The sequence below is a fragment of the Alosa pseudoharengus genome, unplaced genomic scaffold, assembly GCF_046254945.1.
Source record: "Alosa pseudoharengus isolate Yale_2024_CS ecotype anadromous, Long Island Sound unplaced genomic scaffold, YU_APseudo_1.1 YU_APseudo_1.1_scf_15, whole genome shotgun sequence".
Classification (NCBI taxonomy): Eukaryota; Metazoa; Chordata; class Actinopteri; order Clupeiformes; family Clupeidae; genus Alosa; species Alosa pseudoharengus.
In genome coordinates, this window is record NW_027468620.1 from 8,853,112 (window position 1) to 8,925,200 (window position 72,089).

The 72,089-nt window shown below is 42.4% G+C and overlaps 2 protein-coding genes across 2 annotated transcripts; both read left to right on the plus strand.

Annotated features, from left to right (window-relative positions):
- The first annotated feature begins 4,106 nt into the window (after positions 1 to 4,106).
- On the plus strand, positions 4,107 to 42,612 carry acoxl (acyl-CoA oxidase-like). The gene is made up of 19 exons (XM_076285446.1): positions 4,107 to 4,273; positions 4,662 to 4,758; positions 4,848 to 4,937; positions 5,161 to 5,247; positions 5,444 to 5,542; positions 5,999 to 6,113; positions 6,368 to 6,454; positions 6,985 to 7,057; positions 8,399 to 8,531; positions 10,611 to 10,645; positions 13,998 to 14,114; positions 14,640 to 14,793; positions 15,832 to 15,921; positions 22,363 to 22,472; positions 25,531 to 25,642; positions 25,885 to 25,972; positions 28,085 to 28,155; positions 34,283 to 34,384; positions 41,397 to 42,612. Exons 1-19 carry the CDS (start codon positions 4,158 to 4,160, stop codon positions 41,571 to 41,573), a joined length of 1,953 nt encoding a protein of 650 aa, XP_076141561.1. The 5' UTR covers positions 4,107 to 4,157; the 3' UTR covers positions 41,574 to 42,612.
- Positions 42,613 to 43,512: 900 nt separating this feature from the next.
- Positions 43,513 to 55,980, plus strand: bcl2l11 (BCL2 like 11). The gene is made up of 4 exons (XM_076285447.1): positions 43,513 to 43,839; positions 45,727 to 46,079; positions 47,824 to 47,957; positions 53,610 to 55,980. The coding sequence occupies exons 1-4, from the start codon at positions 43,823 to 43,825 to the stop codon at positions 53,739 to 53,741; spliced, it is 636 nt and encodes a 211-aa protein (XP_076141562.1). The 5' UTR covers positions 43,513 to 43,822; the 3' UTR covers positions 53,742 to 55,980.
- Positions 55,981 to 72,089: the final 16,109 nt, after the last annotated feature.

Below are 72,089 nucleotides of genomic sequence, written 5' to 3' on the forward strand. Positions count from 1 at the left end.
TTTCTCACAGGTGTATTATGTGGCATGAATGTTTATAAATTAATTTTCAATAGAGCAGGACCTGATGAAAAGTAGAGAGTTTGACTGGTAATGACTACATTCAAAATAACAACATAACAACAAGTCTATTCCACTCATATTTCCAAAATCACATTTGGGAAAATAAGCCAGAAATAATGTCTATTATAAATATACATTTCATCAATACCAGTTTCAAGACACCATTCATAACATCAAAATCATTTGCATCCCCTCTTCATATAGTTTTTAACCATTTTCCTTTATTTCTGAACTTAAAAAATTACTAGCTTTGATCATTTTTTGTTTTTTGAAGGCAGAGTAGATTCACTGACACAAGTTCGAGAGGGTTCTTGATACATCGCAGCATCGAAGCATGTCATTTGGCATACACCAGATGCAGGTGAATGAAGCTTGTTTCAAATGTAATCCGTGACTAGATGTCACAAGTCTCCATATGGAGCTTCTTGGAGGGGCTTGACATCCTCGAAACACGTTTAGGAGCCCAGTGCCCCCCCCCCCCCCCCAGGTCCCACCAGTCCTGACTCAAGTTCTAGCTTCTAGTGCTCTTTAGCGCCACCCAATTCCAAGTCCCGGCATGGTCAATCGCAGCCCAGTCTTGAGTCTCCGCACTCTCTAGTGCCGCCCAGGTCTGAGTCCCGGCGTTGTCAATCGCAGCCCAGTCCTGGGTCTGCACTCTTTAGTGCCACCGAGAGAAGCCCCATGATCTGCTCCTCCGATGCCATTGGTCCTCAGTCGCCAGATCACTGACCTGCTCCTGCGTGGCTGGCCGGCAGTACGACCTCGATATATATCATGTTATTACACAACACTGACAGATACAATAACTTTAAGACTAACAGAAAACAGTAATTAAGACATTTGACATTTTGTGGGCGGAGTCTATTCAGACTGGCTTTTAGTAGGGGGGGGGGCTGTTAATACCAAATACCACAATAGCCCTGATTTCCTGATGCAACAAGATGTTTTAAGCACTCCTGTGTAATTTTTTTGAAATTTTCTTCCAAACCCCCCCCCCCCCCCCCCCCACCCCCAAAATTACTTTTTTAACCCTGAAAATGCGTGTTTTTTGCCATATTTCACAACTTTTCCACTTTTGACCTATTACAACCGACAAATATTATCATGTTGGACCATTTAATGATCTCACATGTGTCATGTTATATCGTAAGAGTACTTTGCACAATGAAAAGTCTAATGTCAAGGTCATATTGTAGGTGAAAGGTCACTGAAATGCCTTTTTCCCCCAAAAAATCAATAACATTCCCACACTTTATCAAATCATGATTCTCGTCGAAATGTGTCACAGTACTGGCAGAAAAAGTTAAGTGTCATACAACTTAAGATATTTTGTTTCTAAAAAACAGTCTCATGTGATGTGGCTTTTATTCAGTGACAAAACCCACATTCACCATAATTAAAGTTTGGCATGTCCAGTAGTGACGAACAAATTAACAATGGCGATTTGTATTCATGGAACAAGGTCAAAATCCAAGAAGGAACTTGAAGATGTGGCCTATATGGAAGAATCTGACCTCCCTCATGGTGTCTTGCCCCGTAAGAAGGATATCATTGAATGCATGATGTATCTTCTTCACCCTGCAAGGGCCGGTAAAGTCCTGCGAACCAGGTCTATGGCAGCAAAGATTCTCGCCTCTGTTTTAAAAGACCACTGGTTGTTCTGCAACATATACACCATTGGGGAGCAATACATTGCCAGCAGAATTGAAGCCCTTTACGGCTCCTACACACAGTTGCGTGTGTTGCAGTGCTGGAGACGCATCCCATTCACTTTACATGGGCTTACGTCATCCGTTGCCGAACTGAATTGTGGGTCCGTTGTGTCGCGTTTCTCCCGTCGCTCGCATTGAGAAGTTCAGCTGTTGCTGCACCGACAGACGGCACCGGCCAATCAAGCCAATCGACGGACGGCACCAACCAATCAAATTTCGGTTATACTTCAAGTAATTTGCATAGCTACCGTCCGGAACACCCACTTGATGGAACGCAACTGTGTGTAGAAGCCGTTATACCCGCTTCCTCGCCAATATGAATTGGCCACAGTCCAAACAAAGTGAGAAATGGAAAACTGACATGAAGGAGTACAATGGGGATATGGAAAATCTGTTGACATTTTTTGTGAGAACAAATTGGCACGAGTGTCCCAAGAAAACCTTTTTGGGATCAAGATGGGGGATGAGAAATGGCAGTTCTTGCATTCCATGCGTAATGGTCGCAAAGGTTACTGTGAGGAGCAGGTTGATAGAAAGTGGGAGCGAACAATGGAACGAAAGAATGCGAGGGAAAAGGCCCTGCAGGCCATGCAGAACAAGGAAGAGGAACGGAAGAGGGCTGATACAGCATTGGTTGGGTCAACATACGAAGAAGCTATGGGGGAGGCAACCATAGAGACCACCACTGAATCTACTGATAGTATCTCAGAGCAGGTAAATACAGCAGATGATACCAGAGACTTTCTAATGAGGAGACACAGCACTCAAAAAATCCTCCATAGAAATGCATGGGGCTAGTTTGTAACGCCAACATGGCCGTTGTCTACACATATCCCACCCCTTCCTCGGCAAAACGTCGACATGTGAATACATTGAGCCAATCATGTGATGTGATGTGAATACATTGAGCCAATCTTATGGTGTGTTGTGAAGACATCGTGCCAATCATGTGTTGTGAACTCGCCGCTGGAGCAAGGTTGGTGTCGTGAAGCCTTGTGCACGCGCATTTCTGCCGAATAGGATGCCCAATGAGTGCCCAAAAAGCGTTGCAATATGGCTGCCGAGTGGAGGGACTTGCCTAAAAGGACTTTGATGATACATACAACCCTGCAACTGAGCAACTCCAGTCCAAAAGGAGAAAAGTACATGTTGCCACGGACACTGACAGCAATGACAGTGATAGAGAAGTTATCAGCATTTGCGTAAATCTGCTCGTAAAACATCTCCACTGCTCAAGGTGAAGTGAACCATGCAGAACATTATGACTGCTTAATGTTTCTTATTGAATGTAATTCTGGATCATTTTGGGTGACCTTTGACCTTTAATATGACCTTGAAATAGGATATTTTATAATGCAAACTATTCTCATGGCATGACATACCACATGAAAGACCATCAAAGGGCCCATAATGAACATTTCTCTACATTGAACTTAACAAAATGTTAGAATATTGTGTGTTTTTTTGCAAAAAATAGCCATTTTGAGCCATTTTGTGACCTTTAACCTAAAATATGACCTTGACACTTTGTAGTGCAAAGTGCTCTTACGGCATTGCATGCCACATGAAATACCTTTAAAGGACCCAGCATGAACATAAATCCACTATGTACTTTGAAAGTTGGCAAAAAACACACATTTTCAGGGTTGAAAAAGTAATTTTCAGGGTGGGGGGGGGGGGGGGTTTCGGGCTTGATTTGAAATTTTTCACATCAATGTATTCCAAAGACATGGGAGCATTAGAAAATCTTGGCTAAAGTTGAATCTGAACATTTTCATGAAATAACACCCCCCCCCCCCTACTTTTAGGTGAGGTGAAAATTAGGCCTAATCAAATCCAAATGATCCAATCCAGACTCAAATTTTGATAAAATCAGACTATGCCAGGCTAGGGCTGAACCACACAGTTAAACAAGCATTTTGTTCTTGTATGGCAAGTGAAAGATTGTCTTTACAATGAATCAGTGTAAAGGTCAATTTGTAAGAGCTGCTCAACAAATGCTGAATAAATCTGAAAGTAATCATTCATTAAAGAAAAAAAAGAACACAAGTAGGCTACCCTAGACATTTGGGGCCAGTTTCCCATGCATGGATAAAACTAGAACTAAGACCATAGTATAGGCTAGTGTTTGGATAAACTACGGTAAATTGCAGGAGCATATAAAAAAATGAATAGTGGATATTTAAATAGAATTGTAGGAAATGCATTTTCAGTCTAGTCAACGCTGGTCGATGAATCTTTCTGTGCTAACTGCACTGTTAACATTATGAAGCAAATGTAGTCTACCCGTGACATCACTAGGCTAACACGGAAGTTCCGCCCTGTACAGTCAGCTTCAATGGTGTGCCGACAGATAGGGAAATCACATCTGGAAAAAACGCCTCTATGGCTGAAAAATATTCCTCTACCACCCTCGCGAAATACCTTGATGGAGAATTCTGGGAAGTTAAGGATCAAATTAGGAGAGAAATCTCCATCTGTGAATTGTTTCAATCAAACAGGTAACTTAGCTTTTTAGGCTACATTGTTTCAATGGGTTTTCGTAACAAGCTGTAGCCTGTGAGCTGTTGCACCGTCGTCGTTTCCCAATGTGAACTTTACCGATATTTATGTAGGTGAGACTGTCCTTGGCCTTGAGCTTTAGTAGGCTAACCTGTATTGGCCATATAGCTTAATTTGTAAAGTTGCAGTTTAAAACATCGCAAAGGACTGTCTTATCTCAACGTTTCTTAATTCTATTTTAGGTTATATTTATGGTAGATCGCTCTTAACTTTTTTACATATAGCCTACAAGACATAGGTTATTATCTTGATCAGTCCCTCGTTGTTGGCAGAATGATGGATTACGGTAAACTAGGCTACACTTAAACGTTTCTATTTGTTCAACAGTTACGACCTCACTCTGGACGAGGCAAGGGACTTGACAGTCGAGAGACTCCACTACTTTTTAAAACTGCCACTGATACGAAGCCAGCTCATAGACCAGGTGGATAAAACTCGCACAACAGTAATTGTAAATAGTTAATGCGCATATGTTGTTGGCAGCTTTTAATCCATGTTGTTATGAAAATACAGGTAAAGGAAGATGGCCAGAGGGGCTTTCTGGCTAAAAGCCTGGGAATCACAGAGCTTCTGTGCTCTGCAGATATGGCAACTGGAGTAAAGGTAGGCCATCTTCTCACATTTCCACACGTCAGGCAGCACAATATGAATTCAATCCAACACACCTTAACTGAGTCAACAGCTTCAAGCTTTGGTATCCCCCACCCCACCCCAGGCCTGAGAGTATTTGCATGATATTTTCATATGTAATATTTTCATGTGTAATTCAGTTGGTCTGGTGTGCTACATTTGATATCTTATTGTACTCATGCCTTGACATTTGCAGTTGGGTGTCGTTTGTGGACTATATGGTGGTGCCGTCACCAACCTAGGGAGCTCAGTGCAAAAGGAGCGGTGGTACTTACCTGTGTCGGTATGGAATGGTCCTGGTCAGATTCCATGGTGTAACAAGTATTTAGCAAGTGCAATTCTCTAAGAATGTATGTTGCTTTCTGTATATTTGAATATATTAGGGTGAGTATGACAAATGACTCTGGTGTTTTTTATGTGTCTGTGTGTCTGTGTGTGTCTGTGTCTGTGTCTGTGTCTGTATTTGAATTGGATGTCAGGAGTTGAAGTTTACTGGGATGTTTGCCATGACCGAGAGAGGTCACGGGAGCAATGTCCGTGGAATCCTGACTGAAGCCCATTATCAACCTTCCACTCAGGTAATTGTTGGTCACAAAAGATTGAGTTCATGATCATGAAGGCTGTTGTTGGACTCAACAGCCAATAAAATGACACCCACCCTCCCGTTCAGTAATGCAGGGAATTTAGTGGGCCTTTTAAGAGTGGCGCTGACATGCCATATTCTGGGGTCATACCTCTTTAAACACTGACATATATACAACCACACTGGATAACTGGATAATTATTCCAGCACTTACAAAATCTTAATAATTTATTAATAACTTTGTAGTCTTTATATGTAATGTAACAGGAATACTACATTAAGTAGCCTATTCTTAACTTCATAGAACTGTTGAAAATTGTCATGGGAAAAACTATTGTAATCTAAATGCGAGCCAAGTGTATGTGCTTCATACACTATTTTTATTAATCCATTTACTTTATTGCAATGAGCCACGGTTGAGTGGAAAAGTTTTGTGTTCTCTTTTCTGTAGGAGTTCATCATCCACACACCATGCGAGGATGCTCAGAAGATGTACATTGGCAATTCAATGAAGGGAAACTTTGCCGCTGTGTTTGCTCAGCTTACTGTAAATGGAGAGTCTCAAGGTACTCTCTTTTTCTATCACTCTATTCTCTCTGTCTTTCTCCTTCAGTCTCTCTCTCTCTCTCTCTCTCTTTCCTAGTCACCTTTCAGTCTGTCTTTTCTCTCTCAGTCCCTCTCTATTTGTCTTTTTCTCTCCCAGTCGCTCAGTCTCTCTCTCTCTCTTTCTCTATTTCTCCTTCTCCCTCTCTCTCTCTCTCTCTCTCTCTCTCCATTCCCTCCTGTCTGTTGTCCTGAGGACCTCTGTGTCTCGTCTCAGGTCCGCACTGTTTCGTGGTCCCCATCCGAGATGAGGATGGGACCATGCACCCTGGAGTCACCGCTATTGACATGAAGCACAAGGAAGGTGAGGTTTGCGCTCATTGTCTCCAGTCATGCTTTTTAGATTAGATTACATTAAATTAAATTAGATTCAACTTTGTCATTGTGCAGAGTACATGTACAGAGACAACGAAATGCAGTTTGCATCTAATCAGAAGTGCAAAAAAAGCAGGAAAGTGCAATGTGAAACTCAGTATAGACAGGTGTTGCAGTATAAACATATAAGACATACAGTATAGTGCCGTGTAGACAGTAGTAAACAGTTAAGAAAATGGTATGGCTTACAGTCATATAAGTTAAATGCAAATATAAATATGTGCAATGTATTAGCAGTAGCCTTACTCCCATTAATCCTCACTCCCATATTATGATTATGATATTATGTATTTGATATTGATATCATAAAGTCCATCAATAGTTTACAGGTCCATTGCATCATTAGTCCATTAGGTCCCTTAGTTGGATCCTGTGTTAGTTGGATTGATTTTATCCAATGTTATCCAATCCATGTTTTGGGTGTAGTTGAGAGTAATATGTATATCTTTGTCAATACAGGCCTTCATGGAGTTGACAATGGGATACTGATATTCAACAAAGTTAGGATACCACGGGAAAACCTTCTTAACAAGTGAGTTTAAACATTTCACTTAGACTTATTAGACTCAACTTTATTGTCATTGTGCAGAGTACAAGTAAAAAGACAACGAAATGCAGTTTGCATCTAACCAGAAGTGCAAAAAAAGCAGAAAAGTGCAGTGTGATATACAAAGTATAGACAGGTGGTGCCTAGACAGGTCAAGAAATATAGTGCAGTGTAGACAGTAGTATACAGTTGATTTACAGAAGGTGGTTTAGAGTAATATATTAAATATAAATATGTGCAGTGTATTAGCAGTGACCTTATAAGAGCAGAATAAATATGGCTATGTAATATGAACAATGTATGAACAACATGTACAGATATATGCAATGTAGTAGAAGTAACATTATAATAGTACTAAGAATAATATAGATATATGCCAGTATTTCCCACATAATTGAATTCTATTTGTGGTGGTAGATGATGGGGGGAGTTCACAGTTTTGAACAAATTTGCACAATGTGGTTATGATGCTAATGGATTTAATCACGATTTAGCCAGTCGTCTTCTATGCCAACAACAATCCTTGCAGGATTTTTTAAGTTTTCTTTAAATGTGCATGCAGGTTTGTTGAGGGACAGAGACACAAGGAGAGGCTGTGCAAAGGTGCACAATGAAAGGATTTCATCCCATTTAAGTAGTACAACATAGAAAATCATTGTGTGGTGGTCACTGGTCAGTGTTGATATTGTGGTGGGCCGCCACAAATAAGTCAATGTATGGGAAACACTGTATGCAGTGTATTAACAGAATATAATATAAGAAAATGGAATAAATATGGATATTCAGTAAAAAAAATATAGACATATGTACAGAATGTACAGTTATGTGCAGTGTGGTAACAGTACCATTGTAGTGCTGAATCAGTAACATTATAAGAGTAGTAAGAATAAGTGTATTTGCAGGATGGATAGTATGAAGAGCAGTAGAATATGGTTATGTATAAGTGTAATTATAGCATGTACATTTGTAAATAAATAGAACACTATGGGTGGGATAGGCAGTGCAATTGTCCGGGGAGGGTTGGTGGGGGGCTTAGTTGGTTGTTTGTCACCGGGATGCATTACAGAGCTAGAGTTCAGTAGGGTGACCGCCGCAGGAAAGAAGCTTCCTCTGAACCTGCTGGTTATGACATTCATCAGAGTTATAAAATATGTGTGTTTGGTTTCTGAATGAAAGGACTAATATGGTGTGTGTGTGTGTGTGTGTGTGTGTGTGTGTGTGTGTGTGTGTGTGTGTGTGTGTGTGTGTGTGTGTGTGTGTGTGTGTGTGTGTGTGTGTGTGTGTGTGTGTGTGTGTGTGTGTGTGTGTGTGTTTGTCATGGTCTAGGTTTGGTACAGTTTCTGAGGATGGAGTGTACTCCTCTCCGATTCAGAGCAAGAGCAGACGCTTCAACGCCATGCTGGCGGCTCTGACACCCACGCGCCTCGGCCTCACTGTCCAGGCCATGGCAGCCATGAAGGTAAGGACAACACATCTTCCCATCACTTAGATGAACGCAGTTTTTTTAACATGCAAATTAGATTTGGGGAAGCTTGGGGTAAAACACTGACCACTGACCTACTCACTAGGTTAAGCCAAAGTCCATATAGGCAAGTGTCACCACTCGGCGGCCATCTTGGTAACGGCTTCGGGCAGTTATTTTGGGTATTTTAAGATTACATCAATCATGTTTCCAACAATGCGGTTGGTTACTTACATTACAGGAAGGGGCAGGATATGTGTAGACAACTGTGGACTATAGGCCAAGAAAGGCTGTTCAGCCAGCACATTTATTTCCAGAGGCTTGTCAGTAATGACATCTTCTTTTATATTCTGCTCCTTTCGAGTTCACTCTGACACTAAATATCTTGTTTATGCCCAACAGGGCAACTCCTTATACAACTTGATACAAATGATACAAACACACACACATAAATTGTTTAGCATTTTAACATGCTCATTCACTAGGCATAACACCCAACCAGGTCCGTGTAAACAGGTACGCTGAAACAATCTAGGTGATGGTCCGTCAGAAATGTTTGTGCTGGTGTTGCCTTCCAGGATGTGCGTGGCGTATAGACAGTTGGAGTACTGTGTATCGTTATAAAGTCTCTGATTGAGCTCTCCTCTGGTATGATTCTATAGCAGGACCCTTTTGATAGAGGGCGCTGTGGCGCCACCACTGCAAGTATGACCCTTTATAGTAAAAATTCAAAAGACACTGTAACCATATCCAGGAGCGAGACAGAATTGAACAATTCTCAATAGAGGAGCCTCAAATAATTGCAGAGGTGCTCTGAGCTCTTCTTAAAAAATATGGAGTAGGTTCAAGGTCCCTGCTATCACAGTGCTGAGCCAATAGAACACCGTGCCCTCAAAGAGATTCCACTGTGTGTCACATTAACCCTACCTGACTCCCACCTGGGACAGCAAGCCCAAACAGTTTGATGCTGTGAGTTGTAAAAACAAGGAGTTAGGTGTGAATGTTAATTTTTTACTGCATTCGGTGTGCACTACGGCTTCTGAGGTGCTATATTTGAATATACAAAGTTTATTTGATTTGATTTGTGCATTTATGTGTCTGTGAGTTATCACGTCTTGCTCCTATTCTACAAATGACTTTGATCGCTGTGTTAGGGAAGGGTACCGAAGTCACATATTCATGAGATATTATGCAACCCTAATTAAGATTACTGGAACACCATTGCTTAAATTACATTTCATTTAATGCATATATGGTTACGTTTGTCACCTTGTATTTTTGGTTGCCATAAATACTGTAAGTGCCATGGGTGAGTCATGGTCTTTGACCTGCAGACAGGATGTCCTTGCTTGGTAGGCCACTAGTAAATAAAGCTTACAAAAACTTCACAAGTAAAAAAACAAAAAAAAAACAAATTGCCATTGTCTCCATGAATAAACTAGGGAGTTTGCTATTTTCTTTCACATTACTTGTAAATAATGTAATCAAAAAACGAGATGTTAAAATTACTTACTTAAAATTAGTTACTGCGGAGTTCACTGATTTTTGGCATGTTGCCACTTAGGTCAATACTGAATACTGTCTGAAAGATGAACCATTGGTTTTAAAGCACATCTCAAACTGAAGTAGATGTAGAGTACAAGTACCATACCTAACTGACACTAAACACTCATTTGTTCATTTATCTTCATGCATCACATTTTAATCTACTCCTGACACTCAGGTTTTTGTTTTGCACAAATTTGCGCATACGTGTGCTTGCGTGAGTTGCATGAGGATTTGTACTCATTTAGATTTATCTCCACATTGCTTAGAGGATTTTTCTATTTCATGTTTACAATTGTTAGCAATTATGTAAGTGATTTCTGTAGGTCATGTTCTTGCATTTCTTTGTTTGATAAACACATCTTCGTAACTCGTTTTTAGTTAGTAAGTTTGTGTCATCTAGTGTGTGTGTGTGTGTGTGTGTGTGTGTGTGTGTGTGTGTGTGTGTGTGTGCGCTTGCAGACACGAGAGTGTGGCATGTGGGTGTGAATCTGTTTTTGATGTTTGATGTTGTCTTTCCTTCTCTTGCAGTTGGGGCTCATCATTGCAGTACGCTACAGTCACAGGTACAGTGCCTGATTTCCTCTCAAGTTCTCAGTGGTGACAATCCCTGTGAAACCTGTTCTAGACCAGTGTACCACCAAAGAATGTGTAGACTGGTACTGAGTTTTCCAGAACCTTCCTAACCTCAAGTCATTCATAAGTTACCCTTTATGTTTCGAGGTGTCTCCCAGAAAGTCCTTAGCTAATATATAAAAGATACTTTCACAAAGTTGATCTGGACCCCTCTTTTTTGTTGTTGATCGTTTTTACATGTTTTACATTAAGTTTTCACATATTTAACAATAATTAAGGTGCTTAAAATGTTTCGTTATTGCTTTGATGTACGCACTGACTACGATGTATGACCAAGATATATATTCATACATCTATTAAATCGTGCTTTAATAGATAAAAAAAACATTGATATAAGTTAATAATACCAAAGCTGTTAAATGTAATCCCTTGCGAATACAAATCTCTGAGTAACATCTAGCCTACAGTAGTCCTTATTCTGGAGCTTGTTTATTTCAACTCGCATAGTATGTGTTGTTGATGCACCTCATGGTCACCTGTCCTCCAATCTAGGTCATGCCAACCCAACTCATCTCACTCATGCTTAAACTTGACATAACATGTATAACATGTGATAATATGTATAACAAATTCATGTTATCACATATTCAGCCTCTAACTGTATACATAGGAAGGTTTCTCTAACTCTCGTTATGGACACACATACACACGCTAAACGTCACAGAGACAATGTCCAGAGTGATAAGTAAACATTTTTGCATGGCAGGTTGCATGCGATTGTAGTTATTTAAATAATATATCAGTCATGTTAGTGGTGGATGATACACACCTGTGTTTTTATTAACATTAATGACCAAAAAAAACCAAGACCCAAATCATTTGAGATTCAACCCCCAAAACAATGCGTGGCTATGACACTCAGGGCTCACCGCAGAGAACATCCCGTGCACAGGGAGTCTCTGCTCTCTGTGTGTGTGTGTGTGTGTGTGTGTGTGTGTGTGTGTGTGTTCCCCACTCTGTTTTCGAGCTCCTCTCCTCTCTTCTCTTCTGCCGGTGCTGCTGCTGTTACTGCTGCTGCCTCCTCACATGTGGTCGCCCCCGTCTCAGACAAGCGTAGGCCTGAGGAGGGGGTGGAATGCGTGGGCAGGGGATTGTCTAAGCGCCTGGCATCCCCGTAAACACGATGAGAGAGAGAGAGTGGTGAAAAGAGAGAGACATTTAGTGCTGATGGAAGGAGATCTCTGCATCTCGGAATCCTCACACTACGCCCACTGAACTCTCCCCACAGGCCTTCCACCGACACATGAAGAGAGGCAGCTGTACATACACACACACACACACACACACACACGCAATGATTGACAGGATCTTTTTACACTGCAAGACATTTACATTTATTCATTTAGCAGACGCTTTTATCCAAAGCGACTTATGTCAATTATAATATAAGGGCCATTCTCCCCAGAGCAACTTGCAATTGCCTTGTTCAAGGGAAGTGCTTGTCCAAGTGGAAGCCGGGAAATGAACCTACAACTTTCAGGCTACTGCATGCAAACCCAGCTCCGTAGCCACTATGCTACCACCGCCCCACATGTATTGTGCCCTCTCACCCATTTCTATTCATACTGTATAACAACTCTCTCTACTGTGGTGCCACACACAAGTTCATTTCTACATGTAGGTCTACAGTACTATAGGAGACTTAGACCATCAGTCCATTCATTTATCACACACATTATCCTGTAGTGTCCTGTGAGATTGGTAGGGTGTCTTCCTCCCCTGAATGAAATTGTTTTCTGTTGTTTGGTTGCCACAAGCTACAGAGAAAGGGAGGAAGGTAGTAGTAGTGTGAGTGTGTGTGTGTGTGTGTGTGTGTGTGTGTGTGTGTGTGTGTGTGTGTGTGTGTGTGTGTGTGTGTGTGTGTGTGTGTGTGTGTGTGTGTGTGTGTGTGTGTGCGCGTGCCAGAGAGAGGCTGCGGGGGCCTGTGTTTATGAGGACTTCCCCTCAGAGTTGCAAAACACAGGTGCGCTCGATTCTGTGGTCAGGAGAGGGGTCATAGAAGATGGCTGACAAACCTCTACAGTAGACGCCAAAGTCTCCATCAGCCCTGTGCATCTCTCTGGTTAGAGCATCTGGAACACCTTTAAACCCAAGAAGTGCAGTTTCCCCCACAACATTATACCTTGTTTATGAGAATGCTTACTGTGTAGTTCTCAGGCCATCTACCCAGAAAAAACAGGATAGTTAGGACATGTTTGAGAATGCTCATTGTTTTAGTTTTTACAATTCTCACTCATTTACACCAGAAGTGCAAAACAATGGACTATCAGACATTAAAAACAAAAACACTCTGAAAGTCATGTAAACTTTGCCTCGTAAATAACTACTGTAGTGCCCCCACCTACCCCTGGTCTAAGGAACACTCCATTCTACTCATGTTGCACCCCCTCCCAATACATACACACACACACACACACACACATACAGACACACACACACATACAGACAGACAGACACCATCTCACACTCTCTCACACTTTCACTCACACACACACACACACACACACACTATGGTCACCTTTGCTCCAATCTGGGTCATGCCAATCCAACTCATCTCACTCATGCTTAAACTTGACATAACATGAATTTGTTCCAGAAGCACATATTCTAAAGAATACTCCATTTTCCTCATGCTGCACCCCCCTCCCAATACTCACACACACACACACATACAGACACATACAGACACACACACACACACACAGACAGACAGACACAGAGACACACAGACACACACGCACACTCACACACACATTCAGACACACTCACACACAGACACAGACACACACACACACATACACACCCACACTCAGACACACACACACACACACAGACAGAGACACAGTCCCCATTGCCTGTGCTGTATGAGGGGAAGCCTGCACCTGCAGCCTGGCAGATGAACAGATAAGCTCTGCGGTGGTCCCAGAGCAACAGGTGCACCCGTCTCCACTACACAGCCACAAACTCCTGAACTCAGCAGCCACAGACACAAACATATACACACACACACACACATCCACCCCCACCCCAACCCCAACCCCAACACACACACACATACACACACATCCACCCCCCACCTCAACACACACATACACACACATCCACCCCCCACCTCAACATACACATTGCCTTTTTCCTTTGCAGTACATCCTCTTTGTCTCACACACACATACATATTCAAACACACACACACACATATGCAAGCATGGCCCTGTGCACACCCACCCACTCACTATTTTTTCCATTGCCTCCTTCTGTCTTTATTTGAATGTGATGTCACAGTCGGAGACAGTTTGGGCCCAAGGACCAGGATGAGGTGAAGATCATCGAGCACCAGACCCAGTACCTGAGACTCATGCCACACCTGGCCGCTGCCCTGGCGCTCACCTTCACCACCAGGTACCTTCAGAGCCTGCACACAGTTTAGGTCAGAGGAGTACCACCTCAAAGTAACTGCATAACATTGCTAGACAGGCTTTAGGTACTTTATTCATTCACCATAAACATTACTAAAAAAAATCAAAAGCACTTAATAAGTAAGTACATAAGTATTTAAAATAAGTAAATATCATCTGGCAAACAGATGAATATCACTTATTTTGTTTACACCTCAAAAGTATAATTATTATAGGGTCAGTTGGTTTGGAGGGCCAGTCTAATGAGTGACCATTAGCTATTATTACCACTAGGGGGCTCTCTTCTCAAGCATGCATTGTGTAGCCCAGGAGTTGAGTCAAGTGGCATTGTCAAGTGAGGACATGATGAGGATATTTCTTTTTGCCACATGTGTGCATGTTTGTTTGTGTGTGTGTGTGTGTGTGTGTATATGTGTGCATACGTGTTTGTGTGTGTCTGTTTGTGAGTGTGTGTATACATGTCTCTCTCTCTGTGTGTGTGTGTGTGTGTGTGTGTGTGTGTGTGTAGGTATGCAGCACGGCTGATAGACGATGCCCTGTTTGCGGGTCGGGACCTTCAGAGTGATCGCTCCCTGCAGGCTCTAGTGGCCGGCCTGAAGGCCTACAGCACCTGGGAAAACTTGGCATGCCTTCAGGAGTGCCGCGAGTGCACAGGGGGCATGGTAAGCACTCTCTCCCTCTCTCTTTCTTTTGCTTTCTATTTCTCGCTCTCTCTTTTTCCCTTGCTCTCTTTTGCTCACTCTGTCGCTCTCTCTCTCTCTCTCTCTCTCTCTCTCTCTCTCTCTCTCTCTATCTATCTATCTATCTATCTATCTATCTATCTATCTATCTATCTATCTATCTATCTATCTATCTATCTATCTATATATATATATATATATATATATATATATACATATATATTTCTCTCTTTACTTTTCTCTGTGTATATGCTGTGTGTGTGTGTGCATATCCTGATAATAATCAGTATGTAGATGATAACATCGGTCATTGAAACATTATACATAATGTGTTGTTGCAGGGCTTGTTATTTTATAATCTGATAGAGTAGACCGTCTCTGTGTGGTTTTACTCAAGTTTGGGTATGTGTTTGGTGGCTGACTTTTGAGGCCACTGAAACTTTCCATTCATTGTCTCACACACCTTCCAGTTGGTGTAATTACACGTTTGGATGTTGACACCAGTCTCATTGTACATTACGTACCTACAACTAAGAACGTCATATAACAAAAGAGCGTCAACTAAGAACATCATATAACAAAAAGCAATATTTACATATTTTGTCATGCATCACCAACTTTTACCAAATTATCTCACTTGAAAAGGAGACATTTTCATTTTTTTTTACGATGAGAAACCGCAGCATCTGCACCTCAGCTCGGGAGTTTGTGTTCCTCTGAAGTCATACTTTTAACCCCATACCTGTGACATTTACCACTGTTAGTGCATATGTAACACCACAGTAGGTTTCTTCTGACTAGTTTGTGCATTTCTTTACATCCATAGAGTTTGACAACATCAACACAGTTTTAGACATTCTACTCATCATCATCATCATATTGACATGGCAGCACTCAGAAGCACCAACAAACAGACAGACATGCACAGTCGCACACACATGCACACACACACACACTGAATGGTCACATTCATGTGAGACACATTCAAGCAATATGTTGAAGAGTCTTGTATTTTCCTAGGGCTTTATGATGGAGAACAGGATCCCAGCTCTGAAGTGCGACTCCGATGTCTTTGTGACATTTGAAGGAGACAATGTGGTCATGCTACAGGTAAAACACGTCTGTAAAGCCATGCACAGCCGCAGAACACAAAACCAGAACTTTGTTGTGTGCCGAGACAGACTCTAAAATCATGTCTCTGAAGTTCAAAACGTTTTATAGTTGTCATTTAAAATTTACAACATGCACACTAACTCAATGTGTGTCTTTTAAACTTTGCTTTGTGTGTCATGCCCGAAAGCTTAACCTTGCATCTTTTTCAGTCTACTACTACTTGTGTGTTGTTGGTGGTTTATTATTTTTTTTAATTTGTGCTCCCCTCATAACTTAATAAGGACTGAGGCACAACCCATGATTGCCAAGCAACCAACAAATAACTGCAGCTCAGTCAGCATAAAAGCAAAGTGACGGGGTAGCTGGATATATCTTAGTATGCAGGTGGAGACTGATTTAATTTTACAGATCACCCCCCCCCCTCCTCCTCCCCTACCTTAGCAGTCTAGTAACAGGATTGTGATTACAGATATAAATGAGACATTTTTATGTTTTGTTTGATTTTTTTTTTGCGCTCAATTGGATTGGCAATAATAACATGTTTTGAGCCTGGAGCTGGTTATTAAATAACTGTCATGTAATTGGGGGCCCTTGTTGTGAGGCAGAGGGGAGAAAGAGTGCCTCTAGGCTGGACAGAACACTGGGCCTCACAGAGCACAAGCGCGCTCACACAGGCTCGCCATTCACAGCCTGCTCAGGGAGGCCTCACACACACACACACACACACACACACACAGTGGGCTTTCTCTTCAAATTAGATTAGCCTCTTACATACAGAAAGAAATAATACAAACCATGGGAATATCAGCATAGAGCATGTTGGATTTCTTTTATATATATTTTTTAGCAAGAGGTGAATAATACGTGGAGCAGTATTTGCAGGTAGTTTTCACTTCATAGGCAGGGATCTTCAGGACAGGTGAACAACGTTTTCAGCGTACTAAGAGCACACACTGTCATGATGGACTGCTAATCAGTTTAATGTTTGTTTATTTTTGATATACATCCATGATGTTTGGAAATTGTAAACATAGACTTAATATTTCGTTTCTCCTTGCCAATAAAGAGGAAGATTTATTCACATAAAATGCAGTTATGTGGATTGTAGCGATGTAGTAAAGATAATTGCAGTATAATAGCTATCATGTGCCCATTTTTTCCCCACCATCCGATAAAATGGCTGCCAGTCATTAAAGGAGCTTGGCTGGATATGCAAGCACTTTGATTTGATTAAGTTATAAGATGAGAGTGTCTGCTTTTTCAGCGACCAAGGTTAAAAGAGAGCATGTGAAAATGTTACGGCTAGATGTGAAGCCTCTGTCTCAACTAAAGTCACAAGGAAAGAGTGAATTCTGCCAAAGCCTCACTGTCCAGAAATCTCTCTCTTCAGAAGTCTGTTTTTTAAAATGAGAAAAAGGCTTGACACACCAGTGGCCTTTAATTACGTTGGGTATTTTTGAAATCGTAAACGGCAGTTGTAGTTATCCCATCTGGATATTAATTGTCTTAATCGAGTATTGAGGCATTAACAGGATGTCGGCCATATTAGCGCATTAGAACTGGGAAGGGTTCATGTAGCTTGAGGCTATCGCTGTATCACCTGTCACAAGACTCTGATTAGCCCCCCAGTTTGAAATGCCCAAATCCAAAGCCCTCGCTGGCTGACCTGCGAGAGGACACTGGCACTATGTCACTTTTAGGACATGCCATTGGCTGGTACCGTAATTTCCCGACTAATAACAGAGGTTTATACGTTGATTTTGCAAAAAATCCTTTAGCTGTGAGGTTAATACACGGGTGTACACACACATTGTGCTTTAATCATAAAAAATGAAGAAAAACAAATGTATTCCCATGTATAGCCAAGAATCATGAAAATAAATGCTTTCACATGTATGGCTATAAAAGCACGATCTGATTCACAATCTGAAACAGCCCGATTCTGATTCCTTGGGCTATTTGTGGTTAATACACGGATTCATACACAATGTGTCTAATACATGGAAAATGACTGCTAATAGACAGGTGATATTTTTGAGATCTGTGCTTCCTATAGGTATTTTTTAGTAAAAGTTGGGAACAGGACTTTTTAACATAAGGTGTGCTGAATCCAACTAGCCCTGTTCCCAAGTTGAATTTTGAGTTTATGACCATCTAATTAGCATAAACAAAATGGTTGCCAAAAAGGCACTTTCATTGGGCGGATGTCATTATACCATGTAAATTAATTCATATTGTTCACAGAAATCTCCCTTGGCCAATAGATCAAGGATACAGGCTGTGAAAAAATAAAAAAAATCTAGTATTATGCCTATTAATTACCTGAAAAAACCTTTGAAAAATGTAATTGTTAAAATGTTATAACTGAGCAGGCACACGGTATTTGACGAATGTTTTTTGAGGGTCAAGAAAGATATGTAGTTATGAAATGTAAAGTTTAAAATTGTGGCCTACTGGTTAGGTCTTCGGGCTTGAAACCAAAGGGTTGCCGGTTCGATCCCCGACCAGTAGGAAATATGTGGGTGGTGGAAAGGTTGAGCACTAGTCTCCCATGCCCACATCCACGGCTGAAGTGCCCTTGAGCAAGGCACCTAACCCCTCACTGCTCTCCGGGCATCACTGTAGCAAGGCAGCTCACTGCTCCAGGTTAATGTGTGCTTCAATGTGTGACCTGTGTGTTCACTAATTCACGGATGGGATACATGCAGAGACAAATTCCTTGTATACCCAAGTATACTTGGCCATAAAACCTGATTTACATTACATTTTACATAATTGAAGCAAATTAGGTTGGTAATGTATGAAGTCTCGGATTAAGTTACACAGGCCTTTACCCATTTCGGTAACATTTTACGGTAACGGTACATGAAGTAATTCATGATTTATGTATTACTTCATTCATTAATATCTAATTAATCATCAGGAATTTACTGAGTCCATAGTTTGTCATTTGTGACCTCATACATAAACACATTACTAAAGTATTAGGTACGATGGGCACATCATTATGAATTATGATGTATTAACCATGATCATGACTTTATTTTTCTGCCAAAAATGTGGTCATCACTGCTCAAATTCTCATAACTTTGGAGTTCTCTAAACACATGTCATTATTCACTACTTTAGTTGAGGGGCCACAGACATGATGAATGCATGAGCAATTATCCTAAAATTCATGTAATCATGATGATCATGCTTAAGAAATCATAAATCACAATGATATACCCATCACACCTAATGCTTTAGTTGATGTGTTGTTCATACATGAGGTCATCATGAATGAGAGTATATGAATTCATGTAAATTCCTGATGATTAATAGGATATAAAGGATAAAGGAAGTAATGCATAAATCATGAATTAATTCATGCGTGAATTCATGATAATTCATGTACCTTTAATATAGAGTGTTACCCATATTTCTTCATAACCTTTGTGTTAGTAAAATGATTGAATGTCCTGTGAATTAATAGCTAGAATAATAACTTTATAACCAGTGCAAGTTCAAGTTACTTTATTTGTACCCAGAGGTAGATTTTGTTTGCAGTATAGAGTGCTTCAAAAGAATTTGCCAGAACAGGAGCACAGAGGATGCCATCTTTACGGCAATTCACTCTGCCCTGTCCCTCCTTGACAGTAGCAACACCTATGTGAGAATGCTGTTCATTGACTTCAGTTCAGCATTCAACACCATTATCCCCTCCAAACTGATCACCAAATTCAGTGAACTGGACATCAATACCTCCCTCTGAAACAAGATTCTGGACTTCCTAACCAACAGACCGCAGTCTGTTAGATTAGATAACCTCACCCACTCAACCCTCACCCTGAACACCGGCGTGTGCTAAGCCCTCCTTTACTCCCTCTTCACCTACGACTGCATACCTGTACATGGCTCTAACACCATTGTCAAGTTTGCAGACAACACTACGGTGATTGCTCTCATCAGCAACAAAAATGAGACAGCCTGCAGGGAGGAGGTCCAGCACCTAACATCACGGAGCACCGACAACAACCTGGCTCTCAACACCAAGAGGACCAAAGACCTCATTGTGGACTTCAGGAAGTCAAAAGCTAGCACACAAAGCCCCATCCTCATCAACAGGACTGAGGTGGAGCATGTCACCAGTTTATGTTTCTGGATGTCGACATCTCTGTGGACCTCTCTTGGACCCTCAACACCTCTACCTTGATCAAGAAGGCTCACCAGCATCTCTTCTTCCTGAAGAGACTAAAGAACACAACCTCTCCCCTCAGATCCTGGTGAACTTCTAAACCTCTACCGCTGCACCATTGAGAGCATCCTCACCAACTGTGTCACACAGTTGCCCCCCGTGCCTCCTTGCCTGTGCCTGTTGAGGTGTCCATGTCGATGGCAACCTTCACAGGGACAACAAGGAGGCGAACATTTTGCACCTATCGCACCCATAGTATTCTATTTATATTTATAAATGTACACACTTTATTACACTTAAACATAGCGATATTCTACTGATATTTATACTGTTCATACTGCACATACACTTATATATTTTCAGTACTCTGCACAATGACAATGAAGTTGAATCTAAGATAATCTAATCAAATGAAACATGTGACTGCTGGCCATCTTTCCCATTTGGAATCAAGGATTTGATGCTAGCTTGTTAGTTAACGGTTGTTCGTGATTAGTTCAAAGGAACTCCAATGATTTTAAACTCCAAACATGTGTCTCCCCACCACGAAGAAGATGTTTACCAATGAAGTCAGGCCACACTCTTTGCCAAAGAGGACCGTAAACAATATAGTCAAGAGTATAATAAGGTGATAATAAGGTTAATTAGCATAATAACAGTTTTTTTTGCATTTTTATATTTTTCATAGCCTTTTCTTTTTATTTATTGCCCACGGGAGATTTCTGAGATGCACAGATGTGAACAATATTAATTTATTTACATGGTATAATGATGCCCGTCCGAAGAAAGTGCCCAAAATTGCCATTTTGGCAGCCATTTTGTTTATGCTAATTAGATGGTTAAAAACTCAAAATTCTGCTTGGGAACAGGGCTAGTTGGATTTAGCACATGTTAATTATGATAAAAAGTCCTGTTCCCAACTTTTACTAAGAAATGCCTCTAGACCCATATACAAGGACTTTTTCTTGGAATAGCACTTGTCTATAATAGAGGACATGAAAGAAGCTGAAGTTTTAGGAGGCAGTGTCTAGTTGTAGTAGTAGCTGGATTTTAAATCTTAAAATGCGTAAATGTTAATACCTTAAATGTTATTATGTTGCTGTAGTGTAGCTTTGTAGCTTAAATCAAAAAATGCATGTTAATAGCCTAAATGTTATTCCACTGCTGTAAGTCGCTTTGGACAAAATAATGCGGCCGCCAAATATGTAAATGTAGCAGGAGTGGAAAGGCTGAGTGCCACACATGAGTCATAAGGCCAGCATGGCCTGTAGAAGTTGGCGGAAGGTTTCATGAGTGGCGGGATGTTGTAGTACGGTAGTTGTGGTATTTGAAGAAAAAGCAGAAACAGTGAGTGAAGCTGTGAAGTTGTTAAGTGTAAGGGCGCGAACATAGTCCTGCGTCTCGTGCCCAGCGCACGTGGCGCGTGACGAGAATTTGCTTCATCACTGCAGCATGCAGGGGTGTTGTGTGCCTCCCAAAATATGGGATCTTTGCCGTGCGGTAAATTGCACGGAGGATCATACCACCTGCTTACTGTAAGTGTAGCTGAACTGGATGCACCAGCACTAGAAATGAAAAGGGAATGTGTCTCATTTTCGATCTCATTTCTTTCAGTGTTGTCTTCTCTCTCCTAGTTTTGCCTGAGCTAGTTTTCCCTGTACTTATGACAGCAGCAGTCATTATACAACATCTTCACAATCCAGTAGAACCTAAGCTAGTGTGTACCTCACCTGTTACAGAGACGATTGCATCTGTCACAGACCTCAAGATCATAAACTACTGAAATAAATTAGAGCAGAGTGAGACATTAATCTGTAATTACTCATTTAACCGATGATTTTATGTGAAGCCACTTCCAGTACAGATGTTATATTTACATCAATCTCTGTGTGCATCCTGGGAGTCGACCGCATGATCTCTGTGCTGTTTGCTGCAAACTTTACCAGTTGCTCTCAGCTTGAGTTGAGCCACAGGAAAGCTCACAGCAGGCCTCTGGGCAGCAAACAATCTGTTGTGCAGGAACTAAAGCTTTAGTGTGCCGTGCGGGGTCACTGCACTGACCTACAAATGTGTACACTTAGGATCGTCCCCATAGTATTACATTAGTCAAATTATTCTTAATAACTTAAAAGTAAGTTATTACATTACCTTTAGTTCATTTTTGCTTGTTGTCCAACTTTGCTTGTTAACCCAGGCCGTCAATGAGATCAGGGCCCAACATGTTGTCATAGTGATGACCTCACCTCTCTGCTCCCCCTCAGGTGGTGGTGCGTGAGCTGCTCAGCCAGTACACCAAGCAGCTAGGCAACAACGTTGTGGCCGGCCTCATCAGAACCTGGACCAGTTCCGCCTCAGACAGCCTCAGAACCAGGTATAAACCACTCCCTCCAGAACTTCAGCAGACCATTGGACTGCTCTGCCCGAGGTTTTTTCCACGCTGTAAGTTTGCCAAATATACCAAAGCTTGGCTACGTCTGTCTGCCTTTGGATACCACAGACCAAAAAACCTACTTTCATGCAGGATAAACAACCTACTTTCATAGGCCATTTGAATCATGTTCATATATTGGTCAGAATATTGGTACTTTTGGGCCTCTATACTTTGAGCCTTTTTAAGCTTTGGCTATAAAATAAATGGAAGTATGCAGGAAAGAGGGAAGTGTAATTGTTGGTCTTGAAAACAATGGCCAACAATTGCTACAAGCAAATGTGATCCCATCATGCATCAGCTCATGTAGTATTTAAGATGAAGGTTAAATTAACCTCTATGTTACATAAATTATCTTTACTGTCAGCTTACCAGGGTAGGAATTTCACGACCGCCCCTTGCGTTGGCCGTGATGCCCCTTTGAAAATCAGAGGTTTACAGGCTACTGTGGCCTTGGTGCCCCCTTCTTTCAATATTCTGGTTTGCGTCCGACTAGTAGCGTATTTTATTAGCCTATGGCCTGTCAAAATTATCTTAGCATTCACAGCGCAAATTAATTTTGTATTTTACGCAGTGGAGAAAGTGACAGCGCACGGCAAGAAAGAAAGTGCGTCCAAATTCACCCATTCTTCAGTTGAACTACTCGCGAAGTAGCCTACTCAGTATCACTAGTATCACTTCACATGAAAGAGCTTTTTCTCAGCTTTTAAACGATGTTAGTTGCTAATTGCTGTGGTGAACGGTTCGCGAGACAAGTAAATCATATGATTAAATTGAATCATAAGGCCTTTTCACACAGAGATCACGCTAAATTTGCAGGAAGAGGAGACGTATTTTTGCCGCAACGTGTGTCTGAAAACGAGGTAAAAATTTGCCGGCCTGCTGATCTGTTCACATGATGGCATTTTGGGGAGACAGGAGGCAGGATCAGCTAGCAAATTTAAATGTGACGTACAACAGGGGGTGTGTAGAGTGATAGTCGTAGGGCTAGGCCTTATTATGCGTGGGCCTTCAGATGCAGCAGGTGTGTGATTTCCAAAACCATGGCGGGAGAACCGACTGCACTTTGGTTGCTTTGCTGTTGCTTAGAATGTTAGATTCTTGCGATCGATGTCTTCAGACAATTAAAAGTAATTTAGAAGGGAAATTGAAGAGAACAGTTGCACCCTGCCTTGGCCGTGATTTTGAAAATCAGAGGTTCACAGGCTACTGTGGCCTTGGTCAGTGGCGCCGCCAGCCTTAATCCTGTACACACTGTGCGTACAAATTTTCCACCCTTTATTTATGAAATCATTCAATATTACAACAATAAAAATAGCTTGTGTTATCGGAAATCGCGACATTAGCTCATTGGTTTTTTTCTTTTCTTGTGCGCGTGTTGAAGCGATAATGCATTTAAAGCAGTTCCAGAGTAATCCGGTTTTGAATTTGCAGCAAATTTCGACATGCATGTCTCCAAATTTGGGCTTTAAGTTTCACAATGTACATTTTTCTACATGATTTCATAACAGGCCAAATACAAAATAAATGTTACAAATATCGCCTATATCGGTAAATATTAAAATCAGAGGATATACAGCTGACTAAGAGTTTGTGGAAGTAGCTTAATGAGCACAGAATGCTAAGCATGGCTATTTGAGTTTCTTAAAGCTGAGCTGTGAATTGTAAATTGTTCAATACATGATTTCATAACAGGCCAAATATAAAATAAATATTAAATATAGCCTAGATATCTGTAAATATTAGATGATCAGATTATTTACAGTTCTATGTAATGTCATGTTTCATGTTTTTGTAATGTTTCATAATGTGATGCAGGTCTACTGCTGTGAATAGGCTAAATACAACTTTGATTATTTTTATAGCCTACTACTGTATAGTTAACTTTGGCCTTGGTGCCCTGACATGTGGCCTTTGTGCCCCCCACCAAAGATGCCCAGCCCAACTGAAGGCCAAGTGACCTTGCCCCTAAAATGGTGAAATTCCAAGCCTGCAGCTTACAATACGTTTACTATGGAAACTTAATAGGACGTTCCAAGCACCGTTCCATGTTAGAATGTTGTGCCTGTATGGTAAGGGAATGGTGCTTGGCAGTAAGAAGGCATGGTAATTGAGTTAGCGCTCTGGCTTAATCCAAAACCCAGTATGGCACTGAGGCCAAGTAAGCAACCTCCCATTTACACGCATAGTTGTCTCCATGAAAGTGGCCTCAATGTTCCCTTCATACGAGAGCCGTTTCACAGATAGTATCCTTTATTTTAATCATTTAGGTTTTATGTTGCCATAAATATAATTTGCTAGGATGTGGTGGCAAGAATACAGGCAACCACCTCCCATCACATGCAATCGCTGTCCCTAGTAGTTGGCTTTGACTCGGGCCTTTGAATAGAAACGGCCAGAAGCTGTCTGTCTACAGACATGGATCATCTACTTGTGTAATTGTTCATTGCCAAGCCAGTGATTTCTCTGTGTGCTTTATGTTGCTCTTGCACCACAGTCAGCTTTGGTGGACCTAGTAGTGAATGTCAAAAAGTGCTGTATTGCCATCAGATGGCAGTTGTGTTTTTTTTCTTTCTGAATTATCTGAAATTGACATCTAAATGTATAAAGGTAAACAATGTACCTTTTGCGGTACGGTGTAAAATGGCTCCCACATGGAAATATGTTTCTAAAGATTTTGTATTGGTGAAATGGTTTGGGCTAAGATTAAATGTAACTTTGCTATATAACTTCCTTATTATGATTTTCTGCCTATATAACCATAACTATAACTAGAAGGAGGAGCATGAATTACTGCAGTGTATGATGTGCTCAGTACTCTGTTAAACCTCAGTAAACCATTTTTAAATTATTTTCCAAAAGGTTTTGTTTGCATCATACAGAGTGGACATTTAAGACACTGAAAGACGCATTCAACTATTTATGTTTATTATGAATTGATGTGGTTTAAACTCCTAAGTGATGATGACTGTAAACGCTTGTTTGTGTTTGTATATGTAAGTTTCCTTGGCTTCAATGTGGATAAAGTGGGTGATTTAAGTTTCCTGCTGAAAGCTGTAAGCTATCGGGAGAGAGTGCTGCAAAGAAGCTTGGCTACCAGGCTCTATAATAAGGTGCGGAACATTTTTCCACACCATACTTGTATTTGTGAGTAAACACACCAGTGACATTCTCTCGATTGAATAGAATTGCTTTCCTCTAAAGACTTTCCATCTGATATTTCCATCTGATTAAGCCATGGTATTGGAAACCTGTCTTGCCTCATGTTAAAATGCCAAATGGACCTGAGAACACAACACTGTCATCATCGCTCCATGTCATGTGAAGATCTTGATTGACGTGTTTCCAACTGTAGGTTGAGAAGAACAAAGACGAGTTTTTTGGGGCTTGGAACTCCTGTCTCCATCATGTCACCGGCCTGGCCTTGGCTCATATTCATCGAGGTGAGAGAGAAACCAAAGTCCTTTTAGACAAGTCCCCCCTCCACATAAGGGAGGTCATAGGACATAAAAGGTACATCAGGCGAATTTGTGTTTAAATTGAATTGAACAATATAAGTATCTCCCCCTAAATCGCTAAAATAAGGCTAAAAAGGATAAATGTGCGGTTGGTTAAGCTACTTACATTACAGGAAGGGGCGGGTTATATATGTAGACAACTGCCATATCGGCATTGCGAACTAACCCCATACATTTCTATGGAAGATTCTTTGAGTGCTGTGTCTCCTCATTAGAAAGTCTCTGGAGAAACCTCTGGGTTTCAGCTGTGGAACCCCAGCAGTCCAGCATTCAGACAGACAACATAATAACAACAACACCACATTACATTTATATAGCACCTTTCAAGGCACCCAGAGCGCTTCACAGTGAAGGGAGAACCTCACTTATCACCACCAATGTATTGCACCCACCAGACTTCACTGCCAGAGTGGATTGATTTGGCAAATATGTTTGTGTTGAGTAATTGAGGAGTGATTTTTTTTTTTTTTAAGTAAGTGTGACATGGGTAGACCTTTATATGTGTAGGCAGAGGAACAGGTGGAAAGATGCAGGAAAGTTATCAAAGGCAGATGTTGAAATAGTATTGCAATGGTGTATGACATTTTTATACTTTCTGAATGGCTGGAATGGATTAGTTAACTCTCAGATGTATGTGTGAGTGTGTGTGGGTGTGTGGGTGTGTGTGTGTGGGGGGGGGGGTAATGTTTGTGTGTGTGAATGTGTGTGTCTGTATAATTGCGAATCTTTGTGTGTTGTGTCTTTACAAATGTGTGTGTCTGTGTCATTGCTGTTGTTTATGTACTCCTCTCTGCAAGTTGTCAACCAAGGGCCGTATGGTTCTTTATCTAGCCCATGTGATCATAATCTTTCCATTCTCTCACCCTCCTCCCACTCACTCACACACACACACACACACACACACACACACACACACACACACACACACACACACACACACACACACACACACACACACACACACACAAAACAGCCCAATACCACAGTCATGAGCAGAGGTGCAGTCTCCCATACACAGCAACTAAAATACTTTCCAATTAGTACGTATTTCAACCTGAGTGCAATAACATTAAAACAACTCATCTAAATTTCCTCAGCAGAAAAAGCTTTTTTCTTGTCTCAGGTCTATTTACTTAACCTCTGTCTTCAGATGGCTTTCATCATCATGTTGTGACACTTTCCTCACTTTGTGATTGTGATTGTGGGTTTGTATTGGAGAGCAGAACATTGTGTATAATCTACCTTTGTGATATAATGTAATCTTTGTAGTATGTTTGACTTGAAATAGTCTAGCATGAAATAGAGCTGTCTGAGTTTAAGTACTGTTTATTTTGATGGCGGAGATCTGATTGTCAGTGTTGTCTATGTCTGTGTTGTTTTAGTGCATAACACTTAATTGTACAATGTGTAAACAAAATATGATCTAGATGATCAGTTAGTGGAGGAAAAGCAGTTGGTCAGCATTTGTAAGGAAAATGAAAATAATGGCATTTGTGGACTTTTTGTCACATCCATAACGCCAGTTAAATGCCTTGGCATTTGTATGATGTGAATGATAGCATTCATTTTTTGTGCATTTTTTCTCATTTACATTCTTCAGCAAAAAATAGCAAATGCTCAAATTTCATGTAATCATTCACATCATACCATACCATCACATTTTATTGGCGTTATGGATGTTACCAAAAATGTAATTTTCCATGGAATTGCCCATATGTAAGGAACTAAACTGTAGATTGATGACTAGAGGTCAAGTGTGGTTTCTGTGTTATACTTGTTTACTTGTTTTCTCGTTTTCTCGTTTTCTCATCACTTCTCATGTGAATAGTTGTAGTGTAAAAAGTTAAGTGTAAAAAGTTATGTAGGTATGATATATTAGTCTCAATCCTAGTCTCAATCCTGAAAACATTTATACTATACATGTGTATATACAGCTGTGTACAAGACATTATTCGCAGTTTAAGGGGCTGTTTTTTTCTTTTTCTTTTTTTTTTTTTCAAAAGTTGTGACATTTTTGTCTTCATTTTGTTTCCATAGTGACATTGGAGCAGTTTGCACTGGCTATTCAAGAATGCCAGGTTGCAGAAGACCACGCCTTGCTCACAAAGGTATGTGTGAAACAGCTCCCCACTCTAAATCAGTCTCATACCACAAGATATGAGAGGCTTGAGTCATCAGACTGTTCCTATGGAAAGTTCTCAGAAGTGGTAGTGTGTGCTCTCACATTTGACTATCTACATGCAAACAGAAGCACACACAGGCACACAGATGTGGTCACAAAGTGTCCATATTAAGTCTCATGTATCAATATAAGACAGACAGACAGACAGACACTTACTCTTACACACACACACACACACACACACACACACACACACACACACACACACACACACACACACACACACGAAACAGAGAAAAAACAACCACACTGCATGTGAGAGATTCACTGAAATGACTCACTGCTCATATTCCACCAGCGTAAGCTGGCCTCTTTTAATGAAGCAGTGCCCAGCCAATGTGTAGCACACGTTTTTCCACTGCTATCTCGCTGCTGTGTTTGAAGCTCTTCTCTGACACCGAAGAAGGGGGTGAGGGGGGGCACTATGATGTACCAGAGCAGAGCCACGTGACACATAGGCGCGCTTCTGCGCTCGACAGTCGTGAGGCCCCGGCCTGAGCATCAGCCATTGTGTGAGCGGTGACCCACCTTGCCACACCCGTCAGTATCCCGTGTGCACTCAGTGCATCTGGGGTGGGGGGCTGAGGGGGTGGCTGTTTTTTGGGGGGCTTTGGCTGGGGCCGGGAGATAAGCACAGGCGTGTGGGGCGACTGAGGGGTCGCTGCTCGCTGTATCTGAGCAGCCCTTTTCACTCATGGGGAAGGGCGTGGCATGACACATCCAGTGCCATTGCCTTTTTGGGAAGAGAGCCAGGGGTAGGAGACGTCTACATCGATGCTGTAGTGGTCTGTCGACATCCTATGTTGGTCGATGTTTTTGTTTTTGTTGTTATTTTCTTGGCATAAATGCGTCCACAACTCACATCTGATATGTGCAGTCTATTGTTTTAAACCCTAGCTTTTTGGATTGGCTGCTGGAAATGTAGATTAGGGGCCCTTAATAGCAAATTCTAAAATGGATAGTTCCGGTCCTTGATTATGATTGGCTGCATCGTGTTCAATGTAAAATCCAACACAAACATACAGGTACACCTTGACCGCATTTCGTTCTGTAGTAATGCGGTACCACAACTTGCGTCTCGATGTTGCTTGGCAACCATCAGACAAAGGAAATATATTTCTTGGAGGAAGAATGATTATCTATGAATAAATCGTTACATTTTTAGTTGCTGTGCTTTTTCTCCGCTTGCGCGTCGTGCCTAACAACGCCCCTTAGCTGTTCTAAAATCAGTTTATACTACGGCCTCTCGGGGCTTATTGCTTAAGTCTAAAACGGTGAACAACACGGTATTGTGGGGAATCTTTAAAAGCGAGCTACAGTGTATCTCAGGCTCACAGAGAACAGTCTTGATTAATACCTGGAAACACCAGTCTGTTTTTCCATGCAGAGTTTCTCTTATCCAGACCCTGGCCTCAGATGTTTGACTGGATGACTGGGTCCAGTCTAGATGCCTCACTTATCCATCCTGCTTTGTGAACATTTTTGAAAAATGTTGGAATCAATGGAAAATACACAATTGCATAATGTGACTCTGCTTTGTTTGAATTGACACTTGATTTTGCTACTTTAAGTTTTTTCTCATAGTCAGATATGATCTATTCCCAGATGATGATAGTTGTGGTAACTGAATTGCGCATCCAGCCATGTGGTTCTCAGTGGTTCTCAGTGGTTCTCAGTGGTTCTCAGTGCTACTGTTACAGCAGGGGAGTGTATCCCTTGTCATGGTTGGCTGGGCCACAGTTGGTTTCCTGTAGCGTGTCTGAGGCACAGGGAGAGCCGTGAGACTGAGGGGATCATGTGCTCTCCTGTCATCTGAGTGTCACTGGAGCAGTGACATCTCACTGCAGCTGGGCCCACTGGAGCAAGACGGAGACCAGGGAACCGGACCTGTAACAGCAGAGCAGAGATCGATGATCACACACCTGTGGGGCCGTGGAGAGCCTCGGGAGAGTGCGCACACACACACACACACACACACACACACACACACACACACACACATGGACACACACACCACACACCACACACACACACACACACACAGGTCACATGACCACCCTGAAGCACGGGGGAGGCAGGGAGGGGGTCACAAGACGAGGTGAATCTCTCACTAAATCATGTGACTGGCCTAGAGCTCTGTGAGGTTTCGAGGGGGTCTCACTTGGTGTTTGTTTTGTTTTGTTTCTGTTCGCCATTGTTCTTTCTGTTCTGATCCTCACTTTGTGTGTCTCTGGTGCACACACAGGAACTCAACAGGAATCTGTGATTTGATTCAAGAGAATTTATTAAAAAATATGATGGAAAATTGAAAAAAAAACAGCTTCTTGTAAAAGTCACTCTCAAGTCTAAGCATTGTGTCGTTTAAAGCTTTTTATATATGTCTGTAAGATTTTCTATGCGCTTGGTGGGCCTGCCCTGTCTTCATAGAAGCTGCACAGTGCATTTCATTACCACTTCAAGCATTTCCAGCTCTCAGCTGTGTTAAATCAGTGCAGCGGAATAAGTTCCTGTAAAATCTCACTGTGGGGCTCCGGAGCCCTGCCCTCGGAACTCAGCGTGTCGTCCGTCCTCGGGCTGTCCATCCTCGGAGTGACCCCTCGAATGGTTAACCAGAACACGCACGCAACTCCGGCTATTTTTCGCTGCAGACTCGTTTTAGTCATCTGTTGACGAGGTGGCCAGACCATGGTCATTATCTTTGGATTCGGCGCCCAGTCCACTTCAGGACAGTGCGGCTGCCAGTGAAACTGCATGCACAGAGAAGAGAAGGGTATGCATCCTCTTATTTAACTCTGCTGGAGACGCCAAATAAGCTTATTTCCCAAAACGTTGCCGTGATATGCAACGTTTCTCTCATAGTCTGAGATGTAGGATTTAACGGCCAGAAGCGCCACTCCTACGGCACTGTGACCGCACTGTGACCGCACTGTCTGCAACTGCAACTCGATGACTACAACTGCTTTTATGCTGTTAGTTGGGAGTGGCCATTTCCCTTTTGCGTGTGATGGCTGGCGGTTTCAGTTTGTGATGAGCAAGGGTATGTGTCACTCAGTCACTTCCAGGCTTTGCTCTACAGCAGGTTGACATGAGCATACCAAAATGGTGTCGACCTTCAAAGACCATTCGGGGATGCCACCCAGGTGATAAGAGCCTTAATAGGTTGGTGATGGGTCTTTGCTAAGCTTTACTCGCTACCTCACATTCTCTGGTTTGCATACAAGGAAGAACGTGAGAGAGTGAACGGGTAGAGAAGAAAGCTTGGCTGTCTGTGTGGCAGGCTTAGTAATGTGATCGCTTTGACCAAATACCAAGGACTGGTACCTGCACTTAATTACACATATGCACACATGACCTAAATGTAGACACACACACACACACACACACACACACACACACACACACACACACACACACACACCGTTGGGATAGGTTAAGTCACATGGTACTGACTGACAGGCACAGCTTTGGTGAAGTCAGTACCTGTGGCTAATTGGTAAAGGCACCCCTGCCCTGGCACAATGGCATACAATTAGAGTAGGCCCTCTGTGGGAGTGGAGGCCAGCTGACTCCATCTGGAATATGGCTACATCCCATATTTCCTAGTTGGAATCTCCCAATTTCATTCCAGATAGGAGAAAAGAAATATAGAAATATAAGCCATAGACAACACCGTTTCAATAATCTTCAGGGCCACATTGTAACACATTCACACACAAATTGAGACATGTGGATATTAACAGGCAAATTGGCAAATTCAGTGTGCTTTAGTAGGTAGGTGTAAAACAGCAAGAAATAAAATAATAAGTTAGTTTTAAAAATAGGCTTGGAACAACATACTCACCGATATCACACATGCATACATTTATAAACACCTGCACAGAAAGATGCTAAGATATAGAAATGTAGATAACAGGGACTGATAACTTTTTCAGATTTTCATTTCGGTTCGTTCTGAGCAAAAACATTATCTTTTCATTCCTGTTCCAGTGTTCCAAGGCCTCTGCTCAAAATGGTATCAGTTAGAACGTTATAGAAGAATGGTTAATAATGTCCCTATAAAAATGACATTGCCTTTACAAATTGGAACAATACTATAGGCTTTTTTGCCCAACAGCCTTAAAGCTTAAATAATCAAAGCACATTAGGCTAACTGTTAAAAACACTGTACCTGAATTCAGGTGCGGGTAAGATTTGAAAGTAGACAATTAGCCTATATAATATTAGATCTTCAAAAATGTCTGATAGCCTAACTTCAGGCAAAGAAAATGTCCTTACTTTAAGCCCTGTAATAGCCTAACCCATGTGTGGTGCTACTATTTCCCTAGTGTCTTTGGTAGCCTATGTTATTTCACACAATGTTTCAGTAATTTAGGCTACATACTTAAAAAAGCAGTTAGATAGTGTTGGATATGAAAATCCTTTTTATCAACTAGTAGTTCTAGCCTATTATTAGCCTGGGTTTTCCCATGCTGCCTTGCGCGCGATTTTATTCGCGCTGCTAGGCAGCCTAGATTCCATTGACCCAATTTTCACCTTAACGAAGGAACCAATCACAGAAGGGGGACAGCAAGACGATGACGACACACCGAAGCGGTTATGAGCTACGTACAGCGCATTTGATAGACATTCGTAGCGCCCAATAAACGGCATTTGTAAACCACATCTCAAATACGAGAAAATTAATGTGTAGTTCCCGGACCCCATCTCAATGAGATGAGGTCTGACGTTAGCCAGGCTAGCCTATTTTACAGGGGAGACACTGATTCATAGAATCTTACTAAATTCATCCTATAAGGGGTCTGGGAAACACTGTGTGGGCAGGTGACTTTCCAAGCCTATGGACTTTGAATAATATTCAAAGAAAGGTTAATCTACTGTTATGAACCGGTTATCTAAAATTGAAAATAGCATTTTCACTCTGGAACAAGTGAAATTGGTTTTGTTCCCGTTTTCGGTCACGTTCATCCAAAAATTATGTTCGTTTCCGGTTTTGTTTCATTCTTTGAACCGTTTCTTGTCCCTGGTAGATAATACCTTTTCTGTAATGCAGGGGTCAGCACCTTACAGGCATTATTGAGGAGTCTGATCTACAAATTAATTTGTCCCCTGTACAGCATTGTTATGCTGCTGGCAAATCCTAGGTTTAGTGGCATACGATACCAATCAACACTGTGGAAACACATGTCTTTTATAGAAATGCAGTGTTGTTGTTTCTTTTTTACTTTTCTGTATATATTTTTATCTTTATCTTTTTAATGTATGTTGTATGTCATGTCTGTGTCTTCTGAATTGACCTTGAGTCTGGCAATAAAAGTTGATGATGATGAATAACAACACAAAATAGAAATGGACACATACACATGACTATTCTCGTACATGTTTAATTATATACACCCATGTGTGCACACATGCGTGCTTGAACACACATGCACGCGCACACACACACACACACACGTACATATACACAAATGTTCCATTCGCTTAATCGGCTGCAGCTCAGCACGCAAGCACAACTTAAAAGGTGTATAGGCTGAACTGATGTCAGTCCCTGATGGCCAGTTCGTTCCGGCGGAGAGTTTAGAGGTCACGTCAAATCTCTCTCAGGGGGAGCCGAGTGTCCACGCTGCAGAACTGAAGACACCTCAGCTCAGCCACCTCTGCTTTTTCCTGTCCACCTCTTTGATGTGCACTGGTGGTTGTGCTCTCTCACTGTCACTTTGAACAGAGTCGAGATATTAGCCCGCCTGCCACTTGTTGTTTTTCCACTGCCTTTCTTTTCTAGCTGAAAGCACATCCTGCAAGGGGTTCAGTTTTCTTACCCTCCCCCCCCCCCCCCCCCCCCCCCACCACCACCACCCAGCCCCCCTCCTATCACCACCACCCCACCGAGTGTCATAAAAAACACATTTGAGGTTCTGAACTCACACACACTCTTTGTACTTTTTCCAGGAAATGCCAAGAGTGGAAAGAAATGTGTGTGTTTTTTTGTTTTAATATTTCTGCCCATATTTGTCTAAGCTGTTCTGTCTTGTCTGTTATTTGTGTCCCTACAGTTCTGCCTCTTGCACGGCACTAGTTTGGTGTACCAGGAGAGGGCTTGGTACCTGGAGCATAAGTACTTGACCCCAAGCACTAGCAGACAGATCCGCACCCAGGTAAGTTAAACAGTATGCTGAATCTTGTAAGACCACCAGGATTGTCTGCATGTCTGCTCCCAAGTTGGTATGACCAGGGTTGGGTCAATATTCACAGGTTCATTCAGACCCATTGCCACACGTGTATACAATCAAGCACCTAGTCATGCAGTCTGCATTCACAAACATTTGTGAAAGAATGGCTCTTTCTGAACAGCTCAGTGAATTCATGCCTGGTCCTATTGAAAGGTACACAAAGCAAGGTCCATAAAGACTTGATTGGGTGAGTTTGGTGTAGAACAGGGCTATTCAATTAATCTTCAGCGAGGTCCAGTTACGGAAAATTTCCTCAAGCAAAGGTCCGGAGCATCATAATGTTAACGTGCGTGTTTAGGCTATGTATATGTATATTAGGATGGATGGATGGAGCCTAGTTGTAGATAGATAGATAGATAGATAGATAAATAGATAGATACTTTATTGATCCCCAAGGGGAAATTCAAGAAATAGAAGATTGTAGGCCTAGGCCTAATGTTTAATGTGAAATAAAATAAGTAGCCTAAAAGGCAACATTCGAAATGAGGAGAAATAAGGCAAGATAAGAGTAGCCTAATTGGGGAGAAAAACTGAGTTGGCTTTTTTTAAGATCTTAACGTGAACTTAAAATAAAATTTGAGCTGAGACAAGGATGGATATTCCACAGCTGGTTCCTTGAACCCATTAATCATCATTAATCAGCAAGTTTAATTTAATTTTTTTAGTTTTTTTATGTTGACCCGAAATCCTGGAAACCCAGGAATATCACGTTGTTGGGCAGTGAATGCATGTAGGCTTAACTAGATTGTGGTGGATCATATTGCCTTCTTAAATCGTAAAATATTCTGTGGTCTCAGTTCACTGTTGAATGGGCCTAGCCTACCCTATGCTTGCTCAAAATATATGCTTTGTCTAGTAGAGGTGCTTCAAATTGGCGCTTAAAATCACCTGTCTCAGAATATATAGAAGAGGTTCAGGGCAATTCCGCGCAAAACTGTCACATCCATATATAGTTGGCGTTACGGACGTGACAGTTTTGCATGGTATTGCCCCTGTGTCGTTATATAAAGCTCTGTTCTCACTGTTTAGCTTTCTCCTCTTTGAGCAACCGATGATTTGAAAATAACTTACTTATCGTTAACTTAGATATCCATCTGATTTGTTTCTTGTCCCTTCTCCTCTCCTCGCTCGTTTCAGGCTATCAGTCTCTTCTCCATAGTAGGCTACTTTACTCACTGACTCGACTTTATCAGAATTCACAGATTTCACTGGCTGAGTAGCAGCAAGCGAAATGATGGTTCCTGAAGCTCCTGAAGTAAATGCTGTTATCCTAACCAACGAAACATTTAGCGCAGCTTTGAAATCTTAGGTGAAAATCTAAATTAGGCTATTATGGTCTGGGTCCGGATAGGATCACGTCACGGTCCGCCATTTGGTGATGGCTGGTGTAGAATAACTTCTGGCCTGCACCAGAGCCCTGACATAGATAGATATTAGGGCTGTCAATCGATTAAAAAAAAAGAATCTAATTAATTACATACTCTGTGAATAATTAATCTAAATTAATCGCATATATAATTTTTGCTGTGAAAGTATTTTAAATATTTAAATTCAAATTAATCATTGAATAATCAGCATTAGTGACATTAAAGTTCAAAAACTCTTTTATTATTATTTTCACTGTTCAAATAATGGCCATAATAATCTATGATATGACCTAATATGCTGAGGAAATAAATTCAACAGTGCTTCGGGAAGTTTTTTTGTCACATACAAGGCATTTCAGGCCACAGATATAACCTAGGGGACACAATGAAAATAAATTAACACTCCCCTCAATGTCAACACTTATTTATTTGCATTGATGTGCGACTATAGAGTTGATGAACTCATATGCAAATTCCTTGCTGCAGACATTGCAGAGGACTTTATTTTCAACACTTTATTTTTATCAACACCATCAGGCCATTTTTTAAAAGTAAATGTTCCAATCAATGATCCAGGCAGCACGTTTTCTTCTCTCCATAATTTTACAGTCTAATTTTTACTGACTAGAATGGCTCGGGGTCAAAGGTCATACGGAATCGATTAATCTGCACTAATTTTTTTAATCAGTTATTTTTTTTCAAATTAATTAATGGAAATTAATCAGTTATTTTGACAGCCCTAATAGATATATAGATAGATAGATAGATAGATAGATAGATAGATGGATAGATAGATATTTTATTGATCCCCAAGGGGAAATTCAAGAAGACCTCAACCAGATCAAACACCTTTGAGATGAACCAACAGAGATTTCAAGCCAGGCCCTCTCATCCAACATCCGTAATGGCCAGGTGTCCCAATACTTTTGTCCAAATAGTGTATGTGCATATATGAGTAGGGGCCTTTTTAATGTACACGTTACCACATAGGTATAGACCACTGGTGGATTTCACCCAGACTCTGGGACTCTAAGAGAACTGCTGAGCAAGCAGGCCTGACTCATCACAAGAGTAATCTCATCTGGGCAATGAGAATTGAAAACAGGTGTTGCGATAAGAGGTGAACTCTGAACCCTGAACACTTGACTTGACTGACTTTTCTCTTTCTCTCTCTCTCTTTCTTCTTCATCTTCTCTCTTCTTCATGTTCATTCTTCTTCTTCATGTTCTTTCTTCTCTTCCTCCTCCTTCTTCTTCTCCTCCTCTCTTCTTGCAGAGTGTATCTCCGCTGACCTGACCTCTTGTAATGATTCTCTGTGGTGTTTAGTGACTGTGGGGGAATGCCAGCTGCAGCTGTGCTGGTATTGATCACGCTATTCACCCCTCTATATTTCTCTGGGTTTTAACAGTTGTTCACAGTTGGCTGCGATCAAATAGATGGCTGTCCCCCGAGAGCTGTCCCCTCACCTCTGAGCATGCTGGAGTAGGGTTGAGAGGACAATGGAGCCGACTTTGGCCCTGTCCAATCGCAGGCCACCATGACTTGTTTGCTCATGGCCATAAACCAACATGGCCACTCGCTGTCCAAACAGCGCCCTGTGTGGTTTTTTCGCTTTTACACCACCACGGGTTTTAGGAAAATTCCTAAATGGAATAAGCAAATGCCCGATTTGGATTCCACGGCATGCCGCTCCATTCCATGGACTTATTTTAAGCCGACAACTCTCTTGCGGCTCCAGACGTACGTTTGTATGGAGATGGACGGTGATAAAGGCAGAAACGCAGGAATGTGTTGTTGTGATGTAACATGCAGGCCCATTGCAAATGTGATAGCTGCGTGACGACCCTTCAGATGTAGATAAGGGCCACCATCTTTGCTTATCGCCGCCGTGTGTCGTGCTATGAAACAAACCATGCAAACGAGCCGGCCCACCGCCCTTATTATCTTGCCCGTGCAATTGTCCGTCATTACACTGCGCGATCATCCCCCGAGATAGGCCTCCACTGGCACACATACACGCGTTTTCCTCTGTCCACTCATAGTGGTCACAGTCGTGTGTGCTAAAGGCTATCAGGCAGCATAAACGATCTGTGACACCATTATCAAGGGCTATCTGTCTAAATTGAATTGAACTGAATGTTTGAAGGTGCTGGGACGTGAAGAGGATTTAATTTGATAGTCATAACTGTTATGTCTGATGTGAATACATCGTATGCATTTGTATTGTAAAATGAAGTAGTGTTAGCAAGATATTTTATCATCAGTTTTGATAAGAGGAGGGGAAAAAAGATTTGTTAATGTCCCCCATTTTGTCTTTAGTTGTCTTCTCCTCTTAAGAATCAATGATATGTTCCATTCTCTCTCTCACACACACACACACACAAACACACTCTCTCGCTCTCTCTCTCTCTCTGTGTGTGTGTGTGTGTGTGTGTGTGTGTGTGTGTGTGTGTGTGGTTTACTCCTGCCAAACCCCCAGGGTGTGGTGGTATGATGGACAAAGGGAGGTCCTCCTTGGTGACACGCTGGTGTGACTTTTCTCAGTGTGGCTCAAGCCCTTCAGAATGCCGGTGTCATTAGGCGGCCAGCTCTCTCATTACACCCGTCAATAATGAGCCGCGGGGGTCTGTCACAGCTGGCCGCATGGGAAACACTCACTGTCCAGGACTCATGTCACACACACATTCATTCAGACACACAGGCACTCACACATTTATACACATATATAATGTATGTTAATATATATCTACATAGCAGACACGTGCTTACATACTCTCTCACACACACACACACACACACACTCACATACACACACTCACACACACAAATTTCCCTCACGGGATCAAAAAAGTATATATACTATACACACGTACACACACACACACACACCATATATATATATATATATATATCCATGCATGCATCCTTTCACATAAATTAACGTATGTAAACATATTTATACAATATATATCTCTACATAACAGACACACATGCTCACACACTCACACACACCCATTCACACTCACACATAATTATGTTAACACACCCTCATATGTATGTGAACACATTCTCTCACACTTGTGGATGCTCAGTCACATGGGGTCAAATCCACAAGTTAAAGGACACATGTCGACACATAATACACACATGCACATAACATATTTTTTCCTCTATTTATACACCTCACTCATCACCGACTCACCGTAAACACCAGTGGGGATCTCCAGATAAGGGAGTGATTCCAACACCTCAGTTTTGCTTTTTCTATCTCTCTCTCTCTCTCTCTCTCTCTCTCTTTCTGTTATCTTTATCTTTATCACATCTCTGTTTGTGTTTGCTCAGAAGTGGCACTCCTTGGCCTTACCCAGCAGTAGTCTCAGGCCTGAGGTGTCCTTTCATCTCCAGACAGGGGGGAAGAGGCAGCCCAGCAACTAGCAACACTGGCCGTCACACCTGAGGCGTTCCATGGGACAGAGGACTATTTAGTCATACACACACACACACACACACACACACACACACACAGGACTATTTAGTCACATACACACACACACACACAGGACTATTGAGTCAGACATGTCCAAGCAGATTTCAGACCCTTATGTTTCGCAGATAAGCAGGGTTACACAAATAGAGCAACCATGAGTGGGCTTTTTGTCCAGGCGAGGCTATAGAAATGTCAGAAAATGAAGAGGGAAGAGCTCAAGAGCTAATTCACGATGATCCCTCCACCTTTTATCTGTATGGTTAAAAACCCAGGTGTTACATAGCCTCGTTCCAAGAAGCAGCAAAAGCCGCAGGTTATTAAGGGAAGGGAATGAAACTTGAAGGCGGTTTTCATTGACAAATACTGATAAAGTGGCCATTCAAGATCCCATTTAGTACTATACTGTATAAGACCTACCTGGAGTGTGTTTGTGTTTCCACTCTCCTGTGTTGTTCAGGGTATTTTGTCTCTATACTAATTTAATTCAAATTCTAATTTTAGTCATAAGATTCTGATTAATCAGTGCAACATTTTTATTACATTTTTCTCCACATCTTTAAGAAAGACCACTAGAGGGCGTGAGTTGTAAAGTTTGTGAATGTAACTGGATGGGAAAAGGAAACTTTATTTAGTAGTTACATGTGTTGATGCATCTCACCTGAACAGGTGTATGTATGTCTCCAGAGGAACCCATCACCTCAGTGATGTTAGGAACTGGCTCTACCAGTAGGTCCTCTTGAGTAGACAGATTGTATGTTTGAAATTCATTTAAGAAACTATGGTGCTGGTCCATACTTCTGGACATTTTTATATATCTCTCATATCTTTGAACAAAGCAGTGAGATTCCTTGTATATTTATTATAACAGTCACTGTCTCTCAGGAAGTATATATGACTGTCAGTTGACAGTTCTTGCTGAAACACTTAAGACTGTCAATTTGTACACCCTTACTGTAGCACTTTGTCTGATTATTATCTGTTCTAGAGAAAGTTTTCATGAGAAATCTGCAGTGGGTGTCATTGGTCAGGGCAGTGTGACTGGGGTGGTGTGTATTCGATGGACTGTAATCTCACTCTGTTGGACACTTGTGAAGTGCAATTTGTCAGTTCTATTTTCCTCTACTCCACGATGATCAGTGTGTTAACTAACAGCTGTGACTCACATGAAATCACGTTACATCTAGGGCAGAGAGCATGTAGCAACACATTTCCTCTCTCTGGACCATTTACAAGAAGTTCACATGGCCCACTCTACAGTAAAAACGTCCCTCAGAAAAAAACAGTACGTTATCAGCATACAGATTGCATCAGTTTCATATTCTCTTTGCACTATTCAGAAGTCTGTTTTCAGGAAAATAATGAAGGGGGTTTCGCAAAACAATGCTTGAATGATGAGACCTCAGTGGCTGTCATTACAAGTATGTCAGGTGATGTCTGTCATGAAAATGTCACATGCCCTCTTTTGTGAATAGAGAGGAACATATATAATGAATACATCAATAATTAATTGGTCAATATACATTGCATACAGTGGTCTACATCAGTTACTCAAAATGACCCATGCAAAGACATAGCTGATCAAATTTACATATTGAAATGCTGATTGACAGCTCTTCCATCTTTGTCACAACTTTTCATTTGTTTAATCCGTCATTTTAAGCCCCATTGCTGACAGTTTGCTATGCATTTGCATCATTGCAACTCAGCTTACACGGAACAGTGTCGCTGCCTATAGTGTTCTATTTTATTTTAATTTATTCTTTTAGCCATCCTTAGCCTTTGTTGAATCTTTGTCTGTGTATTAGTATGTTATTGGTGTCTCTGGACTGTGTCTAGACTGTGTCTATGTCTGATGTTGTCCATTCACTGTTTTTCTTAAATGTAACTATTGCTGCCATCTTGACCAGGACACACTGGCAGAAGTGACATTGTGTCCCAATGGGACTCTTCCTCCGCTGCCGCCGCCGGGGAGTTCTTTGCCTCTTGCCCTCGTCCATTAATTCCGTATAACAGGACACCTCAGCGGCCGTTAACCCTTACATACAGCACTCATGTCTCCTGTCATTTCCTCCCTTTTGTGTAGCTGTTGGAACTCTGCAAGTCTGTCAAGGATGTGGCCTTGAAGGTGGTGTCGGACTTCAACATCCCGGCGTGCTGCATTCAGGCTCCGATCGCTGGAGTGGCCAACCCAAGGGCCGAATGGGCCTTCTATTCCCAGCCGCAGATTCCGTCAGCACAGAAAACGCTCTCGAAGCTCTGAGGCCAGACAGAGTGGACAAGGGAAACCAACTAACTCACTACTAATGTATGACTGTCCAAACTGGACATGCGAACAGGCCTGCATATGTGGAATTTTAACACCTGTAAAGATAGACTTTGTATTATGCCTCCGTTACTTTGTAAGACACCACGTGTGGAGTTAATTATATATTAAGTCAAGTTTGATTTCTGTTTTTGTTTTGCTGCATATGCCTTATGTTGTGTCTTTGTTGCCATGGGATTCACAAGGATGTCAGTCATACACTAAAACATGATCCATATAGCCTATTTCTCCAGGCTATCAGAATGTTCTGTTATGTATGACTTTTTTTTTTGACCATTTAGACCTATGCCAATGCATTTTTCACACAACTTTCACATACAACACAAACTCTTTTTGCTGATAACTTTTTAAGACTGTCTTTAGACAGAATTGGTTGGTTGGTCAGTTAAATTGTTCCTTTTATGTCATCGTCTAACTCATTTGACCTGGGCCGTAACGGGTCGACAAAGGGGCCTTAACAGCGGGGATAGGTGAGGCCATTGGTTATGTAAGAAATCTAGCTGTCATATCATTACGTCATGTCATGTCATCGTTATTAGTGACGGACAGTATTCTATCTTCTGCTGTGTACCATTCACAACTTTCAACCATAGCTCTGACCAAGTATTCTGAATACTTCACTGCCGTTATTTCAGTTGCAAATGATGCAGGAAAGAATATCATTCCAAATGTTTTCTATATGAGATGTTGTATCTTCTACAGCGTATTTTGATAAAGTCTCTGGCTGTGGCCTGTATGTCTGTCTATTTCTCTTTTGCTTTTAAGCGTGTCTAAGAATCACCAGCTCTTCTTCATTCTGTTATTATATTGTAATTATGTATTTCCCTAAATTATTATTGAAATATTTTTCATTAGTGGTCATGCACCAGATATTATGCTTACAGTTGCCATGGTCTGCCAAGGTATGTGATGTATTTTAGGTTTGTAAAGTTACCATAATACTGCTCAGAATTTCAATAAATACAACCTATCATGACCTTGTTTCATGTCTTAGATCAGTTACAAAAATCGCTGGCTAACGAGTGCCTTTACAAATCCTCTGAGAATATGTGGGTGAAGGTCTGTCACATGATGCAAGCAAGTGAGCAAGAGATTTTTGAAATATGTGAGCAAATATTGCAGATAAATCTCACTGCCAACTTTAGTAGTCATTATCCAAAAGTGTTTACGTCTCGAAAGGTTGCTGACACCACCTGTAAGAATTGAGTTGACACAGAAATGCAGAATCAAACAGAAACAAACACACACACACACACACAGACTGGGATCTCATTTTCAAACTGAAAACAAAAAAAGTTTTTATACTGGATACCCATGTCTGTACACATAGTGCTAAAGTTGATTGATAGAAATCATACTTGCCATACTTGTACAATACATGTATGATAAATCCGTAGTAAAATGCTTGCATGTGCATCATCTCATACTAAAATTACATAATGCCCTTCAATATGCATTTTGTTCTATGTAATAAACTGTATATGAAGGGGGTATTAACATGTTCAAACATTGCTCACCCTGCAGTACTAAGTGAATATCCTAAAACCGAAATGGATGTGAAAATAATCATGAGATACTTTTGCTGACAATCTCATTGACTGTCAACAACAAACTTTTCGAAAACTAGCCACAATCAGAGGAAGCTAAAACGACAGATGGACATCCCCTGCCCGCAGCCAATCTTTACTGCTTTGCTTTACGCATGACATTTTCTGTGGATCATGTTGAGGTTTTGCCCTGTGCAGACTTACTTTCACACACAACTGCGTTCACTTCATAATTTGAGTCATTGTTGTGTAGTTTTCAAAGTGATGCACGACAAAAAAAAAAACCTGACCCCACCCAGACGGTGTAGGCGGGACGTAGTTGCGCCTCAAGACACGCAGGGACGCTGAGGAAAGCAGACGCAGTGAATCTCTCTAAGGAGATGGACTATTTCATCGGCACGAAACAAAGACTAATACACTTGTGACTACGATGTACATGAGATGGCTGGTTCCACGGAGAACTTAGCCTAAGAACATTTCTTTCACGTTTGGAAACAGTACTGGAAACTTTCTGGACTTAACGGTCGCAGGCTTTTTGCTTCTCACACGTAGTCAGACGGGACGGAATTGTTTTGTTTTTCGTTGTCTTGTCAGTTTCACGGCTGTCATGATCCCTAAAAACATTTGACCCAGTTGACCATGTCACATTTGCATAGGTAAGTGCATGAAATGTTAACCTTTCTCGTTTTGTTAGAACTTAAAACAATGTTTAGTTTCTTAGCAAAATGCCGAGGTGCGCTCGCTACAGATAGCCCAGTCATATTCACCGGTAGCGTTAGGCTTCTACGCTGTGATTAGAGAAAGCGAACTGGTTGCACGCGTTTTGCACAAAACATACAAAGGCTGTAGCCTACACTTAGTAAACAAAACACCAAGATAACTCCAATGGAAACCGCAAGATGTTATTGAATATTTTCTCGAAAACAATACGAATCGAGCTACGAAGTTATTTAGATTGGTCATTATGTCGTGCAAAAATAGGTTACACACGTAATGTTGATGTTACAAACACGCCTTATATTTAATCAATTTTTAATCCGTTTCGGTCCCTGATCGTACTGTTGCTCCATCGCTTAGCCGTCGCGGAGGGGACGCAGCTACATCTTGTCTCGGCTACCCCGAGTGAGTTTATTTTGGAAACTCAGCTCGATGTCACCAACAGTATTGATATTATATACACGAACGGCATATGCGATAGGCAATAGACATGGAAGTCTGTACGTGTTTATAATATGTAGACATAATAGAATACATACGTGCAACATAAAGACTTGGATAGGCTACAATAGTGCCGTTTTCGTCAATTAGCTTGCACCCGCGTGCGTAAATGTGGAGCCAAGTATTACCCAATGACAAGAAAAGTTGGAACGACCGTTTTTGCTCGAGTGTCAACTGCAGGTATTTCACTGACGCGCACGGGTTTGAGAGATACACTGTTTTCATATTCCTCTTCGTGCCATCCCGTTTCATTAGTCTCATTAGGTAGTGTACACTAAACTGTCACTTGGGGGCAGCACGGTGTCCGTAGACGAGCTAGAGGGAATTTCTTTGGATACATTTCGTTTGTCTTTTGCTCTGCCACTCAGCATAGCGGTGATCCAATCACATCAAACGCACGCCACACGTTTGGCCGTGGCGCTATGAATATTCTGACGCAGCTGTGAAGTTTTTCATAACAAAGCGGCTCTAACACACGAGCCTCTGAAAGCAATGTTGTTACAACCCGCACCCTGCTCTTGCTTTTAAAATGATTCCTTGGCTACCTTAAGTTACCGTCGGCTATCCGTTTCTTGCCGTTTAAGCAGCGCGCATTTGAGAGAGTAAGTAGTCTGACATTTCAGTTACAGCTTTATACATTCATCATACAAAGTAAGTCGACCTATACGTTTTGTAAGCTGATACCGTGCACGGGTGATATTTGCCTTTATTGCGCGTTCACATTTCTTTGCGTAATTGTTTTGACTGTTATTTCCAGTATTCCAGACAACATAGCTGTCAGTTTCCAGGGACGGCTATAATGTATTTAGTTAAGGTAACTGAAAGGGAACAACATTCGTTCACGTCGAAGGGAGAATTAGGAAGTAAACTTGGTTTAAACTGGAGTTTATTTGTGACGCAGTTGTTAACAACGCTACGACTCAGCCATTCGACTTTTTCCCCTTTTTTCAAACAAGCTAGAATCAGCTCTGCGGAACAATGAGAGCCGGGGAACTGACTCGGTAAAATTCGCACAAGGAAAAAAAACTTAAGGAAAACTCACTTGGATTTCTACATCAAAACCACGTGGATTTGTTGTGTTTAAACGCGGAAACATTTTACATACTAGTTTATGACTGTCGAAAATCTAATAAAACATACAGAGAGCAGTCGGGATCGCCACTCTTGAATTGGTTAATATCAGCTTCCGAATGTTATGGCTGAATTCAGACGTCCATGCGATGGTTCTAGTCTGTATGGTGATTAATATGAAGATGAATGTTAAAATCAAAACCCAGGCGCCTTCAAAGTAAAATGCGTAACAATCCACTGTATTTATCCTGCAGAGGACAGGACCGTCACCGGGCGAATGGCCCAACCACCGTAGTTGAGCGAGACAGCAGCGGAGAGACTCATCCGGTGGATGAAGCAGACTCTAAACCCCAGCATTTTGACAGACCTCGGCTGATTGAGAGGGACCAGTGCCGATCTGAACCAACCATGTCTCAAAATTCCCATGGTCACCGAACAGTGTCCAACTCTTCCAGTGGATATGTTTCGTCTGATTCTGTACCAAGCTCCCCACTGACGCCGTCCTGTAGGCCGAACAAGTCGACACAAACGCCAAGTCTGTCTAGTCAAGTCATTACTCATGCTATGCACAGCTTGTCTCAAACTCAACACAGTGGTCCGAGTCATGGTAAGCACCCCCTGGCTGGCGGTTGTCTTGCATGCACGTGTACAAGTGCACTGCGTCACTGTGCCTCGTCAAGGTCCACTCTCACCTTTGAGGATCTGGTATCACAAGCCTTCCTTTAAGATGCGAAACCAGTATGAACTGTGTAATGCAGTCCTGTCGATGACTGGCAGCTTTAGTAGCATTTGGTCTCTTCACCATGCTCTACCTCCGCGTGTTTTTGGCATGACGTCTATGCATGTATAGTGCACTTTAAACGCCCTCTTTGACGGGACAATGAACATCACACCTGAAAAAACACCGAATATCCACAGTAGCCTTCGCCTATATACAGTCACGTCCATGTACAAAAGTTCTGTGTTTTTCCATTAATTTAACCAGACCCGGTTTATCTGGATGTGGGAGGGAGGGTGGGGGTGGAGGGTACCTTTTTTAACCATTCTTAATCCTCTCCCCGAACTTTAAACAAAATGACCACCAGGCATGTGTATCAGTGTGGTCTGTGGGCGTGATAGAGGGAACGAACCTATTTGCTTGTTTCATTTATACAATCTTTTGTATGATGGGGCCCTAAAGCAGGGGGCTTAGTAGAAGCTACCACTCCAGTCAAAATAGAGTGCTGTGGCTTTTGTGTGCCCTAGACAGAGTTCCAGCTCTGGCCATTTTCCTATGGAGAGCTAAATAGATAGAAGGGAGAGATCTCCTCGCTATCTCCTACTGAAATCACCCGCTGCAGTGTTTCACGTGCATCATTTCACAAAGGCTTTTCTTAATGGCTTAAAAACAACAATAACTTATCTGATCTCAGCCAGGTTGGGTTGGTTGCGCAACTGAAGTTTTGTGTGTTTGAAAGTGCTTCAGATTTCAGAGCACACAAGACACACACACACACACATTTGAAATCCTTTTTTAAAAAACATGAGATCCTGTATTAGACATCCTAATTTATTCAAACAATCAAAAATATATGGTTATAAGAAGAAAAACAGAGATAGGCCATTTCCTTAATTGCTTTGTAAGTCTGTGCCAAATAAGTAATTGACACATTTGTAGTAATTATGGTGTTATAAACATTTATTGGTCAAATTAGGTTGGGCAAGATATTGTGAATATTTGAATTGAGTTAGTGTTTGAGTAATAATGAGAATGAAATTGGTAATATACTATACGACAGTCCAGAGGAAAATCTGCCTTGTGGTCATATTATGATTGGGTTTGAGAACTAGCAGAATGTATTGAGTCATTACAAGAGATCAGCGCAAGTTCAGCCAGACTGGCTTTCTGCTATTAGCTATAAACCCAAAATGTGTTCTCTAAATGATTCAAAATTCAGTCCCATACTCTAAATGCTCTCACTTGTTTTCATGGCAAAACACTTGGACCAGAACGCCCTGAGAAGAGTTTGTAGTAAACTGCATGCCTGCATGTTCACATCACCCTCGTGCAGGGGCGCTGCTAGATAATTTGGGCCCTATGATAGACAATAATTCTGGGCCCCCTGATAATATATAATATTATTGGGGGGGCTCTCTGGGGGACCCCTGTCAGTGCTGGGCCCATAGAATCATCCTAACCCCACCCCCCCAGCGGCGTCCCTGCCCTTGTGGCCCCACCCGCCTCTCACCTCCTTTAGTGACTCATAGGAGGCACCATCCAAACATGTTTGTGTAAAAGGAAGTTTATATCAAATTCTGTGTTATATTTATTGTGTCTGTGTTTTTTTTGTCTATCCTCATGTCCTCTGCAGAGCTATGGTCTGTCCCCCTGCCCCTCTGTAGAGCCCACCTGACAGCAACGAGTGTGGGGGATATGCAACCGGAGGAGATAGCTCAGGAGCTGCGGCGCATCGGCGATGAATTCGACCACCTGTACTTTCGTGGGGTGAGTACTGTAAGCCAGGTTGTCAGAGATGCGAGAAATGACTGTTGACAGCCCTGCAGAGAAACCAGAGGATTAAGTCAGGACGGTGATGAAATGTTTCACGGTATGGAGCAACGTCTGCTTACCTATGACCAAGGGAATTTCTTTTTTTTTCTTCTTTTTTTGAAAGAAAGAAAAAAAAGAAAAGGAAACTCACAATTTTACCGTTTCCAGCCAGGTGCTATCATGTCTTCTTTGATCTGCAGTTTAATATTTACATGTTTTCCTCATTATATTCACACTTCAGGAGAAGACGGCAGCATGCAGGATGCAAAACTGTTTGCATATATTTTATAATGGAAAGATACCGCTGTAATGGATGTGCATACTGTTAAAACAGGAGCAGACTTTCTTTCTTGGATTTTCTTTGGCAGTTTCCTTATGTTGCATCACTTTATTTACAGTCAGGATTAAAGACTACTCCCTATCAACATACTGAAGATAAGGTGCCCTGTGTACTACAGTGTAGACTTTTCTCTGGACTGAGGAGTTTTATCTTTTGCCTTCTCTGTTCCTCACCCCACTGCCTGACAATGGCATAGTGGTTGATTATGCCACCATTACTATGTAGGAAGCACCGTCCTTGTCAGTGGTCTAGTTCAGCACAAGGCTGTTCTCCGATCAGATAGTGAAGGAGTCCTCAGCCACCCTCTCCTTCCCCTAACTGAAAAGTGTGGTTAGCCTGGTTTGGTTTAGTGCTGGTTGTGTTAGCAGGGGTTTGTTTCTGAGTCCGTCAGGTCTTAAAGTTGGCTGGCTTTTTGTGGCCATGTTGTGGATTTTACACCATCTTTAGGGTGTAAACAAACGTACAACCGCCTGTAGGGAGCATACGATACCATACGATACCAATGGGCTGTACTACGAAGTGAGGTGACTGGCTAACTCGGGTAACTTTGGGAGTAACTGCTGACCCCTAAAAGGACACTGCACTGAGCAGCTGTTGTTTCCAAAGAGACGTGTTGTTTGGAGGTCAGCGCGGTTATTCCTGAATTTACATGGGTAAACCAGTAACCTCACTTCGTAGTATAGCCCTCAAGTCTATCAGGAAAATGTGACCCAGCTCAAACTTTTTCAGAGCAGAAGGAATAAGACTGGAGATTATAAGAGGAGGAGAGAGAGAGAGATGTTTCTCAAGCAAGTCTTGAACAAGTTCTCAAGCCATCTTTCTCAATTGTACTCTCTTCCCTGTTGAAAATGGACTACATTTTGAATTTAAAGTATGTGTGCCCACGTAGGGTCCAGAGTAGACACACAATGTGTCCGTCTGTGAGTGGTTGTGCATTTCATTTCCTATTTCTCCAGGAAGCATGTGTGTTCTGAGAATAACCAAATTACAACCAGAACATTCTGGATGACCCGTTGGTTCAAATCTTTCTGTTGGACGTTCTGCATTTAGCTGGTGGAATGGAGGTTTGGAGTTTGGAAGGAATCTCAGATATACGGATGTTTATCTGGTGCATGCACACACCCCAACAATAGTATTTTTTCGTACCCCACATTGAGCTGCCTGTAGTTTCCCCCTCTGTTGTCCACATGTGTGCATGACGAAGCCCTGCAGCCATGCCTAGGGCCAGTGACACACTGCTGGGATGGACTCTCTCGGTTGGACTCCCCACAGCTCTGCACTCCAGCTTAGACCGCAAGCGTTTCAGTGTGTCAGTGGCAAAGAGAAAAAATAAAGAAGAGACCGAAAAAATGAGAGAGAGAAAGAGAGATTAAGAGATTGCAGAACGCTGAACGGAGACCAAGTAGATGTGGGATGAGTGAGTAAGAGGCTGTGGACTGAGTGTGTTTGTGCGTGTGAGTGTGTGTGTGTGTGTGTGTGTGTGTAGCAGCACAGGAAGCGAGTCATCGAAGAGCCAAGACACACACACACACACACACACACACACAAGGCCTGGTGTCTGTTTCCTCCATTCTGTGTCACTGCTAACAAGCACTACTACACGTGTGGCGGCAGGGTAAGGAGGCGGACCAGGTGGTCAGAGCAGGAGTTGGGAGGGTTGGGGTGGGATGGGTAGCAGGGGCTAGGGGGGGGTTAGCGGTAGCGTAGCATCCTGCCTGCCGGCCGGCCAACGACAGACGTCTGCGGGGCTACGTGACTGTGCCTGGCTTCACGCCGGCTTCATTATGTTTACCCTGTGGTTAGACTCTGGGCTCTAATTATCCAACTGGCCCGCCTCTCCAGCGCCATGGAGACGCACTCTGGCCTCAGCTGCCCCGCTCTTTGTCATTATCTCCGGGGGTCAGTCAGTCTGCACACAGGTTCCAAGGGCCGCTAGGCTAGCTACTGCCGCTGCTGCCGCTGTCGCTTTTCGGCTGCTGTTGACACTGCTGCTGCCGCTTGTCTTTGACAGAAACAGACCATCAGGATGCCCTGCTTTGTGTCCATCAGGATGCCCTGCTTTGTGTCCATCACCACGGCTGCTGCCACCAGTGTTTCTCTGCGATTGGGCCCTTAGGATGCCATGCTTTCCTCCTGCTGTCTTTTTTTTTTTTTTTTATTCACTTTGTGCACTTGGTATAGCATTTAGTTTATGAACTCTGGCTTCTGGGAAGGACTTGCAGGTGCAGTGTGGATTTGCATGCGGGCGGCTGGCATACTTTGGATTTGTGTGTGTGTGTGTGTGTGTGTGTGTTATTAATCCCTTCCCCTTCCTCTCCCTACCCTTCACACTGGTGACTGTATCAGAGGAAATTCTCGCTGTGGGCTCTGGTAGCGGGAATTAGTGGACATCGGCTGTTGAGAGGCTAACGCTAGCCAGTGACCGAATGAGTGAGCGAGGGAGCGATCGGGTGGATAATGCAGAGCAGATGTGAGGCTTCGGGGAGAGAGGTTGTTATTCTAAAGTAGGCAACCTCTCTGGTTTATCATTGAGGTGAGCCCATAATGCACGAGTTAAAAAACATGACTCCCATCTCACTGTTTACCGCAAAACGCTAACGACGTCCTTGTAGCATAATGCAAAAGGAGTCACGCCATCAAATGCTCCACGGAGACAAATAGTACGCTTCCGCATTTAGGTTACCACCCCCATTAACCCTAGACTAGAGTACTGGCTTTCTCTGGTGATCTGTAAACAAAAAACTATTTGAATAATTGAATAATTTTTTACAGGCTTTGTTTATACCCACATATTTATCTCTAACATTATCCTTTAATGGTTAAGATTTCAGTACAGTGCTTAAAACTATATTTACGCCGCCATCTGACACATTTTGAAGACAGAGCTAGTAGCCCCCCCCCCAATATATAGACCCATCACTAGTGTTTGGTGTTACTTTTACAGTACTTAACAGAGACCAGCATTTTACCCTCTATTTTCTTGACAGGCTGTTTAAAAAAGATGACAAAATGAGAAACAACTGATATTCCCTAGACAAAATTATCTGTGTGCATGGTTGGTGTGTGAGTGTGTGAGTGTGAGTGTTTTAATAGATTCTGAAGCCATCTGTTTGTGTGTGTGTGTTTTCACAAGTGAGCTCGCTTCACAGCTGCATAACTCTTTTAGGTAAAGTGAGAGCCCAGGCACAGTTGAGTTGTATCGCGTTAGTTCTCTGCCTTTCTCTGGCAGCTCTGCACAGACATCTGCAAACATATTAGCAAGTTAGTGAAATTGCATGTCATCTACGCCAAATTTTGGGCCGTGCTCCCAGTTCGCGAGGATTGTTTTTCAGCGCCCTGGCCCTGTAAGTTGTGGCTTTCTGTTTGGCTTGCATGTGGTCTTATAGATTTTCACTGTTCTCACACACACAGGCAGAGTCAGTGTTCCATTGAGATGACTCAGGCTCTGTCTGACGTCCTAGTGTAACGCCTTAGAAGACAGTCACATTCAGAAGTGGAAAAAAGAGAAGCGTTTGACTAATTTCTCAATGTGACTGAGATTTGGTGTAATTTGGTAATGTTTTGCTAAATGAGCGTGTGTGTGTTTCAGTATGCAGACTGCCGTAAGCCCAGCAGCTTTGCATGCGTAAAGAGGAGTTGGTGGAGTTCTTTAGGACTGGTACAGGTCTCAAGCACAAAAGAGTTCCAGCTACTCAGGGACTACATGGGCTGAAGCTAATTGCATTTCATTAAACGGACCATTTCCCCTGTCATTTTCCTCTTTTTCTCTATCGAAACATCTCTCTTCTATAGCAGTGCATGCCCAGAGCACTCTGTCAAAGGTTGTGAGGGTCAGTGTGCAACACCCCACACAAAGCAGCTTGTGTCTTTGTTTTAATTCTACCTAATGTAATAACTTGTTCCCATTAGCAGTGTGGGGCTAGTGCTCCAGGTCGCTCTCACTGGAGTGGTCAAGCTTTTCCTGTAAAAAAATCCCACTTCCTGCTCACCCGTTTCCTCCAAGCGGACAGCAACACAATTTTGACGGCGCATGTTGTGATTTTTGGCACAGCCTTTCACCATTCATCGGGGAAGAGTGGTTGCCCTTTCCTCTTCATTTGTTTACAGAAAAGCGTCCAGCACGTTAGCAAGGGCTAATTCATGCCATGCGCTCAGTACATTGGTGTCCTTATTATTTCCCCTCAAGACGACTTTCAAGTACTCACACACCTGTCAGCGAGGTGGAAGTAGCGTGAGGGCGTTTACCTGCTCTTTTTGTTTACTTTGTTTTGTTATTGTTGTCTCTTTGCGTCCGTCTCCTAAGTAGAGCCAGCTTAATCCTGGCAGTCAGAGATGGTAATCAAGTGGTGGTGGTGGTGGAGGGAGTTTGGATGGGGGGAGGGGGGCAGTGCATTGTGTGTGTTTGTGTTTGTGTTTGTGTTTTTTTCTTTCTCGCTCTACTCTTTATTTTTCTGAAGGGGAAGTGTGTGTGTTTGTGTCTGTGTGTGTGTGTTTTCTCTTTCTCGTTCCACTCTTTTTATTTTCTGAAGGGGAAGTGTGTGTGTGTGTGTGTGTGTGTGTTTTTGGAGTGGGTTTCCTCGCACGCCTCCTGCCAAGAGCCCCATGGGGACGTGCCCGTGCGCTTATCGCAGTGGCTCCTTTTGTGCCAGAGCAGCGAGTGTGAGTGTATGCTGGCGGCCTAGGGCAGGCAAGGCACAGCATGGCGTGCCGAGCCAAAACAGACACCTGCTCCGGCCTCACGCCGCTGCCAAGTCTGCCGAGGTCTCATCTCTTAGGTCACCACCACCTCACCTCGCCGGCCCACCTACCCCAGACCGCACTGACCTCCCCCAAATAAAAAGAGGAAATGCCTTAAAAAAGGACAAATCTTTTTCGCAAAGCTTTCTGCAAGTCAATACAAAGTCCATTGGAGTGAATATACAGTATATACAGTGTGTATAATATACAATGGTTTGGATCTATCCTTTGGGTCCACGTTTAAGTACTGTACTACTCACTAAAGACTAGCCAATGCTACAATCTTTGTGGGATCTAGCTTGTGTTCATTGTTTATGTTGGGGCTCATTGAAGCACTTAGCAAAAGTTACCTCGTCAGCAATTTGGTGTGAGTAATTTCAAGCCCAGCAGCGATTTGCTTTCTCGTCTGCCTACTTCCACATGAGCGCAGCTGCCTCTGTAAATAAATTAAAAAAACAAGCCTTCCTGTTAGCCTGCGGTTTATGTTATCTCATCATTAACCCCACCAATCTTTGTTTTCCGCTTGCTAGGCTCCTGCAGGTGGGAATGGACAGGCCGTCCTCGCCCGGCTACGGCAGCAGATCCCTGACGGGCCCGGCGTAATGCTCTTCCTGGGCCTTCTGATTGGACGGCTCTTTCAGTACATCATGAGGAGGAGATGACTGATTGGACAGTTGGGAAACTTAGCAGACCCCGTAGCATCTGAACTTTGTACAGTGTACTTATTGTAAATATGACCAGCGCGCATTCGCCACGTGCAGTTGCTGTCTCTCTCTGCCTTCCTGTATAATGGCTGTGGAACTCCTGTGGAACTCCTGTACAGTTGGACTTGGTTTTGGGTTCTGGTGTGATGAGCTCAACCAGATCAGAGATTGAAGATTGGGATATTAGCGGAACCAAGGAGAGCATTTGTTTTTGTTTGTTTGTTTGTTTCTGTAAATCTGCAGCGCACGGATATTTTTCATCTTTGTTTTTTGAAATAGAGAGTTTCCTGCATGACTATGGAAAGCTGAGCCGAAAACGGATAGCCTGGACTGACCAGGGCCTAAGCCCTGTGACGGAGATAAACATTTCTCCTCTTCATCCTCTTTGGTTTTCTTTTTCTTTCTTTTTTTGTTGTTCCACTTTATATCTATTTATTTGTACATTTGTGTATAGATGTCATTTCTTATTTCTTATGTTGAAGTGGTTATTAGGCAGCATGGCAGTATATCTCAGACGTTCCTGCAAAGGCCACGCCGGCTCGCCTGCGTGGTCCTCTTGGTCTCAAATGTGGCACTTCCGTTTTTTGTGTGTTGATATTGCAAAATGAATTTTTGTCCACATGTATTTAAAAAAAAAAAAAAACATTATGACTCAATTTTACAGATAATTGCTGTGTAGAATACTGTTCCGATTTAAAAGTGAATGCTTTTATGCATGATTTGTGGAAAAGAAAGAAAAATGACATCTGATTGGCTGGGGGGAAAAAAGAACTGATACTGGTCTTAAGCTTTCCTTGTTCATGACGCACCAAAACATCAATCACCTCACTGTTGTAACCTTTGGCAGGCCCGGGCCTTCAGATGCGTGTTAATTTTCCAGCACAACATTAGTGTTGGCCTGGTAGGCTCGTTCACTGGAGTGCCAGGTCATTTAAAGATCATCTAACACCAGACTCTGCCACAGGGGAGAGCAGCTTTGTCAATGAAAAACCACCGAATGAACTGGAGCCAGGATAACAGGGTTTCAAAGGCAGGTTGTTGTTTTTTACACTGACTGTACCACAATATTGAGGTACGTGTACATCTGATACAGGGACTATAACCACCCAACCTGTTAGTGTCCACTCAAGTGTTTTGGCTTCAAGACTGTTTTTGTGTAGCCGTGGCTAATAAGGATATGTGTGTGAATGGTGGAAAGACATGGAGTTCTTCAGGGCATTGTACTTGTTACTTTGGTGTGTGCCATCTTTTGTGGGTTTCACCCAATTTATATTGTTAAATCAAGCAGTCATACTTCCCATAATGCAATACGTCTCCTCAAAGAGCAAGCTTTTGTCAGCAGCTGGTCTATTGCAAAGCACGCTTTTATAACCGTTTTTGTGGGACAGTTAAAAGCTTGGAGTAGATTCAGGAGCTGAAATGAATAGTACTAGGAATTTTAAAGCCAAAAAGTCAACGCTTACAGAAGTGACCTCTGAGAAAGGAAGCCAACAGTAACGCATCAACGTTTTGATATGATTGTGTGGTGGACTCGCTTTTCATTCCTCTCGCCACACCTAGGCGTAAGGGTGTGAGTGACAACAGTCAAAACAGTACACTCTTCAGCAGACAACCTCATGTTTTTGCACCTCTTTGAAACAAATCAACTCAGTGCCAAAGACCACCACTGAGTCTTTCAATCAGTGAATGAGACCAAAGATCCTCTTTTGTACTGTATCTAAGTCAGACTTTGTGAGCAGCATTGTGAAAGAAAACCTGTGAGCAAATTTTTTTAAAAAACATGAGTGAACGTGAGAGCTTGGTTGTCGTGTTTTGATTACTATGCATTGCGTGTTTATGTTTATAACGGTATATTACTTCCCCTCGCAGTTGGCTGGTCACGCCGGGAGCTCCAGTATTTTACCTGTAATTTTGTTCCATTAGCCTTATTGTACACACTTTTACTGTACAGCCTTTTATTTCAGAACAACTCTTCTCGCATCAGCGGGGGCCATCTTTTAGACAGACTCCATATTTCAGCATGGTCAGGACGTTTCCAATGGGAGCCTGCAGAAGCTGACCTATGTCCACCTCACGGGACCCAGTTCAAATGTAGCATTCATTTTTTTTCTCCAGTTTTTAAAAAAAAGTATTTTGTATTTTGCACTGAAAATTTGCTGTGCTTTCATAATAAATGTGCAATACTGCTGTAAATAAATATGGCTGCCAGCGACTCTTTTCTTAATGATGTGCTAGTTTATCAAACTTTGACTTGGAAATGTTTCCAAGTAGAACTCCTTTTTTTGAAAAAAGAAATATTTTGCTAAATATATGAATGGTCATTATTAGGGAATGATTTTGAATATTAATGATTATTTGAGAGTGACGCAGTGACTTCATCAGACTGCAGTTCTTACAAATTGTGCTATTTCGTGGAAATCGTGAGTCATCATAGACATGAACAAACACAGACATGTGACTGCTGTGTGTGGTTGTAATACTATCACTAATCAGCCATTTAAAGCATCTGGTTAACACTTTTCTCATGATATATGAACTTTCATTTGAACTACTTGACTGAGATTTTCTTTTTAATAAGAAGGGAATCTGTCAGGATCAAGGATCTGTGAAGAAAATGTGAATAATTTCAAAATCTGTCAGATGATTATTTATGTGAGATGTTTTATAAGTTTCACTGCTCAATGCCATGTTATAAATGCTCCTTGTGAAGATTAATAGAAAGTTGTCTGTTTATCAAAGCCACTGCTTACCCTTAACCACTTACACTACCTTTAAAGGATTTCCAGGTCCCTGTAAAAGTTCTGTTTTTGACATATGAAGGGATATATATATATATATATATATATATATATATATATATATATATCCATACATGTCCGCTTTTAAGTGCAGAGATAAGACAATGTCTGAAACACATATAACCATACAATAAGGAAGTATAAGTCATGTGGGGCATAAGTCACGCGCATCATATAGTAATAATACATAATACTGAACTCATGCAAAGTACAGCTCTCGCATGGGTCTTGCTCTCAGCTAGCACTGCTGCCATTTGAATATCTGTTCACTCTCTCTTCCTCATGCCGGCCAGGCGATCTGGGTGCATGTGCAGGACACGGAAAGTACGGTACCTTCCACGACTTGGCACAAACATGCTTACATAATTACATACCCTTACTTGAACAAATCACAGCTCCAAGCCTGTCCCAGTGACTTCACCACTCAGGAGTAAACATTTTAACTCTTCACAGGGTCATACTCTGTGACAAGCTGACACAGTGACTATCTGTGGATGTCATCTGTTACAAAAGTTGCTAATTCATAAACATAAAAACATGCCCCCACTTCAACCTCACACAGCTCCGAGCTGTGCTGGTCCAAGTGACATTTGAACTTTCTGTGATTGGCACAGCGACTCTCTGTGCAGTTGTTACAGATTTTTCGCCATTTCATGGAGGGTACATGTTAGTCATTGTAAGCAAAACAAACACAGATGTGTGTGGATTTACGCGTTATCCCCCTCAATCCCACTAACAGTAACACGACTGCAGTGTTACTAAGCATGACCATCTAGTGCAACAGGTTGAATCTTGTTCTATGGCAGATTGACCTTGGCCAACTCTCCCCCTGAAATATAGTGTTCATTTCCTAACCAGAAATTCAGAGCTATACAGTTTACAGATTAACGCATTATCCTCTCAATCCCACTGACAGTAACATGACTGCAGTGTTACTAAGCATGACCACTTAGTGCAGCAGGTTGAATCTTGTTCCTCTGAAGTACAGTATAGTGATCATTTCCTAACAAGTAAATTCCTTTCATTTGAACAACTTATTTGATTTTAGTTGCATATATACATTCATTTTAGCATTTTTTAAATGTATTTATTTTTAGATTTTTCCCATTTCAGTAGGATCTCTGAACAAAATGTAATCATCTTAAACTACTAAAATTATTATTAATGAGATCAGATCAGATAAACTTTATTGTCCCCAGGAGGGAAATTAATCTTCAGTAACAAGTACCACTTACAGCTGCTTGCAATCAAGACGTACATTAGTGCAACAGAACAATGTGACACACTGATCACTAGTCCATGTCTCTGTGAGTTGTTTAGGCCATGGTGATGGAAAATATGCCTCCCTCTGACTTCTAGTCTGGTGCATTGCTGTCCAAGAAGGGGTTCAAACCCACGGCACACATCAGTAATGACTTACAGCTCTGTGTTAGGAGTTCTCAGTAACAGCTTTGGGGTGATGATACCTGAGTTTGACTGACAACAACAACAACGAGCGGACAGAAGGGATTAAGAATATCTAGGTTTATTGAATTCAACATGGAATTTTAGAACCTTACATTGTTGCGGAACAGAATCTTCTGTTAGAATGCTCAAAACTCCCCGGCTGAAGGGTTAATTATGCATGTCAGCTCGTGCTAACAGAAGGAATTTACAGTCTGCAGCACTATTTGCAACTCTCTAGCAAGCTTAATCTGTTGTCTAACACTGGTTGAGTTATAAAGTGAGTTTATTTTTATTATTATTATTATTATTATTATTATTATTATTGCAGCTCAGTTCACACACACTCAAGCTGATAATATTATTAATATAATATTAATAATAATAACAATATATATATATATATATATATAATCATTATTTTATTTTTATTTCATTTTGTTTCTTAATTAATATTATTTTGTCTTTATAGTGCTGTTTATATTACTTTTTTACATATATTGTATATATTGACTAATCTTGTGTCATAACATGTAAAGCACATTGAATGACCACTGTGTATGATAACGTGCTATACAAATAAATTTACATTTACATTTACATTTTAATGCAGAGCTGTCAGAGAATCGTTCTATGATGGTGAGTCATTTGAGGTTGTTCTCCAAATCGCTCACACGGAAAGGAAGTTTTGTTTTACTGCTGTTTCTCCCAGAGTATTGTTCATCTCTATCTCTTGTCTTTTCTTCCTCTGATCTGACTCTTTATGAGTCACATGACACATGTCTGCCCAGAACACTTATCTGTCAGGAATTATTTGTATTTGCTGCTGACTGCTGTGGTTGTGATTATATGAATAATTAATTTGCAGAACAACTGTAGAAGCTGCGGTTATGTTATGCTTGGCCGTGTGTTTCTTGGAGTGCTACTAGCTGATACCACTGTCTGAATTACCACTGTGGGTTCAGACTTCTGCATAGCCCAGAGCAATGTGATCAGGATACTGTGGTTAAAGACCCCAGACTAATGTCTTCCTCTATTGGGCCCATTCAAAGGAGAGAGCCTCTATACAGTGGTCTGCATCTGGTGTTGATCTCTGCACACATGCGGCATCAGCATTTGTTTCCTTCCATTTGTTTCTATGCAGTTGCTTTACCATAGCACACCTGTGTCATGCCCCAGTGCGTCTTGCTTTAAAATGCTCCACTGATCCACCTGCCCCAGGGATATATTTACGTGAAACCCTGTCAGTCGTATAGATACAGAAATGTGCTATGTGAGGGGCAGGGGAGGAACTGTATGTGGGACAACATAAGGGTATCTGTGTTAGTTGATGTGGAGCCTGAAAGTCCATGAGCAGCCTGAGTGTGTATGTGTGTGTGTGTGTGTGTGTGTGTGTGTGTGTGTGTGTGTGTGTGTGTGTGTGTATGTATGTATGTATGTATGTGTGTGTGTGTGTGTGTGTGTGTGTGTGTGTGTGTGTGTGTGTGTGTGTGTGTGTGTGTGTGTGTGTGTGTGTGGAGCCTGAGTGTGTGTGTGTGGAGCATGAGAATTCATGAGCAGCCTGAGAGTGTGTGTTTGTGTGTGGAGCCTGGAGCCTGAGTGTGTGTGTCTGTGGAGCTTCTGAGTGTGTGTGTGTGTGTGTGTGTGTGTGTGTGTGTGTGTGTGTGTGTGTGTGTGTGTGTGTGTGTGGAGCATGAGAGTCCATGAGCAGCCTGAGTGTGTGTGAACTGAGCTGCATGTGTGTTAGTTGGTGTGGAGGAGACACACATAGACAGCATGAGTGTATGAGGTGCCTGTAGTGGAAGTTGAGGCATAAATGAGACAGTAGTTACATTAGTGCATATGAACTGAGGTGCACTTGGAGTATATAGCATTAGTGCATATGAACTGAGATGCATTTGGAGTATATAACTTTAGTGTATATGAACTGAGGTGCATTTGGAGTATATAACATTAGTGCATATGAACTGAGGTGCATGTGGGGGATATAGCATCAGAGCATATGAACTGAGGTGCATGTGGGGGATATAGCATCAGAGCATATGAACTGAGGTGCATGTGGGGGATATAGCATCAGAGCATATGAACTGAGGTGCATGTGGGGGAGTGAGGGGCCAGGGAAGGTGCCTGAGCAGAGAGTCATCTGAGGACAGGAGCTGGGCTCCTCTCAGGGCCATGAGAGTCACAATACAGAAGAAAAACTAAGGGTAGACTGAGAAATAAAGTTATGTGTGTGTGTATGTGTGGTGTGTGTGTGTGCTTTTTGGAGAGAGGAGGGGAGGGGCACTGATGTTGCATGTGCCTCTCCCACCCCCACACTGATGTTGCCTTAACTATATGTCACAACGGTCCCACATTCACTGGTATGTGTGTGTGTGTGTGTGTGTGTGTGTAAGCATAAGGGGCCGTGTAGCTCTGGAAACACTGAGGTGAGACGCGTTGCTTCTTAGCCTTTCATCTGACGGCACGTTTGAAGTGAGGCTCTGGAGCAGTTTCCATAGCAGGCAGGCAAGCACACAGCGCAGCGCAGGCAGTGGCATAATGTTTGCTCATGTGTGTGTGAGAGCGTGCGAGCCGGAGCTTGAGAGCGAACGAGGGCACAGGGAGAGAGCGAGAGAGAGAGAGAGAGAGAGAGAGAGGGAGGGAGGAGGAGGAGGAGGAAGAGAGAAACGGAGGTTTCAACAGAAGTAGAACAGAGCCCAGGTTGTGAAAACACTGAGAACCCTTCCAGCAACCATCACCTTGGCAAGAGAGCACTCCGATTCTGATCACCAGATGGGCAGTTGGACACGCACACTCTTATAAAATTTCCATTTCAATGTCAGCTCACGTCAGCGAGCCAGACCTGACTGAGCTCAACTGTGTCCATTGTTGAGGTCACTTGCATTCAAGTCAGTTTTGTTTCTGTTTAGCGCCACTGTCTATTTATTCGTCATCATTAACAATGAATGTTATTTGCCACATGCCACAAAGCAAAAACAAACTCTTGGGGTTAATATGACAGAGGCAATCTGCTACATATCAACTTACAAACACACTACAAGCATTCAGATCACACCCAACAAATGTGCCAGTATTTTTTCTGTATTTCTGAAAATGCTTTTTTGTGTGTGACTTTGTAACTGACATGATGATGGTAATTTAGTAGCTCCAGGGCTCTGTTTCGCTGACTAATGGAGAAAGCAGACTGCTTGTGTTGGAGTGTGCGCTGAACTCCATCTCCACTCAAGTCCCTGGAGACATCACTCAAAGCAAATCCTCCTCATTAGTTATAGTGTTTTTTTCTACATGTTTACTTTTTGGTGAATAATTGTTGGCAGGCGTAGGATTGTTTAAGTACATGCTACGATTGAAAAGCCAACACACTATCAAGCAGTGGTTTTATTGGGATGTCTGCAGGTGGGCTAAATTACACAAGGACCAGTGTGTTAGCTCTAACGCTCAGCACCCCTGATGAGAAATATACCACACCAAGATATCTGTTACCCTAAAATACAGAACATTCCCGCAGTCACTTTGTGGTTTAGGGTGACATGAGACTCTCCGGCTATCAATGCAGCCAAAATCTTTACCCATTAACTTGTACTTTGTTTCACTTTTAAAACACTCAACTGACAAAGTACTGACAAAGTCTACTAAATGTGTGTTTATTCTTGCCATGTAATCTTCATTTCCTGTTTGGAGAGGTGTGGATGCAGAAGATAACCCTGCTCTCTCTCTCTTGAGTGACAGTTACAGCCAAGCCCTGTGAGTATTGCCCAGGATGCAGAAGGCATGTCTCTCTGTCTCTCTGTCTCTCTCTCTGTCTGTGGCAGCTTACGGGGATTGCCTCACATTTGCATCAGCCTGGTGAGGGCTAGGTTTTTTGATGCATGAAATCCTGCTCGGTGCATCCGATTAGACTTTAGGGGGCTGCTGCTGCTACTGGAGCTGTCCTGTGTGTGCTCACTATCACGGCATGACAGTATCAGGATGAGAGTGTGATAGGTAAACTACAAAGAACGCCCTCAGTATGGCGAGGATGTGCAATCATCTACAAAAATAAAATGTCAAAAAATGTCAAAAAATCGAATGCTAAAATGGGAAAAAGTTCAGTTAATTACGGCTGGCGTGACAAAATAAGAGGGTTTAAGCTTCATCTGAGTGATAGGGAAAAAATGTAAATCACAACGCTCCAAAATAGAATTTAATCATAATTTTATTTGACCAAAAGTCCAAATATAGCGAGGCGCCCCACTGTGTGTGACACCAAATGTGGCAGAGCAGAGGGCGCTTTAGTGTAATTACACTGTTGGCGTCCTCCTTTACTATTACCCACAGTTGTGCTCCCAGTTTGGCACACAAAGCAGGGATTCAGTGCTGCAAGACACAGTGGACATACGGACATACACACATACACACACACAAGCAAACAAACACACACACACACACACACATCCACACTAACACACACATCCACAAACAGTCACGCATGAATGCACGCACGCACGCACAACTTTTATTTCAGGGGTTAGAGTTGCATTCGACTGTAGCTGTGTGTGTAATCAGTGCAGAGGTTCACAGAGCTCCTCCACTAACCCTAGATAACAACCTCTGTCACCGGCACTTTAACTCGCACAGCAGGTTTCAGGATCAAAGTGTTCCTTTCACAATATGTCAAGTGTTGTCGTAGACGTCGCTCCCAAGACAACGTGAGGCTCGCCCGTCAGTCACGACTGATGTATGACCTCTCCAGGGGAGCTGGAGGCTCGTCTGGGACCATGGCTGCCTCAGCAGCCTCTTTGGAAAACAACTCTCTCACTCTCCAAAAATAGAAAAATAATTGTGTTGCAAGCTGCTTTGAACTATTTGCTCCTTACACTTTAAAGAAGAAGAAGAAGAAGAAGAAGAAGAAGAAGAAGAAGAAGAAGAAGAAGAAAAAAAGGGAGAGAGAGAGGCCTCTGATGCTGTCACAGACCCCTGGATTTGAGGCGATGCTATCCTGTGCTAACTCACTGGAGCGCTAGTTGTTTGTTTTAACAGCGGTTTTATACTCTGCCCACGGATTCCCAGCCAAATGTCCACAAACCTCAGAGGACCAAAATAATCATGAGGTGAAAAGAGAATGAGGAGGATCCAAGCATTTCCCTCACCTTTACCCTTCCTGCATTTGACTACTAACAGGACGACATTAATATTAATATATTAACAGGACAGCAGGATAACATCAATAATGGTTGAGTTGTTCAGATCCTAATTATAAAGTATGTAACTAATTGTGTATTACACAATATAAACTTTATTATACCGAGGGGAAGAGAATGAGTGGTTGTTTATTTATTCTCTTCCTGTCTTTAAGCAGCCATTAGAGGCAGGTTTAAGGAGATTGTCACCAGCATGGCCCAAAGATAATAAAAAAAACTGTTATCTACAACATGGCTGCCCTCAGATGATGACAAACTCGAACTTCAGGGAAGGTCACCAGTGACTGAACAGGAAGGGAAACCGAAACCTTCTGGTAATACTGACCAAAGAACAAACAATCTGTCCAGCCCTCGGGTTAATTGTCTTCCTTTTCTTCCTCGTCTTCCTCGACTTCTTCTTCTCCATCTCACAGCTGTTTCCAGGAAGGGGGGCAGGGGCTGCGAGACCGTTCTGAGTGGAGAGCGAGGCGCTCCACAGAGGACGACCACATCAGCTGGTCCTAGCCTCACGCTCATGGAAAAAGTGTGTCACACAGTCACTGGGTCTGCGCAGAACAAATACTGCCCGCATCTTGGGCATGGCTCAGCGGCTTGGTTTGGCGCTCGTCAGGGGGGTAGTATGGTGTAGAGGGAAAGAATGACTTTAACAGCCAAAAGGTCTCACTTCTGCTCAGTCAAGACCATTAAAAAAGTGGAAAATCTAATGGCAAAACAGTCAAATATAAACTGGATATAAAAATACATAGATTTTGATATTGATATTCAATATATATATATATTGATATTGATATTCAAATCTAGATTAATAATTTATATTTAGCATTTAGATTGTATGAATAATAAAATGTGTGATATTGGCTGATAAACACACAGTACTGCCAGTTGTCATGTTAAATATCTGTGATATCTTATTAGGAATTGCTCCGTTCTCAGTCATAGAAGAGAAACTTGTTGGATAAGTGCAGGGCCATAAAGCTGTCAGTCAGGCTGTTTTGAGGAACATAGTGCACTCATAGTGCCTGGTGTGTGCCAGGCTGGGTGGGGCCTAGAGGCCCACTGCTGTACCTGCAACCAGTCCGGCTCCACTCACCTTGGCCCCGGACCTGCCCCTTACCCCCACACCCAGGGCCTCCAGGTACTTTCCTGCTCTCTCTGTCTTTTAGTCATGTGGTAGACCAGCCCACTGCCTCACACCATTTCCCCAGTGTAACAAAAAAGAGAAAAAATTCCCCCATCAGGAAGCCGGAGGAACCGTATGCCTTAGGGCCTGAGGGTAGGAACTTTAGCCCCCACCCACTGCTGCTGCTGCCTGTGGGTGTGTGTGTGTGTGTGTGTGTGTGTGTGTGTGCATGTGTGTGTGTATCTGAGGCATGTGTGTGCCTTATATGGTGTCACGTTTCCAATGAATAAGGATGATATGCCATATGTGGTAATGTCTCTGAGCTGTTCTTAGTATTACACAACAAATCACAAGCTTGCTGTGCCTTTCCTGTCTTTCTTTTGACAGTGGTTAGTCACTCAGCCTGCCACTCCTGTTGGGGGGGGGGGGGGGCTGGCTTGAGCTATTTTTGGAACAGGTATTACCTCAAGTCCAGGTTGGGACTTTCACCTCAAACATCAACCCCAGACCCCCCCCCCCCCCCCCCCAACACGCACACACATCCATGGACATAAACACAGAAATGGCCACGCCTACGCACACACAAACACACACGCACATACACTCACACACACAGGCGCACGCACCTACACACAAACAACACACACACACACGCACACCTCTCCTCGCACTCAGTGTGCTCTGTTATCTTTTAGTCAGGGACACAAGTGCTGGATTCTCAGTTGAGGGCCTATGAGTCAGTGCCCCTCCCAAGCCGGCTGGATGGGCTGAGCTATTTTTTGAGCAGGTATAAAGGCAGCCCAGGTACTTCCAGAGAGGACTCAATCCCACAACGCTGAGAGCAGGGAGGCACAGTCAGCGGTATGTCTCAAGGACATCTTGGATGATTCAGTTACATGTGTTACAAATGGTGTGCTAGCCGCCAACAATCGTGTCATGTCCACACAGAGTGGTCATTTCTGGTAAAGCTAAAAAAGGGAAAAGACGGGTGCCTGACCCACAGAGAGCTGTGAGGAACAGACATGTCTCTAATGTGGCGTTGGATGTAATGAGAGATTAGTATTACACCACAAACTGTATTATACAAAGAGATAGAGAGAGAGAGAGAGAGAGAGAGAGAGAGATAGGGAGAGATAGGGAGAGCATGACAGAGAGAGGGAGAGAGACAGAGAGAGAGTGAGTTTCTTTGTGTCTTTCTTCCTTTCTTCCGGTCTTTAAGCAGTCGTCACAGGCAGGCCCAAGATTGGCTGAGCTCTTTTTTGAGCATGTATAAAATCATCTCACTCCAGAGCAGAGTGGCTCCCACAGGACACATGGCAGGGCAGGTAGAGTCAGCCTCATGTCTCAAGGGCATCCTGGATGAGGGTTTTATTGAGTTTGTAATTGGTCGTTTTACTCTAACAGATGTTCTGACAATGTTAATCCATTGTTCATTGTTATTATAATGTAAGTCACTTTGGATAAAAGTGTCTGCTAAGTATCCATCACCATAACCATGATTCAGTTACATGTGTTATGTGGTGTGATAACCGCTACCATCATTTTTTAAAGATAAAATTAAAAAGAGCTTTTTTTACACACTGGTTACAGTAAGTATTGATTTCCTTTGAAAGGAAAGCTGTTCTTCTCCTTTAAAAAAAAAACTTTCTCAGTTGCCATGAAAAGGGAACAGGTCTTGAAGCATGAGGTGTTCAATCATCAAACACAACAGGAAGTTCTCTGGCTCACTGTGAGCGGTAAGTCTTTATGGAGGATCACAGTGTCATGCTCTGCTCGGCCCAGTAACTCACTCCATGGTGAAACAAAAAAACAACAAAAAAGAAACGTCACCGTCACATCAGTTTAGCGCTGTGGCGGTAACTGTCTCTGATGTCCTTAGGCGAGTCCAGCGGCGCTTCTGATCAAAGTGAAGTTTGCTTCCTTCTGCCTTCTCCATGAACAGGACTGCCTGTGCGCCACACCATGAGTCATCAGAATCAGTTACCAAAGGGACAATTTCACTGGGGCCGCCATCTTTCAACACCGTCATATTTGCTTCTTCTTTTTAGCCCAGCTGGTTATTAACCCCTTATCTGGTACACACACATTGTGTAGCATCAACAATCAAACCAAATGCAGATTCTTCTACTGAATAACCTTCTTTAGCTTAACATACTGTTTTGTATATTGTACTATACTGCTCAGCACCAGTATAGATGTGTGGGCTCATTGTACTCAACGCAACTCGGGCCTGGATAGACGGACTTATTCCTCATTTTTAAAGGTCTATTATTATTACTGTGGCTGCTGCTATAGTCATTTGCCACGAGGAGCCTTCCAGGTGCAAGTGTGACATGGAATGTCCAAACCAGCAATAAATCACAATCAGAAACCAAAACATGTTTTGTAGTCGGAGCGAAAGCGCTGAGCGCGTGCCGCTCCACTGCTAATCACAGCGCAGGCCCAAGGGGAGCAGAGCGGAGAGGAGCGGTGAGGAGAGGAGCCTCGCTGGACTCCCAGACAGAGCGCTGCGTGATATCTGATCTGAGCGCGCCAGAGGCTGGGCGCGGGGGAGCGAGTGTGGAGAGCGAGAGAGCAGCCTGGCAAAACCCCAGCGCCCCTGAACAAAAGACTCCACTCAGCACTCCTTAGTGCACACAGCTCTCATCAGCCTGCCTGTCGGCCTTCCTGATGGCACCGGCGCGACCAGCCAGCGTGCCTCACCCACAGCCCTCACTCACGCCTGGAACGTGACTGAACCGCGACGCCACCTCGACAGCGCCTGATGGAGGCAGCTTATCAGCTCGCCCGTAACGCCACGGCACGGGCTTTCCCACAACTCCTCACAGAGGCTGGGTAATTATCGCCTTTTTTATTATTATGTGAGAGATAACACCGCCACCGGTAGACAGACGACACGGGTCACAGCCCCACACAGCAGGGCATGGCGCAGGCGGAAAGAGAGAACACTGAACATGCCATCCAGCGCGCAGGGTTTGTGCTCTCTGTCTAGCAGTCCTCACTTCCTAATGGCGCCAGGGTGATGAGTCAGAAATAGGGGAGAGGTCACGACCATGTTCACAGAAATGGCACTGCGCTCAGCAGGTGACCGACCATGGGGGCGGGAGGCGGGAATCGCTGACACACGTAAAGTAAACTGGCCCAGAGGAGAAGACTGAGAGGGGACTACAAGAGGCGTTGGGGATATGTGTGCAGATTTGCATTGACATACATGTATTCATTTAGCATCCAAAGCAACTTTGAGCTTCTTGAAGACAGAGAGGGACGCCCTTGCTCTGGTAGCGCTCGGTAAGTCATTCCACTATCTGGGAACTACAAGATGAAAATAATGAAGATCAGTGGCCATTTTTATAAACCCAGGACTTAAAAAGAGTTAACCCCGGGGACAGTTAAAGAGAGAGAGAGAGAGAATTTAAAACAGGGAACCATTTGTGGCCTCACGCCAAAAGCCCTTTGAAGATGTAGGCCTGTAAATCATTGTAGCATGGCACAGGAAAAACATACAAAGTTTCTGTGTTCTCGGAAAAGCTCCTCTCGCCAGCCATTGATGAGGATAAAACAACATGCTCTTTATTGTCATCTGTCATGTAGACAGCAACGTAAACACTATAATGTGCAGTATGAAGAAATATGATGTTGCTTCATCTGTGCTACACTGACCCTTTCATGGTCGGGGGAGTTCCGATATCCCAGAGATCCATGTGTCTTCCTGAGGTCTCACATTAGATCCATGTGTCTTCCTGAGGTACAACATTAGATATCTGGTCTATGGTCTTGTGGAGGTAGCATCCTTTTCAGTTGTGCACTACACATCTAACTGTAGTTGGACTTCTCAGTTTCTAAAATTTCTTGGGGTTTCTTAGTCAATCCCATTTAAAGAATCAAAATAACTTGGACAACTATATTATATGCAAGATAGATAGATGCAAGGCAGAAGAAGATATCATTCTGTAAAACAAAGATGAGAAAATCAACGTGGTGTGCTCATGATTGTATAATGCCATCAGACATTAAACCATTTTTGCCATACCTTGGGCAAGCCTATTGCCACCATTTCCTTTATAGTATAGAAATGAGAGTGAACAGAAACAAGATAAATTGTGACTCAACATCAAGTGTAAATTACACATGTAGCCTCTTTTGCCAGGTGCCTGTCCACAACTGTGGTTGGGAAAAAAATGAGTAAAACAGTGTAAACTCACATCCCACAGAGTGGAGGGGGGAAAACCTGGTGAGAGTGAGAAAATGTATGTGAACGCTGAGGAGCAGTCAACAAAGCAACCTGCTGCAGTCAGCCAGGCATTGCCCCAAGCAGCTGGCACAGATTGCATGACCATGTTTACACTGTGATGTCCAAAGAGCAGAGAGCAGTGAGAGAGTGAGAGAGAGATAGAGAGAGAGAGAGAGAGAGAGCAAGAGAGAGAGAGGGTGAGCTGTGGGACATGTCTGGGCGTGTCCCTGTCTGAACACAGAGGAGCCGATGGCCTCAGGCACTGTAAGCGCTAACTGCAACCCAGACACTGTTCAGACACTCTCTCTACCCCCCCCCCTGGATGTGCACTCTCTCACTCTTTCTTTTCTCTTTGTGTGCCCCTCAATTCCTCTGTCTCGTCCTCTCTGTCTTTCTGTCTCTCTCTTTCACTGCTGCAAAGAATGCCAGTACGGACAAGAAAAAACACAAAAAAAAGCAGGCGACAGTCTCAGAATAATGACCCACCTCAGACCAATAAAATGAAGAGGGCTGTGGAAAATAATTGGGAGCAGTTGCAGTTTTCATGAGGGTAAGAAGAAATGTCCTTTTGTCAGGTACATGTTAAGGTTGAAGAATAGCCTTTTCACAATGTGCTATTTCTTATTTTAGGGCACATTTAAACAGAAATAAAGGTGCATTAAATATGGCATGGATGATCTCACTTTTTTTGCACACTTGTCAAGATTCATTCCTTCATTATGAGAAGATCACAAATCATCCTATATCATTTAACACATTTTTAGAGCCATGACAACTCCCCCCGAAGGGTTAATGACACCGCAGAAACTCTATGAGTAGCCTACCATGAGTCACTTTAGCTTTTGTGTGAAGGCTGTCAGTGGATATACGCAGATTTTAATCATATCTACATCGCACATATCTACATCGCTCCAACTTGTTTATGTTGCCGATGACCACTACTGGTTTCCCTCTACACAACAGTCTGCTTTGGCAAGCACAAGATAGACCAGGTAGACCACTGCTGACATTGTACTGAACAACACAGTGTTGGACCCGTCGTCCATTTTGTGCCTGCCCTTGAGTAAGCACATAAGAGTCCGTACTGTAAAGAGGACTTTTGTCTAAATCTCCACAGCCAAGGGACCAGTGCGGGAATGTAAAGCGCAAGACTCTGAGCAGGGTGAAATACGTGACCCTGGACGTTTAAACAACTTCCTGTGTTTTGGCTGAGTCACAAGAGGCATCGGAGGGAGCGACACGGCCAGACGACCACATACTGAAAGACCAACACAAAGAGGAGCCATGCTTTGTTCTGAAATGTAGAAGTTCCCTGCGACTCCATTTGCTGAAAATCACAGAGCCGCCAACAGATCAAAAATCAACTCGATGCAAAAACCCAACAGTAAATAATGCTTCAAACATGCATCTGTTGATCCTACTGGACTATAAAATAAAAATCACAAAATAGTATTATGATGTTAATCAGATATGATTACATTTTGGCATAGCATATGGGAGAAGAATTTAATAGTTAAGAAATTATTATGATGGTTTTGTAAGACATATTTTCTTTATTTCTTTTTTGACTGACAGAGGCAGGCACTATCTTATTGCAGGAAAAATACATGTTTCCCGTATAGACTATTAATACAGGAGCACGAGAAACACCTTTAAAAACATTGCCACAGAACGCAGGGTACTTCCTAAATTTTTTTTTTAGGTTTCCGTCAAGTAGTGTATTTTTCACATGGTGAAAGAAACCTCCATGACACATCTGTAGTGAAACCTGTGGACAGACTCTTTTGTGACATTATATTCATTTTTTTCTCTTGTGTTTTTTTTTCTTGGTTAAGACAGTGACATTGCTTTTGTCTTTAGTGTATACCCTCAGTGTCTGTCTTTAGCACAATGTGTTCTTTTAGGTCCCTTACACTGTGTAAACCACAAGTGCTGATTGTCCATGGCAATTAACGGGAAGCTGAAGTACAGTAGTTCACCCATAGCTGAAGTACAGTAGTTCACCCATAGCTGAAGTACAGTAGTACAGTAGTTCACCCATAGCTGAAGTACAGTAGTTCACCCATAGCTGAAGGTTAGTCTCATAATTGACTTCTATAAAAAACTTTCCCAGAGTGCCATGCTCTGCCAGTGCCATGCCCGAGCACGGCTGTTTAGGCTGCCGCCGCCACGGGGACTCAAGATTCAGACAGGCATCACAACAGGATGTTTTCCCCCCACGCAGGCTGCAATTACATGTTGGCGTCTGATTCAAGTAATTACGGCCGTGATTGGGCTAATAAAGTGCTCCTGCTGTCTGTCTTGAGAGTGTGTGTGTGTGTGTGTGTGTGTGTGTGTTTTCAGAGGCCTGAGAGACGGACGCATGACGGGTGTGTCATGAGTCCAGAGTAATCTTCTTGGTGATAAATCCAACCACCTGTGCTATATGATATTCTATAATTAGTCACATCGCCCATGTGAGGTACGTGAGCTATAAAGCATCACTAAGCAAAGGCAAATGCAGATGCTAGGAGAGGCCGTCTTCTTCAGCAGTTGTTGCAGAGATAAGGACCTTATTGCATGGGATGCTGCGATAACTACTACTTGACCCAGATTTCACTCAAGTCAGAGAAGCGTGACCCAAACAAACCCGACATGTCACTCTGACCTGAAACAACCCTGTGGGGCTTGTGCTTTTGACCTTGGGTGACCTTTCACTCAGGTTGGAGATACAACAGAGGACATCTATGGGTAGTGGTGCTTAACTATGTGAAATACACACCGATGTTTATGTAAACACACATATATGAATGCATTAATGTCAATGTTAATACAATGTTTTTTCACCAATGTTTTTTTTTTTAAATGGCCTCTGTGTCAATAAAATTAATAAATTCCTGTGCTACACTGTATTTGACAGAAGTGGCTGTTTTTCATGTCGACTACTACAGTATGTAATTTATATGGCTTCAGTCACTTCCTGAATCTCGTCTGTCCATCAACAAAGGGCATGTGTGGTCAGACAAGGTCAATAAGGTAATCTCAGTCTGTACTAAAGATTCTAGAATCTTTGGTCTGTACTGACATTGCACTATTCCTTTCCTCTCTTCATTGTTATTGTATATATTTTTGTATATTTTATTGTATTGTTATTGTATATTGTATATTTTTAACAGTCTTTTTGTATATTTCTTACTGCCATTTCTGTTTTTACTCTTATATGTAGTGATTATTGTGTACTTGAGAGCAAAGACCACTAGAGTCAAATTCCTCGTTTGTATACGCAAACCTGGTCAATAAAGCTGATTCTGATTCTGATTCTGAAGGTCTGGCAACAACACATGGCTACTGGTCACTGGAGCAGGAACTATCCCAGCCAGAATAAATCACGATTTCATTCATATGATGAATGAAATCACATGAATTCATATTATCTCTATCTGGCATATCAAAACAAACAGTCATTATTTCATATGAAATAAAAAAAACCTGTATATTCTGGACTAAATTAAGTTAAATGTTTAATGAAATCTGATATTATGTAACTACATG

Coding starts and splice junctions, on each gene's coding strand:
- acoxl (XM_076285446.1), top strand. CDS start 4,158: ATGGCTGAAAAATATTCCTCTACCACCCTCGCGAAATACCTTGATGGA. Junction 14,115..14,639: donor GCGCTCACCTTCACCACCAG/GTACCTTCAGAG, acceptor GTGTGTGTGTAG/GTATGCAGCACGGCTGATAG. Junction 22,473..25,530: donor TCAGACAGCCTCAGAACCAG/GTATAAACCACT, acceptor TGTATATGTAAG/TTTCCTTGGCTTCAATGTGG.
- bcl2l11 (XM_076285447.1), top strand. Junction 46,080..47,823: donor ACACAGTGGTCCGAGTCATG/GTAAGCACCCCC, acceptor TGTCCTCTGCAG/AGCTATGGTCTGTCCCCCTG. Junction 47,958..53,609: donor ACCACCTGTACTTTCGTGGG/GTGAGTACTGTA, acceptor TCCGCTTGCTAG/GCTCCTGCAGGTGGGAATGG.